This window comes from Ursus arctos, unplaced genomic scaffold, assembly GCF_023065955.2.
Source record: "Ursus arctos isolate Adak ecotype North America unplaced genomic scaffold, UrsArc2.0 scaffold_21, whole genome shotgun sequence".
Classification (NCBI taxonomy): domain Eukaryota; kingdom Metazoa; phylum Chordata; class Mammalia; order Carnivora; family Ursidae; genus Ursus; species Ursus arctos.
In genome coordinates, this window is record NW_026622886.1 from 51,908,545 (window position 1) to 51,980,633 (window position 72,089).

General features: G+C 45.1%; 2 long non-coding RNA genes across 2 annotated transcripts in view; both read left to right on the forward strand.

Moving 5' to 3' along the window:
* Nucleotides 1-21,768: 21,768 nt before the first annotated feature.
* On the forward strand, nucleotides 21,769-37,300 carry LOC130544472 (uncharacterized). Its single transcript, XR_008960759.1, has 3 exons — nucleotides 21,769-21,909; nucleotides 35,900-36,064; nucleotides 37,147-37,300. It is a non-coding gene; the product is annotated as an uncharacterized LOC130544472 (long non-coding RNA).
* A 34,767-nt stretch (nucleotides 37,301-72,067) lies between these two features.
* The window catches only part of LOC130544497 (uncharacterized), a 916-nt gene continuing 894 nt past the window's right edge, over nucleotides 72,068-72,089 (forward strand). The window contains exon 1 of the long non-coding RNA XR_008960810.1: nucleotides 72,068-72,089. This exon is cut by the window's right edge and continues 218 nt beyond it. This is a non-coding gene — a long non-coding RNA (uncharacterized LOC130544497).

Consider the following 72,089-nt stretch of genomic DNA (forward strand, 5'->3'; position numbering starts at 1 on the left):
CATTATACACATTGGCATTGCCCAGGTGTGTCTTCTTTCCTTGACTACTTGTTTTTCCCATTCTGTGGATTTAACTATCACTTTAGCCATATGTGTGTGTGTGTGTGTGTGTGTGTGTGTGTGTGTGTGTATGTCTATACATACAGATATAGAATATATCAGAATCCAGTGTCTCTGTAAGGTATCATTCACAATGTTGGATATAATCCCATATTATTAGCTATACAAAGAAACCTTAAAATGTAACTAATACTCAGAATAAAAGGCAATCAATGAACAACTCTATAAATATACTAAAAACCACTAAATTATAGACTTTAAATGATAAATTCTATCATATGAGTAATTTCTCAAACTATTTCAGCAATAACAAGCAATCACTGGGGTTTCTGAGATGATCCATATGTAATTAGCAGACAAGATTTTAAAAGCATTTATAATAACTAGGCTCAGTATGTAAATTAAAATACACACATAATGATTAAACACATAAATCTTAGCAGATAAACTGAAATGTTCGTTGAAGAACCAAATGGAAATTCTAGAAAAAAGTATAGATACATAGATCTTATGTATATGTATACTCCATGTACTTATATCTACATTTATAACTATCTATAGTAAAGTTTTCAACCATAATCATTCTCTACTTGAGACTTCTGTAATAGATACAAGGGTCCAATGGCCATCTTCACTTTGTCTCATATGCACCTTGAAGTCAACACATTTAAAACTGAGCTTAACATCTTGTCTAAAACTCCACCTTCTGTATACCTCCACAGAAACAACAGATTCCACCCATCCCATCCAATATGGAAACTGAGATTTACCTTTGAACTCACATTTTTCTTCTCCACTCACATCTAAACAATCACCCAGTGAACACAGATTTTACTTTCTTAGTTTCCCTTTTCTTTCTTCTGCATCACTACTAGATCTATCATGGGTAATTGGGGGGAAAATCTCCTTTGTTCTCTTCTTCCTCTGGTCTTATTTCTTTAAATCCATTCTCTAAACAAAGCATAGTTACAAACTGAAATATAACTATACTAAGATCAGGTATTTTCAATGACTCTACATATCCTTTGAGTTAACTCCAATCTTCCTATATTATGTGCAAAAGAGAAGGTACTTCCACATCCCCTTCTTCAACTGGAAGAAAAAGATGGGAAAGGGAAATTTTAACTTTAAATCAACTAGTAATCTTGACTATTTTATGGGACTGGGCATTTTAATAATTGACTGAAGGAACTGACTGGAAAAATCATGAGGGAAACTCCATCTGAGTTTCAGCTGGAGAAAAGAGAAATGATTAGCTTCATCAAATGAATATAAAGAATAATAAGAGGAGGATCAGGGTCATGTATACTTTCACTCCAAGGAGGATGGATTTGATACACTAGTTATATGTGCAATTTTTTATACTCGATACAAGCTCTGTACTTCATGTTCATTAAAAAAAAGAGAAAGAAAAGCTTTATCCTTAGTTTAGAATGCCCTATCTCCTCCTTCTGCCTTACTTGAATAATTACTCTTCATTCTTTAAAACACAACTGGTGATTTTACTTAGCAATTCCTGATTATTCAAATCTTAGTTTGTATTCTGCATCCTTGTTCCCATCATACCCCTTGATCTACACATGCCATCATCCTTACAGTATTGGATTTTGACCATGTGTTTTGGTTCTGACTATTCCATGAATTCCTTAAAGTCAGAGAATATGGCCCATTCATCTTTGTGTTTTCAAAACTGCAAACTGGACCTGAAATATTAGGTTATCGATAAATAAATGAAATGATGTTGCAGAGAAGGAGAGACAAATGGAACTATCAACAACAATAGAGAAGTAAGTATGATTATTTTTGAGAGGGGATGAAGAACTCCATCTGGGGAAGTTCATACTGGAATGGCAAAAGGTCGTTTTTAAAAATAGAGCTTCCTACAGACCTAATAAGCACTAGTTGAAGTTAAAACAGCACAAAAAGCTAGTTAGCACAATATCATTGGGATGCTTTGAAATTGCACTCTCTTTAGATACAGGAATCTGAACTGGAAATTCTGGGAGTTACAAAAAATAGAAGGTATGGTCCCTTCACTCCTTAACATCTCTGTAACCATGCACCACCTTTGGGGAATAATCATCTTCTGAGAAGATCCATCTGATGACTGAGATACAGAGAATACAAGTGATTCTCTCAATTGCTTAATAATGAAACTAAGACAAAACAAAAAACCTATCTTCTCTAAGGAAAATAACCCAATGCTTTGTGTGAGAGAAAATAGAACTAAGGAATGATTTAGCTATAGAAAACACAAGTATGATGATTATTTCAGTTCCTCTCAGAAGAAAGGAATGTCTTATGATACCACATACAGAAAACCCAAAAGACTACCAAAAATCTATTGGACTAATAAAGGAATTCAGTAAGATCACAGGATATAAAAATCAATATACAAAAATCCATTACATTTCTATACACAATAAAGCAGCAGAAAGAGAGATTGAGAAAATAATCCCATTTACAATTGCACCAAAAATAATAAAATATCTAGAACTAGGGACCCCTGGGTGGCTCAGTCAGTTAAGCGTCTGTCTTTGGCTCAGGTCATGATCCCAGGGTCCTGGGATGGAGGCCCACATCGGGCTTCTTGCTCAGTGAGGAGTCTGCTTCTCCCTCTACCTCTGCTCCTCCCCCTTGTTTGTGCTCTCTCTCTTGCAAATAAATAAGTAAATCTTTAAAAAATATATCTAGGAATAAACTTAACCAAAGTGATGAAAGTCTATACTCTGAAAACTAGAAAACATTGATAAAAGATATCAAAGACAACACAAACGGAAAGATATTCCATGTTCATGAATTGGAAGGACAAATATTGTTTAAATGTCCATACTACCCAAAGAAATCTACACATTAAATGCAAACCCTATAAAAATACCAACAGCATTTTTTACAGAAGTAGAACAAACCAACCTAAAATTTGTATGGAACCACAAAAGACCCTGAATAGCCAAAGCAATCATGAAAAAGAAAAACAAAGAGGAAGTATCACAATCCCAGATTTCAAGTTATACTACAAAATTGTAGTAGTCAAAACAGTATGGTATCAGCATAAAAATAAACACATAGATCAATGGAACAGAATAGAGAGCCCAGAAATAAACCTGTAATTATATGGTCAATTAATCTTTGACAAAGGAGGCAAGAATATGCAAAGGGTAAAAGAGAGTCTCTTCAACAAATGATGTCGGGAAATCTCTATGCAAAAGAATGAAACTGGACCACTTTTTTACTTGGTACACAAAAATAAACTCAAAATGGGTTAAAGACCTAAATGTGAAACCTGAAACAAAAATTCTAGAAGAAAGCACAAGCAGTGATTTCTCTAACACTGGCCATAGCAACATTTTCTAGATATTTCTCCTAAGGCAAGGGAAATAAAAGCAAAAATAAACTATTGGAACTACATCAAAATGAAATGCAAAGGAAATGACCAACAAAACTAAAAGACAATCTAATGACTGGGAGAAGATATTTACAAATGACATAATCAACAACGGGCTAGTATCCAAAATATATAAAGAACTGATACAACTCAACACCAAAAAAACAAATAATCCAATTAAAAATGGGCAGAAGACATGGGAGGTTACTCAAAAAATTAAAAATAGAAGTACCATATGATGCAGTAATACAAAACCACCAATTCGGCTAGATATATGTACCCCTATGTTTATTGCAGCATTATTTACAATAGCCAAATATCGTAAAGTGTCCAACACTAGATGAATAGATAAAGAAGTGGGATATATATACAATGGAATATTACTCAGCCATAGAAAAGAATGAAATCTTGCCATTTGCAACATGAATGGATCTAGAGAGTATAATGCTAAGTGCAATAAGTCAGACAGAGAAAGACAAATACCATATGATTTCACCCATATGTGGAATTTAAGAAACAAAACAAAGGTTTCACCCATATGTGGAATTTAAGAAACAAAACAAAGGAAAAAAGTAACTAACCAAAAACAGACTCTTAACTACAGGGAACAAACTGATGGTTATCAGAAGGGAGTTGGGTGGGGGGATGGGTGAAATAGGTGACAAGGATTAAGAGTACCTTTATCACAATGAGCACTGAGTAATGTATGGAATTGTTGAATCACTATATTGTACACCTGAAACTAATATAACACTGTATGTTAACTATATTGAATTAAAATAGAATAAAATAAAAAGTCACTTTCATATTAAAAGAAAGGGGATTTCTTAACATGGGTTTTAACTATTTTTTTTACTTTATTTTTATTTTTTTAAAAGATTTTATTTATTTGAGAGAGAGTGAGAGAGAGAGAAAGAGAGAACATGAGCAGCGGGAGTGGGAGAGGGTGAAGCAGACTCCCTGATGAGCAGAGAGACTGATGCAGGGCTCGATCCTGGGACTCCAGGATCATGACCTGAGCTTAAAGCAGATGCTTAACCAACTGAGCCACCCAGGTGCCCCTTAACTATTTCTTTTGAAAAAACTCTACAAAAAAAAAAAACTATTACCTTTTCACCCAATATAAAAAAGTGAAAAATTACCATATAAATAAAATTAGGTGCATATGTTTCTATTTTCTTTTGAAAATATATCCCAGGGTAGAAAATGTTGCTTTAATAATGTTATGACTATCTATCATCTATCTATCTATCATCTTTGTGTATGTATGCGCACACATTATATATCAAGGATTATCCCTTTTTTAAAAATTTTCTTATGCTACCCTTTAGTTACTTATTTTGAACATTAAGATACTAAATTTTTAAGAACTTCTTTTAATGAAAAGTTTCAAGTTTATTAATTTAGTTTTTCTAATAAAAATGAAGAAAACAAGGCATTTTACAGAACTGACTATAATCACTGTTATATAGCCAATGGAAGGGAAAGGGGATAAAAAAAATATCTTATGGAGTTAACAATGGTTAATTAGTATTTCATGTTAAAGTAAAGGCATTCAATTTAAAATAATATTAAATGGCTCAAGTGGCATAAAAATGCTCCCAAGTTTGAGTAACAAAATCTAACAGATTGATTAGAGTTGGTTTGGGTCTTCAGAGTTCAACTCAAGAGGCCTTGTCTCTGCCACCTTACTTTTACAATGACATTTTCAGTGCACAGTGATTACTCATTGGGTTTTCCTTTCCCTCTGAATGGTTTATGGCAACAGGAGTCATCGGCCATGAAATTGCAGGAGGTCTCTGAATAAATACTATCATTGACTGAAGGGAAACAGCTGCACACATTTGTAAAGATTTCTATAACACTTAATGTAAAACAAGGCATCACACTGGACCTGGCAAGGTGGTTCTCCTCCTTCTTCTTCCCCTCCTCCTCCTTCTTCTAATGGAAATATCCTGATTTAGGCGGGCAAAGGCTGGATATGTTTTCTTAAGTGAAAAGCAATGGAGACATCGTGGAACTGCTGCAAAGATTAAGACCCATTCATATAAACACCCATTTCCTATTCCTTAAAGTAAAAAAAAAAAAAAAGCTATAAATTAACTTACTGAAGAAAACCACAGGCAAGTATATGTATATGCATATACATATATGCACATATATCTGCATATTTAATTTACCTATTGGAAATCTTTTCCCCATTTAAATTCAAACAAGTCCCTTAATGAGTCTTCATCTGTCCCTTCATTTGTTCATTTGTCATGAGTCCCCAGAAATGAAAGACTCCATTTTATGAATGAAGATAAAATGTTCCTTGAATAGTGAATCTTTCTTAATAAAAGAAGAATTCAGGTTAAAGCAAGGGGGATAATCAGTTCTTGAGGGCCTTGGGTTATTTTTTCTAAAGTTTTAATTCATTTATATCTTCACTAAAAAGAAAAATGTAAATTAATCTCTGGGTTACCATTTAGCACACAAGTGAGTTCTAAGATATTATCTGAGGGAATTAAGACAGCCGAAATTATCCTGATATAAGAGAAAATCAATAGTATTCAGTAATGTGTAATTGCATTTTATTTTAGTGAATGTTAGAATAACGACATATACGTGTTAAACCACAAGCATCTTATGGGCTTTAAAATATGTGGTTAGGGGATTTTCCAGCTGCCACATATCCTGCCAGATGCTTCGGGTTTTTGGTCTATTCCACAGATTTGGAATGAAGAAACTTGCTCTGCAGAAGTGCCAGGGCCTGCATTCAGATGCTTTCCTCCAGCCACAGAGCTGCCTGCAGTTCCCGCCCTCAGGATCTCTGCCCATCAACAACTTTGCCTCGAGTTTCAATGTGCTGATCATAATAACAAAGACGAGGAGAGCTACTTTCAGTCACATGAATTTAGAGCTGAAGAGCTCTAATTTTTTTTTTTTTGGCGTGGTTATTCAGATGAAATTGTATAACACGGTAATGAAACTTACAAGGTTAAAAATTAAAGGCCAAAATAACATTTAAATAGGATGTGAAACACACAGCATAATCATAAAGCGGTAGACTAGTTTCCAAAAGTCACTACAGAACACTAATCTCATAAACTTATAATGAGTACTATGTATATAAAGATATGTGTGCATAATAAAAGCTTAGATATCTTTGACGCAAACATTTGTAATATAAATAACCTTCTCAGCAAACATGTGCACAGGGATATTTTGAAACTCACAACACTTGTCAAGGGGAAATTAATTTCCACTTGAAATAAGGTAATGTGAATGTCAAAAATGCCCTTTGGAAATTTAATCACAAAACAAAAGATCATGCCTAAGGGGTAAATTTACATACAAAAAAATGATCTATCACATGGCCTAAATGTTGCTTTATTGCAACCCAGTTTAGTAAGTAATCTAGCTGTGTGATCTTGGGTGAGTCAGTTTCAGTGTGCGCATATAAATAACTGACTTGTGAGGGTACAGTGAGGCATGTATTCAACAATCATAAAAATAACAAAGCAAGTCCATGATACCTTATTTTAAAAATTGTAAGATATCTTTATATCCATACATCTATATGTATAGACAGGAGTTATTTACATAACTAATGATGGCTATACTTTCCTATTTCCATCTTAAACACAAGTATACATGTACTTATAAAAAATTTAATTTTTAGATTTGATAATAGTTTATAATATTATGAAATATTCTTCATATCAAAGGAAGAAAAGTCCTATAGGATCATCTCTTCCAAGAGTAATAACAAGAGGCAGATTTGTTCAAAATTTTAAAATGACTGTTGAAAAATGTTGAAAAGCTATCAGAGAATTTTTTTTAATGATTTTTTATTATATTATGTTAGTCACCATACAGTACATCCCCGGTTTCCGATGTAAGGCTCGATGATTCATTAGTTGTGTATAACACCCAGTGCACCATGCAATACGTGCCCTCCTTATTACCCATCACCGGTCTATCCCATTCCCACAACCCCCTCCCCTCTGTGGCCCTCAGTTTCTTTCTCATAGTCCATAGTCTCTCATGTTTCATTCCCCCTTCTGGTTACCCCCCCTTTCTTTATCCCTTTCTTCTCCTACCGATCTTCCTAGTTTTTATGTTCCATAGATGAGAGAAATCATATGATAGTTGTCTTTCTCTGCTTGACTTATTTCACTTAGCATTATCTCCTCCAGTGCCGTCCATGTTGTTGCAAATGTTGAGAACGAGTTCTTTCTGATAGCTGAGTAATATTCCATTGTATATATGGACCACAACTTCTTAATCCAGTCATCTGTTGAAGGGCATCTCGGCTCCTTCCACGATTTAGCTATTGTGGACATTGCTGCTGTGAACATTGGGGTGCATATGGCCCTTCTATTCACCACATCTGTATCTTTGGGGTAAACACCCAGTAGTGCAATGTTTGGATCATAGGGAAGCTCAATTTTTAACATTTTAAGGGACCTCCACACTGTTTTCCGGAGTGGCTGTACCAACTTGCATTCCCACCAACAATGTAGGAGGGATCCCCTTTCTCCACATCCTCTCCAACATTTGTTGTTTCTTGCCTTGTCTATTTTTGCCATTCTAACTGGCGTAAGGTGGTATCTCAGTGTGGTTTTGATTTGAATTTCCTTGATGGCTAATGATTTTGAACATTTTTTCATGTGTCTGTTAGCCATTTGTATGTCTTCATTGGAAAAGTATCTGTTCATATCTTCTGCCCATTTTTTGATTTGTTTATTTGTTTCTCGTGTATTGAGTTTGAGAAGTTCTTTGTAGATCTTGGATACCAGTCCTTTATCTGTAGTGTCATTTGCAAATATCTTCTCCCATTCCGTGAGCTGCCTCTTAGTTTTTCTGACTGTTTCCTTGGCTGTGCAGAAACTTTTAATCTTGATGAAGTCCCATGAATTCATTTTATCTTTTGTTTCTCTTGCCTTGGGGATGTATCATGAAAAAGGTTGCTTTGGCCGATGTCGTAGAGGTTGCTGCCTATGTTCTCCTCTAGAATTTTGATGGATTCCTGTCTCACATCGAGGTCTTTCATCCATTTGGAGTTTATTTTTGTGTATGGTGTGAGAGAGTGGTCAAGTTTCATTCTTTTGCATGTAGCTGTCCAATTTTCCCAGCACCATTTATTGAAGAGACTGTCTTTTTGCCACCGGATGTTTTTTCCTGCTTTATCAAAGATTAGTTACCCAAAGAGCCGAGGGCCCATTTCTGGGCTCTCTATTCTGTTCCATTGGTCTATGTGTCTGTTTTTGTGCCAGTACCATGCTGTCTTTGTGATCACAGCTTTGTAGTACAGCTCGAAATCCGGCATTGTGATGCCCCCAGCTTTGTTTTTCCTTTTCAACAGTTCCTTGGAGATTCGGGGTCTTTTCTGGTTCCATACAAATTTAAGGACTATTTGTTCCAGTTCTTTGAAAAATGTCCTCGGTATTTTGATCGGGATAGCATTGAAAGAGTAGATTGCTCTGGGTAGCATGGACATTTTAACTATGTTAATTCTTCCGATCCATGAGCATGGAATATCTTTCCATCTTTTTATGTCTTCCTCAATGTCTTTCAAGAGTGATTTATAGTTTCTAGAATATAGGTCCTTTACGTCTCTGGTTAATTCCAAGGTAACGTATGGTTTTTGGTGCTATTGTAAATGGGATGGATTCCCTAATTTCTCTTTCTTCGGTCTCGCTATTCTTGTACAGAAATGCAACTGATTTCTGAGCATTGATTTTGTATCCCGCCACGTTTCTGAATTACTCTATAACTTCTAATGGTTTGGGAGCGGCTACTTTGGGGTTTTCCACATAGAGTAACATGTCATCTGTGAAGAGAGACATTTTGACTTCTTCTTTACCGATTTGAATACCTTTGATCCCTTTTTGTCGTCTGATTGCTGTTGCAAGGACTTCTAGTACTATGTTGAATAATAGTGGCGAGAGTGGGCATCCTTGTCGTGTTCCTGATCTTAAGGGGAAGGCTTTCAGCTTTTCCCCATTGAGAATAATATTTGCAGTAGGCTTTTCATAGATGGCTTTTATGAGATTGAGAAATGTACCCTCTATTCCTACACTCTGAAGGGTTTTAATCAGGAAAGGATGCTGTATTTTGTCAAATGCTTTTTCGGCATCGATTGAGAGGATCACATGGTTCCTGAGTCTTTTCTTGTTGATATGATGTATCACGCTGATGGATTTGCGAATATTGAACCACGCTTGCATCCCAGGTATGAATCCCACTTGATCGTGATGGATAATGCTTTTAATGAACTGTTGGATTCTATTAGCAAGTATCTTGTTGAGGATTTTGGCGTCCATATTCATTAGGGAAATCGGTCTGTAATTCTCCTTTTTGAGGGGGTCTTTGCCTGGTTTGCGGATCAAGGTAATATTGGCCTCATAGAATGAGTTTGGTAGCTCTCCTTCTGTTTCTATTTTTTGAAATAGCTTTAGGAGAATAGGTATTATTTCTTCTTTGAAAGTTTGGTAGAATTCCCCAGGAAAACCGTCCGGGCCTGGAGTTCTGTTATTTGGAAGGTTGTTTATCACTGACTCAATTTCTTCATCATTAATTGGCCTGTTTAAGAAATCAATTTCTTCCTGTTTCAATCTTGGTAGTTTATAGGTTTCCAGGAAGGATTCCATCTCTTCCAGATTGCTTAGTTTATTGGCATATAGCTGTTGATAAAAATTTCTAATAATCCTTCCAATTTCAATGGTGTTCGTCGTGACCTCTCCTTTTTCATTCATAATTTTAATAATCTGGGTCCTTCCTCTTTTCTTTTGGATAAGTCTTGCCAGTGGTCTGTCAATTTTATTGATTCTCTCAAAGAACCAGCTTCTAGTCCTGTTGATCTGCTCTACTGTACTTCTGGTTTCTGCTTGATTGATTTCAGCTCTAAGTTTGGTCAACTGCTTCCTTGTGAGTGGATTAGGCCTGTCCCTCTGTTGCTGTTCCAGCTTCTTGAGGTGAGAATATAAAAACTGCATTTTAGATTTTTCTATTCTTTTGAGTGAGGCTTGGATGGCTATGTATTTCCCCCTTAGGACTGCCTTTGCAGTATCCCATAGGTTTTGGACTGTTGTATTTTCATTCTCATGGGTCTCCATAAATTGTTTGATTTTTGATTTCCTGGTTTATCGAGTCATTCCTGAGCAGGATGGTTCTTAGTCTCCAAGTGTTTGAGTTTCTCCCAAATTTTTCCTTGTGGTTGAGTTTCAATTTCAGAGCGTTGTGGTCTGAGAATATGCAGGGGATAATTTAAATCTTTTGGTATCAGTTGAGGCCTGTTTTGTGTCCCAGAACATGGTCTATTCTTGAGAATGTTCCATGGGCATTAGAATAGAATGAGTATTCTTTGGTTCTGGGGTGTAGTGTTCTCTATATATCTATGAGGTCCAAATCGTCGAGTATGGCATTCAAAGCCTTTGATTCTTTGCTTAGTTTTTGCCAGGGTGTTCTGTCTATTTCTGAGAGTGGAGTGTTGAGGTCCCCTACTATTAATGTATTTTTATTTATATGTCTCTTTATTCTGGTTAAGAGTTGCTTCTGTATCTTGCTGCTCCTCTGTTGGGGGCATATATATTTATAATTGTCATATCCACTTGTTGAATACTTCCTTTAAGAATAATATAGTGCCCTTCTGCATCTCTAACTATAGTCTGTAGTTTAAAATCCAATTTATCTGATATGAGAATTGCTACCCCAGCTTTCTTTTGAGGTCCATTTGCGTGAAAGATGGTACTCCATCCCCTTACTCTCAGTCTGAATGCATCTTTGGGTACAAAATGAGTCTCTTGTAGACAGCAAATGGATGGGTCATTTCTTTTTATCCAACCTGCAACCCTGTGGCCTTGTAAGGGAGAATTTAAGCCATTAATAGTAAGACTGAGTACTGAGAGATATGGTTTTAATGATGCCATGTTGTCAGTAAAGTCTTTGTTTGTATTGGCTGTGACTTTCTGTTCTGTATCACTCTTGGGGCCTTTTTACTTTTATAGAACCCCCCGTAATATCTCCTGTAGGGCTGGTTTCGTGGTTATAAAATTGGTTAGTGACTGGCGATTCTGAAATGTCTTTATTTCTCCATCAATTCTGAATGACAGCCTTGCTGGATAAAGGATCCTTGGCTGCATGTTTTTCTCTGAAAGAGTTTAAATATGCTCCCCCAACCTTTTCTCTCATTCCAGGTCTGTGTAGACAGGTCTGACGTAATTCAGATGCCTTTGCCTTGGTACGTGAGAAATTTCTTTGCCCTGGCCGCTTTCAATACTGTATCCTTGGATGTAATATTTGCGAATTGTACTATGACGTGACGTGGCGTAGGTTTGTCGTGGTTGAGCTTGGGAGGGGTCCTCTATGCCTCTTGGACACGAATGTTTGTTTCCCTCGCTAGATTAGGCAAGTTTTCAGCTACAATTTGTTCAAATATCTCTGCTAGACCTCTGTTTTTCTCCACCCCCTCGGGGATGCCGATGATTCTAACATTGGATCGTTTCATTGAGTCAGTAATCTCCCATAACCTACATTCGTGGGCTTAGATTTTTTTAAGAGCAGCTTCTATTTTGTTTTTTTCCTCTATTAACCCATCCTCCAATTCACTAACCCTTTCCTCTGCTTCGGTGACCCTGGCCGTCAGAGCCTCTGGTTTTGCCTGCATTTGGCTCATGGAATTTTTAATTTCTGCCAGATTTGCTCTCATTTCTGTCCTTAGGGATTCTATATTCTCAGTAACCTTTTCGTTAATAGTTTTTTCAATTCTATCATCATTTTGACCATCCTTACTCTGAATTCCATTTCTGATACTTTGGTTACATCCATATCCATTATTTCTGTGGCAGAGGCCACAGACTCACTGTCTTTTCTTTGCTGGGGGGGGCTTCTCCTTCTTGTCATTCTGATGAGGAGAGGTTGTGGGGTTGTCCAGAGCCCAAATTATTGACTGGGTCCCAGGCCGTGCCCCTTGTTTTATAGGGATCGTAGGGATATGGGCTTCTTCTTTAAAGATTTTATTTATTTATTTATGTGGCAGCCAACCAGCAAAAGAGGGAACAGAAGCAGGGGAGTGGGAGAGGAAGAAGCAGGCTCCCAGCGGAGGAGCCCGATGAGGGACTCCTTTCCGGAACGCTGGGATCACGCCCTAAGCCAAAAACAGGCGCTGAATGATTGCACCACCCAGGCGCCCGGGTTGTGGGCTTCTTGATTTTTCAGCCTGCCTTCTATGTTCTGGGGGAGGGGCCTGCCGCGCCGAGACTCAGGCAACCCTGTTTGGGTAGAGTCTCCGTGTCCTCTGCGAGGGGGGATGGGGATGGGCACTCTCTGAGCCGGTATTTCCAGGCTTTTGTTCTCTGGCGGCTTTCCCTGGAGGTTTGGTATGCCTCTTCTCAGAGTCAGAGCAGCCGGCCGAATTTCAGCCTCTGTCACAGAACAGAGGGATTGCGGCCCATTCCCTACTAATGTTCTGGCCACTTTAACTATCTTACTGTTGGTGCTGCTCAACCCTGCAGTGTCCCGGGATGTGCGCCCCACACCCGGCGTCCCAGCCCTCACTTCCAGGGCCGGCGTGTCTCTGTCCTTTGTGTTTCTAACGCCGCAAGCCGCCAGCCGCCCCACGCATGCTCCGGAAGCTCCTGGTCTCAGTCTGGTTCCAGCGAGCACACGGGGATTCCGGTGTTCCGTGAGATGCCTGGTGGCGCCCTCACCCGGCTCATGGTCTCAGTCTGCTGTTTTGCGGGTGCCGTCCGCCCGGCGCCCGAACTCGGCGGCTCCCTCCCCCTTCCGTTTATCTTCTGATATCTGTGCACGGTTTCACGGCTCCCCGCTTCGTACCTCAATACTCAGCGCCGGAGATGTTCATTTGTAGAGATCAAGATGCATCTTCCTGCGTCTCAGGCTGGTTCCGTGGTTGTTTAGTCTGGTCTGGTACCTATCCTGCTCGACTTGGGGACCAGCTGAAAAAGGTGTCTCCTACTCCTCCGCCATCTTTGACCTCTCAATTAGAACTTCTAAAACCTGAGTTTGGATGAGCTGTTCCCTTTTGTGTTCGGTCTTGCTAGGTATAAATTAGAACTGCCACTTTTGTTCTGCAATTCCTCAGAGTGGATGAGAATATAGGTTCAGATTTTTAATAAATCCTAGAAGCCTTCTTGGAGGTTCATTTCCTTCCAACTTAATGGTCCTTTGTAATTCGGTGTCTTTTCTTTTCCAATTTTCAAGCTTTGCCCAGACTCGTCTGCTCTGGGATCTGGCACATCCGTGTGACCAAAACTAATCATCATCCCATTGATTAGTGGAGGTAGACATGTGACCCAGGTGTTCCCAATGCCACGGGAGGTTTGCTGAGGAAGCAGGATGCTGACTCCAGATTCCTGGGATTGAATGCTGGTATTCTTCCATTAAATGGAAATAGTAATGCTGTTATCAGTGAGAGTTTCCAGTGAGGTCATCTGGGTCAGATATGCAGAGCACCAATCAGGAAGGGGTCAAAGAACATTTCCAGCTTCCTTACAGGACCTAGAAAGAGAAGGCCTCTTTTAAGTTTTTGATGGTTTCTTTTGCCGTGTGGAAGATTTCAGTTTGATGTTGTTCCACTTGTTTATTTTTGCTTTTGTTGCCTTTGCATTTGGTGTCCGATCTGAAGACTCTTTGCCAAAACCAATGTCGAGAGACTTAGTACCTGTGTCTTCTTGGAGGTTTATGGATTCGGGTCTTATGTTCAAATCATTCATCCATTAAAATTTTTGTGTGTGGTGTAAGAAAGTGACCCAGTTACATTCTTCTGCATTTAGTGTCCAGTTTGCCTGTTACCGCTCACTGAAGAGACAGTCCTTCCCTCATGGCATATCTTCTGCTGCTGTGTGGTAAGTTAGGGTCATCTACGTGTGGGTAAGTTTCTGAGCTTTCTGTTCTGTTCCACTGACCTGGTGTCTGTGTTTCTGCCAGTACCATCCTGTTTTGATGACAACAGCTTTGTAATCTAGCTTGAAATCCAGGAGTGTGTTGACTGCACCTTTCTTTCTCCAGGTTGCTTTGGGTATTTGGGGTCTTTTGTGATTCCATACAAGTTTGAGGACTGTTTTCTATTTCCTCGAATAATGCCACTGGAATTCAGATGGGGATTTCATCACATCTGTCGATTGCTTTGGGTACGATGGACATGTTCACATAATTAACTCTTCCAGTTAAGGAGCATGGCGTATGCTTCCATTTGTTTGTGTTGCCTTCCAAATCTTTGACCCATACATTCTGCCCCCCTCGACACACATGTTTTTCATTTCTTTTCTGCCATGTGTTGAGTGTACTATGTCTTTCTCATTGTTGGTTACTTTTATTCCTAGATTTTTTTTTTGATGCAATTGTAAATGGCATTGCTTTTTTAATTTCTCTTTGCGAAAGTGTGTCATCAGTATACAGAAATGCAAGAAGTTGGGTCATCTGGGTGGCTCCATAGGTGAAGCGTCTGCCTTCAGCTCAGGTCATGATCCCAGAGTTCTGGGATCGAGCCCCGTGTTGGGCTCCCCGCTTAGCGAGGGCCTGCTTCTCCGTCTTTCTGACACTCCTCCGGCTCGTGCTTTTTCTCTTCCTGTCAAATAAATAAATAAAATCTGAAAAAAAATAAAGACAACAGGTCTCTGTATATTGCCTTTATATCCTGCAGCTTTCTTGAATTTGTTTATTCTAACAGTTTTTTTTTTTTGTTTGTTTGTTTTTTTTGTGGAATCCTTTGGGATTTCATGTCATTTGCAGATAGTGACAGTTTTCCTGTATGGATTTCATATCTTTCTCTTTTTTTAAAATTATGTTAGTCACCCTACAGTACTTCATTTGTTTTTGATGTAGTGTTCCAGGATTCATTGTTTGCATATAACACCTAGTGCTCATTATGACACGTGCCCTCCTTAATACCCATCACCAGGATAACCCATTCCCCTACCCCTCCCTTTCTGCAACCTTCAGTTTGTTTCCCAGTGTCAATAGTCTCTCATGGTTCATCTCCCCCTCTCATTCCCCACCTTCACTTTTCCCTTCCTTCTCCTAATGTCCTCCATGCTATTCCTTCCATTCCACATAGGAGTGAAACGATATGATAATTGTCTTTCTCTGCTTGACTTAATTTCACTTAGCATAATCCCCTCCTGGTCCATCCACGTTGGTGCAAATGGTGGGTATTCATCCTTTCTGATGACTGAGTAATATTCCATTGTATAGATGAACCACATCTTCTTTGTCCATTCATCTGCTGAAGGACATCTTGGCTCCTTCCACAGTTTGGCTATTAGGGACATTGCTGCTATGAACATTGGGATACAGGTGCCCCTTCTTTTCATTACTCTGTGTCTATGGGGTAAATACCCAGTAGTGCAGTTGGTGGGTCGTAGGATAGCTCTGTGTTCAACGTCTTGAGGAATCTCCATATTGTTTTCAAAAGTGGCTGTACCAGCTTGAATTCTCACGAGTAGTGTTAGAGGGCTCCCCTTTCTCCACATCCTCTCTGACTTTTTTTTATTTCCTGTCTTGTTAATTTCTTCTCAAGATTTTATTTATTTATTCCACAGAGATAGAGACAGCCAGCGAGAGAGGGAACACAAGCAGGGGGAGTGGGAGAGGAAGAAGCAGGCTCATAGCGGAGGAGCCTGATGTGGGGCTCCATCCCATAATGCCGGGATCACGCCCTGAGCCGAAGGCAGACGCTTAACCGCTGTGCCACCCAGGTGCCCCCTGCCTTGTTAATTTTAACCATTCTAACTGGTGTAAGGTGGTATCTCATTGTCGTTTTGATTTGTATTTGCCTGATGGCAAGTGATGTGGAGCATTTTTTCATGTGTCTGTTGGCCATTTGTATGTCTTCTCTGGACAAGTATCTCTTTGTGTCTTCTGCCCATTTTTTGGGTGTCGAGTTTGAGGAGTTCTTTATAGATCTTGGATACCAGCCCTTTATCTGTAATATCATTTGCAGATATCTTCTTCGATTCCATAGGTTGCCTTTTTGTTTTGTTGATCGTTTGCTTTGCCGTGCAGAAACTTTTTATCTTGATGAAGTGCCAATAGTTCATTTTTGCTTTTATTTCCTTTGCCTTTAGAGACGTGGCTTGCAAGAAGTTGTTGTGTCCAAGGTGGAAGAGTTCTTTTGATTTTGATATGAGACAGGAATCCATTATCTTTCTTTCCTGATTGCATTCGAGTCCTCTGTCTTTCTTGGTGAGTCTAGCTAAGTTTGTCAGTTTTGTTTATCTTTCCAAAAAAGGCAGCTCTCATTTTCATTGTGTTTTTTTTTTTTTTTGTCTTTTTAGTCTCTGTTGGATTTATTTATGCATTCCTTTTTGTTATTTCCTTATTTCTACTAATTTGGGGCTTTGTTTGCTGGTTTTTTTTTTTTCTACTTCTTTACCACAGAAATCAGGTTGTTATTGGAGAGCATTCTCATGGATTGATGAAGACTTGAATTTCTATGAACGTCCCCCCCCGTAGAGCTACTTTTGCTGCATCCCATAAGTTTTTGTAGGTTGTCTTTTTCATCAGTGTCAAGGTACTTCTAAATTTTTTTTGATTTCTTCTTTGACTGTTGGTTGTTCAGTAGCATGTTGTTAAATCTCCACATATTTTTTTAAGATTATTTAAGTATCTGGCAGAGAGTGAGACAGCGAGAGAGGGAACGCAAGCAGGGGGGTGGGAGAGGGAGAAGCGGGCTTCCCACTGAGCAAGGAGCCTGATTCGGGGCTAGATCCCAGGCTCCTGGGATCACGACCTGAGCTGAAGGCAGATCCTTAATGACTGAGCCACCCAGGCCCCCCAATCTCCACCTGTTTTTGACTGTCCCATTTTTTTCTTGAGACTGATTTCTAGTTTCATATCATTGTGGTTGGACAAGATTTGTAGCAGAAGGTGAAGAGAGCATCCAGATGAAAGGTTTGTTTCCTGGAGGGTTTTCTGAGGGCAGACCATGAGTTCCGTGGGGACGGAGGAAGGTTTTGTGAGACGGGGGGTGGGGTTAACCCTTGTTAGAATTACTGACTACTACCATGCAGGCTGTGTGCTACCGTTCACACCGTAGTCCTGATGGGCTTGTACTTCATTAGAAATATTTTCTAGGAGGTGTAGGCATAGGCTTCTCTAAAAGAAAGGTGCCATGTGGGTTCATGGCATGACCCCAGGTCAGCAACCAGGATGTATGGTATTGTGGGGGATCAGAACCAGGCTTTCTGTGGGAAGTGACGGAAATAGGGTATGGTGAGCTCCATGACCTCATAGGTGAGGTCCCGAGTGACCCACTGGGTGTTGGGTTCCGTGGATCTGTTTCATCAGGTGCTGTGGAATTCAGGGACACCCTCCTGTCTGTGGATTTGTGTGGAGACAGGTAGACATCAGTGTCTGGCCAGGCACGAGGGTCGCACTGGACCACCACCAGAGGTGCAGCATGCGGGGGAGCCACTGCTTGGTTTCCACGAAAGCCGACCAGGGTCTGTGACCGTGATTCCTAGCAGCTGCAAGGGGAGAGGAGGCCGGGGGTGGTGCACACTTCCTAGACTTGTGGTCAGGACTAGTCTGGAGCCCACTGTCAGCCACTCCTGGCACAGAAGGCCCCCAGTCAGTGTAGCTGTGGGCACTGCTCCCATGGCACTTTTGGGCCGGCTCCATGCTGCCACCTCCTGCTTTTCATCATCATCTTCAAGGTCGTGTGCCTCTGCTCTTGCCCCATGACCTCCGGGGTATTGTCCGTCCTCCATCTGACCCTCGTCCCTGGTGCCCTGTGCAGTCCGATGCCAGGGTAGCCTTCTCGAGACAAACATCTGGCCCTGATGGAACACTTCCATGGATCTCGTGTGATGCGAGGATGATGTCCTGCCCTGGAAGGGGGCTGCAGGTCCCCAATCAGGAGAGCCATGTCTCCCTTTTCAGCATGGCCTGCCCTCCCCTCAGTCTTCTTCAGGGAAGCTCTTCCCACTTCCTGAGATGACAGCTCTGAACTTAAAAGTGGATGTTATTTTACATATCTCTATGCCTTAGTTCATCCATGGCAGGTCTTTCAACGCCGTTAGTGGGTTTTTTTTTTTTAGCAGTTCTGAAGGGCTGTCTGCTCAAGGAGGGGATGACCTGGGTGGGGCAGCTTTCCCTCTCATCTCCCTCAGCCTGTCTCTGAGCCCTGGGGCCAGCTGTCCCACTGAGGATTGAGGGACCCAAGCCAGCCCATCCTGAGCCCAGGCTGTGTGTCAGCTGTGTAGACTGATGCGTGTCGGAGCGGTGGGCAGCTGGCATAGGCCAGGGGCAGGCAGTGTCTCCCCATTCCTTCCCTCCCTTCCTCCCAGAGGTAGCTCAGAGCAGCCTTCAACCCCTGCATCTCCAGATCCCTTGACCTATGCCTCCTGTGTTCAGCTGGTGACCTTGGAGTTTCGCATGGATTCTACCTCCCATACCCTCTCCTGTAGCAGTTCCTGGATCAGGGGAGGGGTCGGACCCTTGTCTGATTTTGGTCTTCTTCCTGTCCCGCACCAAGCCCACTCACCTTTGCATCTTCCATGTATGTGCTTGGAAGCAAGTCCATCCACAGGGAACCTATTAGCCAAATGGATCCAGGTAATGAACATTGAAGTAGAGATCCAGGATCCATAATAAACCTGCTCTGAAACCTGTCCCAAAGTCTGTGACTCTCTCACACTGAAACAGAAACAATAATAGCTTTCTGGACTGTGAAGTGACATGTGTCTCTACTTCCAATCTTGAAGGCATAGGTGCTGAGCCTGGACAGAAAAGGACCATGGCTCCCGTGGGCTGGGATCCACAGTAAGAACTCAGTGAAATCTGAATTCGAGGCATAGAATGAATAATTATTGTAGAGTGAATCCTCCCAAGTAGGGCTTATGCACATTGCGGAGGAAAAGCTTTTTCAAAGAGGTTCCTGAAAGAAAAATCTTTTTAAAAAATTTATTTTAATTCCAGTAGAGCTAACATACAGTGTTACATTCGTTTCAGGTGTACAAGAGAGTGATTCAGTAATTCTATATATTACTCAGTGGTCATCCAGAAAAGTGTCCTCTTAATCCGCTTCATCTATTCCACTCATCCCTCTATCCACCTCCTCCTCTCTGGTAACCATCCGTTTGTTCTCTCTTGTTAAGAGTTTGTATTTTGGTGTGTCTCCTTTTTCTCTCTTATTTATTTAGTTTTGTTTGTTTTTTAAGTTCCCTATAAGAGTGACATCATATGGGATTTGTCTTTGCCTGACTGACTGATTTCAGTTAGGATAATACTCTCTAACTCCATCCATGTGGCTGCAAATGGCAAGGTTTCTTTCAAGCCTAGTAATACTCCATTGTGTGTGTGTGTGTGTGTGTGTGTGTGTGTGTGTGAATACACACATCTATCATCTCATTTGTCAATTTTTCTACAGACACTTGGGTTGCTTCCATATTGTGATATTGTAAATAATGGTGCAAGAAACATAGGGGTGCACGTATCCTTTTAAGTTGCTGTTTTCATAGTCTTTGGGCAAATACCAGTAGTGTGATTGTTGGATCGTAGGGTAGTTCTATATTTAATTTTTTGAGGAACCTTCATACTGTTTTCCACGGTGGCCACCACAGTTTGCATTCCCACCCACAGTTTGCGAGGATTCCCCTTTATCCACATCCTCCCAACGCATGCTCTTTCTTGTGCTTTTGATGTTAGCCATTCTGAGAGGTGTGAGGTAATACCTCATTGTCCTTTGGATTTACATTTTCCTGATGATGGGTGATGGTGAACATCTTTTCACGGGACTGTTGGCCTTTTGTATTTCTTCTTTGGAGAAATGTCTGTTCATGTCTTCTGCCTATTTTTTAACTGAATTATTTGTTTTTTGGGGGTCGAGTAGTATCATTTCTGTTTTGGACACTATCCTTTTATTGCATATGATCTTTGCAAACATCTTCTCCCTTTGAGTAGGATGTCTTATTATTTTTACGTTTTCATTGTTCTTCTGCCATGTGGAAACTTTTTATTTTGCTCTATTCCCAATAGTTTATTTTTGCTTTCATTTCCTTTGCCTCAGGAGACAGTCTAGAAAAACGTTGGTATGGTCCATGTCAAGAAGTTACTGTCTTCCCTCCTGTAGAATTTTTGTGGATTTAGGTCTCATATTGAGGTCTTGAAACTGTTTTGTGTTTGTCTGTATTGTGTAAGAAAGCAGTCTAATTTCATTCTTTTGTGCATAGCTGTCTAGTTTTCCCAACACCATTTGTTGTAGAGACTGTCCTTTTCCCTTTTGATATCGTTGCTTGCTTTGTGGAAGATTCATGGACCACATAATTGTGGGTTTCTGTCTGAACTTGTATCCTGTTCCTTTGGTCGCTGTGTCTATTTTTGTGCCGTACTCTCTTGTTAGGATGACTGCAGCTTTGTCGTATAACCTGAAATCTGAAATTGTGAGTCCTCCAGCTTTGTTTTTCTTTTCCACATTGCACTGGCTGTTCAGTATCTTTAGTGGTTCCATACAAATGTTTAGGATTGTTTATTCGAGGTCTTTTATTCTTTAATTTAAATTCAATTAGCCAACTTACAGTACATCATTAGTTTCAGATGTAGTCTTCAATAAATTACCAGTCGTGTGGAATACCCAGTGCTCATTGTATCGTGTGACCTCCTTAATGCCACTCACCCAGTTACCCCACCCCCCAACTTCTCCTCCAGCAATCATCAGTTTGTTGCGATAGTTAAGAGTCTATCATGGGTTTTCTCCCTCTGATGACTTCCCTTTCTATTTTCCCTCCCTATGGTCTTCTTCCCCGTTTCTGATATTCCACATAGGAGTGAAAGCATATGATCATTGTCTTTCTTTCATTGGCTTATTCCACTCAGCATAATACCCTCCAGCTCCACCCAGGTCGGTGTGATGGTAAGTATTCATCCTTTCTGATGGCTGAGTAATATTCCATTATATATATGATCCACATCTTCTTTATCCATTCATCTGTCCATGGTCATCTGCACTCTTTCCACAGCTTGTCTATTATGGATATTGCTGCTATGAACACTGGGGTGCATGTGTCCCGTCTTCACTACCTCTGTCTCTTTGGGGTAAATCCCCAGTAGTGCAATTGCTGGGACATAGGGTAGCTTTATTTATAACGTCTTGAGGAAACTCCGTACCATTTTCCAGAGTGGCTGTACCGGACTGCATTCGCACAGGGATGTAAGAGGGTTCCCGTTTCTCCACATCCTCTCCAACATGTATAGTTTCATGTCTTCTTATTTTTAGATATTCGGCCTCGTGTGATATGGCATCTATAGGGGTTTAGATTTGCATTTCCCTGAAGCCAAGTGATATGAAGCATTTATGCATGTATCTTTTGGTCACCAGTACATCGTCATCAGTGAAATGACTTCCCATTTTAATCCATCTCAAGACCTAAAGCTGGGTAAGGCACTGAAGCTGGATGATGCCATCGGTTGGAATTGTGGAGAATTTCAAAAGATCTCCATGGAGAGCAAGTTTAAAGGTCAGTGTGAAGCTACTAATTGGATCCGGGGAGATCTCTGAAAGTGGGGGTTCCCTGGGATGGGCTGAGGGGGGCCCTCCGATTTTCCTGCTATGAATCCTTTCTGCAGCCCCAAACGGACAGTTTCCTGCAGTGGGGCAGGCTGAGTCCTCTAGTCGTGCAGAGGTGAGCCCAATGCCTGGTACCTTGGAGGCAGGCAAACGGGGAGGGGACCCTCAGCAGAAGACCCAGGGTTAGGTTAGGCCTCAAGAGACAGCAGGTGCGAACTGCCCAGTGCTCAGAGAACTCCCAGGCCGACTGAGATGAGGGCACAAGGGCGGGTGAGTGTGAGCCTTGGGGTTTGATCCGGAAGGGCTCACAAAGGTCGGGGTTCACCAGCAGGGGCTCTGAGGGGGTGTCCCAGTTCTCTTGCCCTGAATGCTCTATTGTGCCCCAAAACGGTACAGTTTCCTGTGGGCTGCAGGCTGAGTCCTACGGTGGGGCTTGGGTGTCCCCAATCCCCCGGAGTTGGGCGCCAGGATCCTGGGGAGGGGCCCCTCTGTGGCCAAACTAGGGTAAGGGTTAGGGTCCAGGGGCCCGGCAGGGCCAATCTAGCAAGCTGTGCGGCGAGCTCCGTGGAGGGCTGAGATGAGGCCATGGGGGAGGGTGAGCATGGGCCTCAGGGTTGGGGCACGGGGGTTGCCAAAGGTGGGGACGGGCTCCGGGGGCCTCCCCAAGTTCTCGTGCCCTGTATGCTCTGTAGCGCCCCAAGGGGCACGGTTTCCTGTGGACTGGCAAGCTGAGTCCTGAGGCGGGGCACAGGTATCCCAATTCCCCGGGGCTGCGGTGTAAGGCTCCTGGGGAGGCCGCCAAACCCGCGGCTGACCTAGGGTTAGGGTTAGGCCCCAGGAGCCCCGCAGGCCCGATCTGCTGGCTGTATGGTGAGCTACACAGGCTGAGGTGAGGGTGTGGGGAGGGTGAGCGTGGGCCTCAGGGTTGGGGTGCGGGAGGCCGCCAAAGTTCGCTGGGGGCTCAGGGGGGCCCTCCTGGTTCTCCCGCCCTGAATGCTCTATGGCCTCCCAAGGGGCACGGTTTCCTGCAAGGTGGCAGACTGAGTCCTGCGGTGGGGCTCAGGTGTCCCGACTCCCCGCGGCTGCGGCTCCAGGCTCCTGGGGAGGGGCCCCTCCACAGATGAACTAGGGTTAGGGTTGGGGCCCAGGAACCCCGCAGGCCAGATCTGCCTGCTATGTGGCGAGCTCTGCCACGGGTTGAGGTGAGGGTACGGGGTGGGGTGAGCATGGGCATCAAGGTTGGGGCTTAGGGATCGCTGAAGTTCTCCGGGGGCTCTGGGGGCCCTCCCGGTTCTCCCACCCTGAATGCTCTACAGCCTCCCAAGGGGCACGGTTTCCTGCGGGGTCGCAGGCTTTGTCCTGCTGTGGGGCTCAGGTGTCCCCAGTCCCCGGGGCTGCGGCACCGGGCCCCGGGGGAGGGGCCCTCCCTAGCCGACCTAGGGTCAGGACTAGGCCCCAGGAACCGGGCAGGACTGATCTGCCAGCTCTGCGACGAGCTTGGTGGCAGGCTGAAGGGAAGGCGCGGGGCGGGATGAGCGTGGGCCTCAGAGTTGGGGTGTAGGGGGCCGCCGAGGATCGCTGGGGGCTCAGGGGGGCCCTACTAATTCTGCACGGGATGCTCTGCGGCGTCCCAAGGGGCATGGTTTCCTGAGGGGTGGCAGGCTGAGTCCCGTGGTGGGGCTCAGGTGTACCCAATCCCCGGGGTTAGGGTACAGATTAGGGTACGGGTTAGGGTTAGTGTACGGGTTACAGTTAGTGTTCGGGTGAGGGTAGGGGTTAGGGTTAGGGTAAGGTGAGGTTACGGGTTAGGGTTGGCTTTAGGGGTTACAGGTTAGGGGTTATGGGTTACGGTACGGATTAGGGTTTAGGGTACGGGTTAGGGTTTAGGGTTTGGGTTTAGTGTACGGGTTAGGGTTAGGGTACGGGTTAGGGTATGGGTTAGGGTTTGGGTACAGGTTAGGGTACGCGTTAGGGTACAGTTTAGGGACGGGTTAGGGTACGGTTTAGGGTGCAGGTTAGGATTAGGATATGGGTTAAGGTTAGGGTATGGGTTAGGGTTACGGTACGGGTTAGGTTACGGTTTAGGATTAGGGTTAGGGTACAGGTTAGGGTGAGGGTATGGATTAGGGTATGGGTTAGGGTTAGGGTATGGGTTATCGTTAGGGTTACGTTTTGTGTTAGGGATAGGGTACGGGTTTGGGTTTGGGTGTGGTTTAGGGTATGGGTTAGGATACGGGTTAGGTTTAGGTTAGGGTTAGGGTTAGGGTACGGTTTAGGGAACGGGTTAGGTTTAGGGTACGGTTTAGGGTTAGGGTATGGGTTAGGGTACAGGTTAAGTTACTAGTTAGGGTTCGGGTTAGGGTATGGGTTAGGGTCCGGGTTAGGGTTAGGGTACGGGTTAGGGTAAGGGTTAAGGTACGGGATAGGCTGCAGGTTAGTGTTAAGGCAGGGTACTGGTTAGGGTTAGGGTTTAGGGTTAGGGTTAGTATACGGGTAGTGTTAGGCTACAGGTTAGCGTACGGGTTAGGGTTAGGGTACGGGTTAGGTTCAGGGTTTAGGGTTTAGGGTTAGGGTACGAGTTAGGGGACGGTTTAGGGATAGTGTTAGGGTATGGGTTTGGGTTAGGGTTAGGGTACGGATTAGGGTACGTGTTAGGGTTAGGGTACAGGATAGGGTATGTGTTACGGTTAGAATACGGGTTAGGGTACAGGTTAGGGTACGGTTTAGGGTTAGGGTAAGGGTTAGGGTACGGGTTAGGGTTAGGGTACGGGTTATGGGTAGGTTTAGGGGAAGGTGTAGGGTTGAGGGTAGGGTTAGGTTTAGGGGTTAGGGTTAAGGTTAGGGTTTAGGGTTTAGGTTTAGAGTTAGGGTTAGGGTTAGACCCCAGGAGGCCAGCAGGCCTGATCTGCCAGCTCTGCGGTGAGCGGTGGGAAGGGCTGAGATGAGGGCGCTGGCGATGGGAGCGTGGGTCTCAGCGTTTTGGCGTGGGGGGCCTTCGAAGGTCATCGGTGGCTCGGAGGGCCCTGCCCGTTCTCCCACCCTGAATGAATGGCAGTACCCCTAGCGGCTCGGGTGTCAGCGGGGCAGCAGGGTGAGTTCGGTGCTGAGGCTCGGGGGTCCCCAATCCCCAGCGTTCAGCGCCAGTCCCCTTGAGAGGGGCCCCTCGGGGGCCAAACTAGGGTTAGGGATTGCCCCCAGGAGGATGACAGGCACGATCCGCCAGCTGTGCAGTGAGCGGAGGGGCGGGCCGAGGTGAGGGCGCTGGCGAGTGGGAGCATGGGCCAAAGCATTTTGACTCAGGGGCATTCAGAGTTTGCCAGCGTCTCGGAGGGCCCTGCCTGTTTCTCCGCCCTGAATGACTGGTGGCGCCCCTAGCGGCCCAGGTGGCAGCAGGGCGGCAGGGTGAGTCTGGTGCTGGGGCGCGGGGGTCGCCAATCCCCGGCTTTGTGGTGCAGGCCCTTTGGGAGGGGCCCCTCGGGGGCTGACCTAGGGTTAGGTTTAGCCCCCAGAAGGCCGGCAGGCCCTATCTGCCCACTGTGCGTCGAGCGGAGGGGCGGGCCCTGGTGAGGGCGCTGGTGAGCGGGAGCCTGGGCCCAAGCGTTTTGGCGTGGGGGCCCTTTGAAGGACGCTGGGGGCTCGGATCGCCCTGCACGGTCCTCCACCCTGAATGACCAGTGGCGCCACTGGCGGCCCGGGTGGTTGCGGGGCGGCAGGGTAAGTCCGGCACTGGGGCTTGGGGGTCGCAAATCCCCAGCGTTGTGGCGCCAGGCCCCTTGGAAGGGGCCACTTGGGGGCCGACCTAGGGTTAGGGTTAGCCCCCAGAAGGCCGGCAGGCCCGATCCGCTGCTGTGCGGCGAGCGGATGGGCGGGCCGAGGTGAGGGCGCTGGCGAGCGGGAGCGTGGGCCCCAGCGTTTTGGCACAGGCTGCTATCGAAAGTCACCGAGGGCTCAGAGGGCCCTGCCCATTCTCCCGCCCTGAACGATCAGCGGCACCCTAGGGGCCCGGGTGTCGGCGGGGCATAAGAGTGAGTCCAGCGTTGCGACTCGGTGGTCCCCAATCCCCGGCGTTGCGGCGCCAGGCCCCTTGGGAGGGACCCCTCGTGGGCCGATCGAGGGTTAGGGTTAGCCCCCAGGAGGCTGGCAGGCCCGATCCGCTGCTGTGCGGGGAGCGGAGGGGCGGGCCGAGGTGAGGGCGCTGGCGAGCAGGAGCGTGGGCCCCAGCGTTTTAGCGCGGCTGCTATCGAAGTTCACCGAGGGCTCGGAGGGCCCTGCCCATTTTCCCACCCTGAATGAACGACGGCAGCCCTAGCAGCCTGGGTGGCGGCGGGGCGGCAGGGTAATTCCGGTGCTGAGGCTTGGGGGTCCCCAATCCCCGGCGTTGTGGCGGCAGGCCCCTTCAGATGGGCCCCTCTGGGGCCAACGTAGGGTTAGAGTTACCCCCAGGATGCCGGTAGGCCGGATCCACCAACTCTGCAGTGAGCGGAGGGGCGGGCCGAGTTGAGGGCACTGGTGAGCGCGAGCTTGGGACCCAGCGTTTTGGTGCGGATGACCTTCGAAAGTCGCCAGAGTCTCGAGGGCCCTGCCTGTTTACCAACCCTGAATGACCGGCGACGCCCCAGCGGGCCCGGTGTGGGCTTGGAGGCAGGGTGATTCCCGCGCTGCAGCTCGGGGGTCCCCAATCCCCTGAGTTCGGTGCCAGGCCCCTTGGGAGGGGCCCCTCGGGGGCTGACCAAGGGTTAGAGTTAGTTCCCAGGAGGCCGTCAGGCCCAATACTCCGGCTAGGCCGCGAACGGAGGGGCGGGCCGAGGTTAAGGCGCTGGCGAGCGAAAGCGTGGGCCCTGGCGTTTTGGCACAACGGGCCTTTGAAGATCACCGGGGCCTCGGAGGGCCCTGCCTGTTCTCCCGCCCTGAATGAAAGGCAGCACCCCTAGCGGCCTGAGTGGCAGCGGGGCTGCAGGGTGAGTCCGACGCTGGGGCTCGGTCGTCCCCAATCCCCGGCGTTGTGGCGCCAGGTCCCTTGGGAGGGACGCCTCGGGGGCCGACCTAGGGTTAGGGTTAGCCCCCAGGAGGTTGGCAGGCCTGATCTGCCGGCTGTGCAGCAAGCGGAGGGGCGGGCCAAGGTGAGGGCGCTAGCGAGAGGGAGTGTGGGCCCAAGCGTTTTGAAGTGGGAGGCCTTCAAACGTCGCTGGGGGCTCGAAGGGCCCTGCCCCTCCTCCCGCCCTGAATGACTGGAGGCGCCCCTAGCGGCCTGAGTGGCGGCGGGGCAGCAGGGTGAATCTGGCGCTGAGGCTCAGGGGTCCCCAATGCCCGGCGTTGCGTCTCCAGGCCCCTTGGGAGGGGCCCTTCCGGGGCCGACCTAAGGTAAAAGTTAGCCCCTGGAGCCTGGCAGGCACGATCTGCCATCTGTGGCGAGCGGAGGCGCGGTCGAAGATCAGGGAGCTGACGAGCGGGAGAGTGGGCCCCAGCGTTTTGGCGCTGGGGGCCTTCGAAGGTCACCGGGGCAGGGAGGGCCCTGCCTCTTCTCCCACCCTGAATGATCGGTGGTGCCCTAGCGGCCCGGTGTTGGCGGGGTGGAAGGGTGAGTCCAGCGTTGCGACTCGGGGGTCCCCAACCCCTGGCGTTCCGTGGCAGTCCCTTTGGGAGGGGCCCCTCGGGGGCCAACCTAGGGTTAGGGTTAGCCCCCAGGAGGCCGGCAGGCTCAATCCACCGGCTCTGCGGCGAATGGAGGGGTGAGCCAAGATGAGGTCGCTGGCGAGTGGGAGCGTGGGCCCCAACATTTTGGCTTGGGGGGCCTTCGAAGGTCACAGGGGGCTCGGAGGGCCCTGCCCGTTCTCCCGCCATGAAGGACCGGCGACGCCCCCAGCGCCCCGGGTGGCGGCGGGGTGGCAGGGTCAGTCCGGCGCTGGGGCTCGGGGGTCCCCAATCCCCAGCGTTGCAGCGCCAGGCCCTTTGGGAGGGGCCCCTTGGGGACTGTCCTAAGGTTAGGTTAGCCCCCAGGAGGCCGGCAGACCCGATCCGCCGGCTGTGCGGTGAGCGGAGGGATGGACCGTGGTAGGGCGCAGTCGAACCGTAGCGTGGTATCCAGTATTTTGGCGTGGGGGGCCTTCGTATTTCACCAGGGGCTCGGAGGGCCCTACCGGTTATCCCGCCCGGAATGACCGGCGGCGCCCCTAGCGGCCCGCGTGGCGGCGGGGCGGCAGGGTGAGCCCGGCGCTGCGGCTTGCGGGTCCCCAATCCCTGGCGTTGCGGCACCAGGCCTCTTGGGAGAGGCCACTCTGGGGCCCACCTAGGGTTAGGGTTATCCCTGAGGAGCCTGGCAGGCTGGATCAGCCGGCTGTGCAGCTGGGGGGGGGGGGGCGGAGGTGAGGGCGCTGGAGAGCGGGAGCGTGGGCCTCAGCGTTTTGGTGCGGGGGACCTACGAACGTCGCCGGGGGCTCGGAGGGCCCTGCCCGTTCCCCCACCCTAAATGACCGGCGGCGCCCCAAGTGGCCTGGGTGGTGGCGGAGCGGCAGGTTGAGTACATTGCTGGGGCTCAGGGGTCCCCATCCCGGGCCTTGCGGGGCCACGCCCCTTGGGAGTGGACCCTCAGGGACTGACCTAGGGTATGTGTTAGCACCCAGGAAGCCAGCAGGCCCGATCTGCCGCTGTGCAGCGAGCGGAGGGGTGGGCTGAGGTGAGAGCGCTGGCGAGCGGGAGCATAGTACCCAGCGTTTTGGCATGGGGGGCCTTGGAAGGTCTCCAGGGCCTAGTTGGGCCTTACCCGTTCTCCTGCCCTGAATGACCGGTGGCGCCCCTAAGGGCCCAGGTGGCGGTGGGGCGGCATGGTGAGTCCAGCGCTGTGGCTCCGGAATCCCCAATCCCAGGCGTTGCGGCGCCAGGCCCCTAGGATGGGCCCCTCGGGGGGAAAACCTAGGGTTAGGGTTACCCTCCAGGAGGCGGCAGGCTCAATCCGCCGCCTGTGCGGCGAGTGGAGGGGTGGGCCGAGGTCAGGTCGCTGGAGAGCAGGAGCGTGGGCCCCAGCGTTTTGGCTGTGGGGGCCTTCGAAGGTCACTGGGGGCTCGGAGGGCCCTGCCCGTTCTCCTGACCTGAATGACTGACGGCGCCCCTAGCGGCCCGGGTGGCAGCGGGGCAGCAGGGTGAGTCCGGCGTTATGGTTCGGGGATCCCCAATCCCCAGCGTTGCGGCGCCAGGCCCCTTGGAGGGAACCCTCTGGGGCCGACCTAGGGTTAGAGTTAGCCCCCAGGAGGCCAGAAGTCCCGATCCGCCGGCTGTGCGGTGAGCGGAGAGGCGGGCCGAGTTGAGGGCGCTGTCGAGCGTGAGCATCGGCCCCGGCGTTTTGGCGCGGATGGCATTCGAAAGACGCCGGAGTCTTGAGGGCCCTGCCGGATCTCCCACCGTGAATGACCGGCGACGCCCCAGCAGGCCCGGTGTCGGCTTGGCGGCAGGGTGAGTCCGGCGCTGCAGCTCAGGGGTCCCCAATCCCCTGCGTTTGGCGCCAAGCCACTTGGGAAGGGCCCCTTGGGGGCCGACCTAGGGTCAGGCTTAGCCCCCAGGAGGCCGGCAGGCCCAATCCCTCTGCTGTTCCACGAGCGGAGGGGCAAGCCGATGTGAGGGCGCTGGCGAGGGAAGCGTAGGCCCAAGCATTTGGCAGGGGGGGCCTTAGAAGGTCGCCGGGCCTCGGAGGGCCCTGCCAGTTCTCCCGCCATGAATGATCAGCGCCCCTAGCGGCCCGGGTGACGGCGGGGCGGCAAGATGAGTCCGGCGCTGGGGCTCGGGGGTCCCCAATCCCCAGCGTTGCAGCGCCAGGCTCCTTGGGATGGGTCCCTCTGGGGCTGGCCTAGGGTTAGGGTTAGCCTCCAGGAGGCCAGCAGGCCCGATCCGCGGCTGTGCGGCTCCCGGAGTGTTGGGCTGAGGTGAGGGCGCTGGGGAGCCTGAGCAATAGCCCAAGCTTGTTTGTGCGGGTGCCTTCGAAGGTCGGGGGCGGCTCGGAGGGCCCTGCCCTTTCTCCCGCCCTGAATGACCGGCGGCGCCCCTAGTGGCTTGGGTGGCGGAGGGGCAGCAGGGTGAGTCCCGCGCTGGGGCTCTGGGGTCCCCAATCCCTGGCATTGTGGTGCCAGGCCCCTTGGGAGGGGCCTCTCGGGGGCCAACCTAGGGTCAGGGTTAGCCCCCAGGAGGCTGGCAGGCCCTAACCGCCGGCTGTGCGCCAAGTGGAGCACAGGCCCAGGTGAACGTGCTGGCAAACCGGAGCGTGGGCCCCAGCGTTTTGGTGCCGGGGGCCTTTGAAAGTCGCCGTGGGCATGGTGAGCATTGCCCGTTCTCCCGCCCTGAATGAACGGCGGTACCCCTAGCGGCTCGTGTGCCAGCGGTGCGGCAGGGTGAGTCTGGTGCTGTGGCTCGGGGGTCCCCAATCCCTGGCGTTGTGGCAGCAGGCCCCTTTGGAGGGGCCCCTCTCTTGGGCCGACCTAGGGTTAGAGTTAGCCCCCAGGAGGCTGGCAGGCCCGATCCGCCAGCTGTGCGGAGAGCGCAGAGCGGAGGGGCGGGCCGAGGTGAGGGTGCTGGCAAGCTCCAGCGTGGGCCCCAGTGTTTTGGCGCAGATGGCCTTCAAAATTCACTGGAGTCTTGAGGGCTCTGCCCGTTCTCCCACCCTGAATGACCAGCGACGCACCAGCGGGCCCGATGTCGGTGGGGAGGCAGGGTGAGTCGTAGACATGAGTTGAAAGATGGCTTTGATACAATTTTTTTTTAAGTTTTTTTTTAATATTATGTTAGTCACCATACAGTACATCCCGGGTTTCCAATGTAAAGTTCGATGATTCATTAGTTGCGTATGACACCCAAGGCACCATGCAATACGTGCCCTCCTTACTACCCATCACCAGTCTATCCCAATCCCCCACCGCAATCCTCTCTGAAGCCCTCAGTTTGTTTCTCAGAGTCCATGGTCTCTCATGCTTCATTCCCCCTTCTGATTACCCCCCTTTCTTTATCCCTTTCTTCCCCTACCGATCTTCCGAGGTCGTATGTTCCATAGATGAGAGAAATCATATGATAATTGTCTTTCTCTGCTTGACTTATTTCACTTAGGGTTATCTCCTCCAGTGCCGTCCATGTTGCAGCAAATGTTGAGAACTCTTTCTTTCTGTTACCTGAGTAATATGCCATTGTATATATGGACCACAACTTCTTACTCCAGTCATCTCTTGAAGGGCATGTCGGTTCCTTCCACGATTTAGCTATTGTGGACATTGCTGCTATGAACATTGGGGTGCATATGGCCCTTCTCTTCACCACGTCTGTATCTTTGAGGTAAATACCCAGTAGTGCAATGGCTGGATCATAGGGTAGCTCACTTTTTAACTTTTTAAGGGACCTCCACACTGTTTTCCAGAGTGGCTATACCAACTTGCATTCCCACCAACAGAGTGGGAGGGATCCCCTTTCTCCACATCCTCTCCAACAATTGTTGTTTCTTGCCTTGTCAATTTTTGCCATTCTAACTGGCATAAGGTATTATCTCAGTGTGGTTTTGATTTGAATTTCCCTGATGGCTAATGATTTTGAACATTTTTTCATGTGTCTGTTAGCCATTTGTACATCTTCATTGGAAAAGTGTCTGTTCACATCTTCTGCCCATATTATAATTTGCTTATTTTTTCTTGTGTATTGAGTTTGAGGAGTTCTTTGTAGATCTTGAATACCAGTCTTTTATCTATAATGTCATTTACAAATAAATTCTCCCATTCCGTGGGCTGGTGCTTAGTTTTTTTTACTGTTTCCTTGGCAGTGCAGAAGCTTTTTGTCTTGATGAAGCCCCACAAATTCGTTTTATCTTCTGTCTCTCTTGCCTTTGGATATGTGTCATGAAAAAGTTTACTTGGGCTGATGTCGTGGAGGTTGCTGCCTATGTTCTCCTCTAGGATTTTGATGGATTCCTGTCTCACTTCGAGGTCTTTCATCCATTTGGAGTTTATTTTTGTGTATGGTGTGAGTGAGTGGTCATGTTTCATTCTTTTGCATGTAGCTGTCCAATTTTCCCAGCGCCATTTATTGAAGAGACTGTCTTTTTCCCACCGGATGTTTTTTTCCTGCTTTATCAAAGATTAGTTGCCCAAAGAGCTGAAGGTCCATTTCTGGGTTCTCTATTCTGTTCCATTGGTCTATGTGTCTGTTCTTGTACATGCTGTCTTTGTGATCACAGCTTTGTAGTACAGCTCGAAATCCGGCATTATGATGCCCTCAGCTTTGTTTTTCCTTATCAACAGTTCCTTGGAGATTTGGGGCCTTTTCTGGTTCCATACAAATTTAAGGACTATTTGTTCCAGTTCTTTGAAAAATGTCATCGGTATTTTGATCAGGATAGCATTGAATGTGTAGATTGCTCTGGATAGCATGGACATTTTAACTATGTTAGTTCTTCTGATCCATGAGCATGGAATATTATTCCATCTTTTCTTGTCTTCCTCAATGTCTTTCAAGAGTGATTTGTAGTTTTAGAATACAGATCCTTTAAGTCTCGGTTAACTTAATGCAAAGGTAACATATGGTTTTTGGTGCTCTTGCAAATGGGATGGATTCCCTAATTTCTCTTTCTTCAGTCGCATTATTTGTTTATAGAAATGCAACTGATTTCTGAGCATTGATTTTGTATCCTGCCACATTGTTCTTTCTTAAAGACTGGTTAATGGCCCTTTCCTTATGCTTTTATTCCCACTCGGAAACATGCATCCATCATCGTGACAGACGTTAGGATTCGGAGGACCCTTTCCATACCCTCTTCTTACTGAGAGTTACGTCTATGGCAGTTTAATTAATGTTCAACACACATACTGGGAAACACTGGTGCCTTCACTAATCGATGTTGCTGTCTCTGCACAAACTTGGTTCGCTGAATTAAATAATGGCACTTTCTTTTCCTTTTCACAAAACCTTTTCAAACGGCTTTCCTCCTCATGACAGATGTGAGTTGAGAGATGCTTTCTGTGTAGTGTTCTTAAGTAGTTAAACAAAGGGCATTATCTTGATGCTTGCAGACCCCATTTTGCACAATGCTCCCAATCCATGACACCAGATGTGAGGTGCAAGATGCTTTTATATAGAGTGTTCTCTCCTAGCGTAAAGCAGGTGACACCTTACTTATGCATTCATGGACACTTTTGAAAAACTTGCCACCTTCCTAAGAGAAGATTTGACTTGGACAATGGTGTCTATTCGGTGTTCTGACTGAGATTTGTGAAAATTGCCCTTAAGGTTCATCACACTTTTTGGAAAACTTGGGTGTGTTCATTGGTCCTGATGTTGGTTTGATGTTGCCTTCTATCAACACTGAGTTGGTTCTCACAACTACTTAGATAGGACCTCTCCTTCTGCTTTCACTTGCACTTCTGCAAGTACTTCTTCATTACAGAAGATGTGAATTGGAAGATCTTTTCCCAAGGGTGTCCTTACCTGAGCATACAGCATGTTCCTTACGTTTTCATACACACTTTTGGAACATACATCCATCCTCATGAACGTAGATATGATTTGGAATGTTGTCTCTAGATGGTGCTCTTTCACATCTATGGCAGTTCCCTTAAGGTTCAACACATGTAATGGGAAACCCTGCTCTCTTCACTGATCAATGTTGCCGTCTCTCTACCCAAACTTGGTTCTCTGAACTGACTGATGGCACTTTCTTTTCGTTTTCACACAACCTTTTCTAATGGCTTTCCTCCTTTTCTTTGGAAATTTTGTTTGGAAATTTTAATATGCCTTTCTTAATATTTGATAGAGCAGACAAAACTCGGTCACAAATGTGACCTAATTGACGTCTATGGAACATTCGATAATAAGTGCAGAATACATTATTTTCCAGCGGTCATAGACTATTTACCCAAACAGATGATATGTTGGACCATGAATCATGTCTACATTTTAAAATACTGAAAATAACTAGATTCTATTCTTAGGCCTCCAAGGAATAGAGCCCTAGTCCTCATCAAAAGAAGACCAGGCAGTCCCTCTATGTTTAAAAATTCAATGTAACTTTGCTGCATATCTTAAGGGTCAGAGAGGGGATCGCAGTGGATATTTGCCACCTTTTCTACATCAGGGCTCACACACAATGGCCCTTTGTCTCTGAAGAACACTGACTATCCTAACGTAGACAGGAGTTAAGCCTCCTATCAGAGTTCTGCATGTGCCAGCCACACCTGACAGCCTTGGCCTGGGCCCACCACCACCTCCCTCCAGCTTTCCTTCTTGGTGGCATTGAGTTAAGGGAGTCAACATAGCCATATGGAGATGGGAGCTCCCCTCTCCTAGTGATGATGGTGCTATTGTCCCCACCAGTCTATCAACATGATTTCTGAGAGAATTACGACACAATAGCAGCTTCTTGACCTTCCTTAAGGTTTAAAAATCATCTTGTGAGTCATCTTTTCAAAAAACGGTTTCACCATGTGTTCTTTTCTCTGGAAAAGAAATAGACCCAATGGTAATTATGGCTCCTGAGCACCTGCTCTTGGGAGATTGCATAGTGGCTCTGTTTAGCATTCTCCCTCTTAAACTTCTCAACTAGGGTGTATATAGAATGAGTCCCATTTCCTAGATGGATAGACAAGGGCTCAGAGATTATATGAATTACAGAGGATTTTAGTGTCAGAAACCTAAGTGGGATCTCCAAACTGACTCCAAAACCCTTGTTCTTCCATACAGGGTACCATTTCGCTCTTACCTCTGGTCTTGTTGATCTGGAAACCTAGGAAGTATTAGGATTTTCTTGTTGTGTGGCCAAATGGAACGAATTCGGCTGCCTTTTCACCTCTGCCCATCATGACCATGAAGATAATTATCTCAGTGGAGGACCTTTGAGTAAGAGACTTAAAGATCCCTTAGAATAGAGATACTATACTATTTTTCTGATATTAAAGTGCCTGAAAGAACTATCCTTTTTTAATTGATGGAAGCTCTTGGTGGAAAGGTTGGAAAGACTATTTGAAAACACTCAGCCTCTTCTACAGAGTGAGACAATGCCTCTAAAGATTGCTAAAATATTCCCTTACCTCTGATTATTTACTTCCCAACTATCGCAGTGTTTCTATGTTAGGATTACGATTTCCATGAGGCAAAAGTTGCGGAGAAAGAACTTAGTGTATCCAGGGGCACTTTCGTATTGTGACAGTGAGCTATTCTGTTGTATTCTGTAGTCCAAGGGAATGGTGCCAGACATCTCTAAGATGTCTAAAATTCTGACTGTAAATGATCTCTATGCTTCAGAGATTTGGGCAGGACAAGGGAGGAGTCCAGAGACCGTAAACGCCTCTGTTACCTGTGTTGACCATGGAGCAGGTAACCTTCTGTAGGGGTCCTTTTGATGTCTCTGAGCTATGGGGAAGGTGCTTTCATCTCAAGCTCCTCCATTTGGTAGTGGTGATAAGGATAAGAGTAATTTTTATCTCATACCATCTGTGGGCCCTGATCTTGACCTCCTAGGGAAACCCTCCTTTATCATTTCACCCAGCTCAAAATGACCGGGCAAACCCTCAAAGCATGGGCCCTATTTCTGCCCCCAGCACATATTGTCCATCTGTTTCAAAAAGAAAAAAGAGAACAAAAAAATGCCCTTGCCAACATCAAGGTGAGAACACAAAAGAACCTCTCTGTCCCCCGTAAGATTAAAGTCATACCGACTTGTACATACTGAAAAGATAAGAAAAGTCTGTCACTTTCTGGAATCTTCTGCCTCATCGTGATGGGTAACTTTACCTAACACAAAACAGAACAAATATATAACCCTGCCCTAAATGTTCCTTCCCTGGAGCACTCCCTTCTTTGTGAAGACTGTGTCTCCCAGGCATCTGACCTGACTTGGGTTTGAATAAAACTCTCATTTCTCTCTAAAATGTTTTAAAATGTTCCTTCCTTTAGTGTTGACAATAACACTATGTTTTCTTTTCAAGTGAAAAATAAATGTTCCTGGTTCACAACCGTGACAGCACAGAAGGCCGGCTGTTCCTCCTGGCCCCTACCCTGCAGAACCAAGCATGTGTATATAGATTCCAGCACAAATGGGCTCATCCTAGAAGGATGCTTTGAAGGTCTGAGAAGCACTATCCACTCCATGGGTGAGACAAGAAGGCAAAGCTATTCCCGCTTGGAGCATTCCTTTTGGGGCTTAAAATTGCCTTGGACATGCATGAAAGCATTGCCATTTCCTAAAGCCCAAAGCTGGAACAGTCTGAGAGCAGCTGACCTAGCCAGAATCCAGGCACACACCTGTAGGAAGGGTTGGTGCAGAAGGGAAGGGGCAGGGCTCTGAGGGTGTTCTGCAGCTAGAGGGGTCCGCGGAAGGGGCAGTGTGTGTGTGTGTGTGTGTGTGTGTGTGTGTGTGTGTGCGCGCGCGCGCGCGCGCGCGCGCGCGCTTGGGGCCCTGCCCGTGATCACAGTCATGCCTGCGCTGGGCATTGAGCCAAGGAGGCAGGTCTTGGACCCCTTGCACTCCCAGAGTTGTGAGTCATGGGGCCGGTTGCCCCGCATTCAAGGGGATGGAAACCGCACACTCCCAAACCAATCACCCCATGGGGGTGGAGCTACGTCTCTGTGGGCAAACCCAGAGCAGACCTAAGATGCAGACTGGGAACCAGGGAAGGGGAGCTCTGAGAGATTCAAAGTGTGGAGTTCCTGGCTGAGTGAATGCATGCTGTGTGCCTGTGTGGGGCATGGTCTGGGAGTAGGGGCACCCCAGGTGAGAGGTGGGGTTCTGGAAGGGCATGTGGAGGGAGTTCATTTGGAGATTCAGTTGAGTTTTCTTTTTCCCTTGATAGTCTCTTCTGCCTACTCTCTGTCAACTGGCCTTACATAGCAAACCCATGGACTCCAGGGCACCTGCTCAGCAGAGCTTTTGTGGTATTGGTCACAGACATTCCAGGGTTTCACTTGTTCCCCAGCAAGAGCGAGAGTAAGGACCGCACGGTCCCCAACTTCAGTGCGGTGCCCCTGTCCCCTGACACAGTGCAGGTAATGGACCTTGAGCAGTTCCCCAAGTTCAGCAGTGTGTTCCCTGTTCCTTCAGGCACATGTGTGGCACTAGGAAACCCCAGAGCCGTTACCCAACTTCAGCATTGTGCTGCCTGTTCCCTGGGAATGGTGGCAATGGGCTGGAAGATAATTACTACTAAAAGACAAGTCTGTGTTTCCCTTCTCCCAGAAACTGCAGCAGGCATGCTGGCTTTAGGTCCGAGGAGCCGCCTTCTCCCCACCTGACAACACTTCTCTTCTCTGGCTCCGTGAGACCCGAGGTTTTGAACATCTGCATCTGAGTCAGTGAGGCAGCTTGACACAGGACACCAGCATTCAGAGAAAGCGGCAGTTCCATTTGGAGAAATGTCATATCCACGTCAGGACTGGAGGTAACACCTCTCATTAAGCCACTATCTCCTGGGCTTTTCTCTTTTCTCTAGTTGAGCCATGAAGTAAAACTTTAGTAATAGTGTCAGTGTTCTGAATTTGGTGAAGGAGGTACTTAGTTTCTGAACTTAGAGCACTTTGCAGGGGATCCCATTTTCTCTGTTCATTGACTGCTTATGAATGTATTTTGAACAGCTGTTTCCTAGAAACACTCTTTCATTAGAAAGGGAAGGTTAGATTTACTCTTTGTGTATTTTTAAGATATACATCTAACAGTGTTTATTCAGTTGGGCCTACGATATGGGTGAGTGGCCACCATTTAGGGTTAGATGGCTTTTTGTCGTCAGATACAGATATGGATGATGTCTTGTCATTTGTCAAAGGTGATGTTTCATCACTGATTAGTCTTTTCATCCCAAGAATTACAATGAGGGTCGAGGGAAAATTCAAAATTATTTAAAGCAGCCTTTTCCTGTTTAAAAGTTAAGCTTGACTATCTAGCTTTACTAGATGTATCAACTCAATATTTTGAGGTGCCATATTCTCTCTGTCATTTCTTTGGTGGTGCAGTCAGAAGGAGAGTCTTTGGGAATTCTTTTGGATAGAGTCATGTTGGTGGCTTCAAGGGGCCTGGTGACGGGAGCCCTGGGCTGAGTTCTGGAACTACTTGCTTGACGCCGGTGAGTCAGGTTATCCCACAGAGTTTCTGTTTCCTCCTTATGAGATTGCTGGAAGGTGAAATAAGTCAAGCAGAGAAAGGCAATTTTGATACGGATTCACTCATTCATGGAACAGGAGAAATAGCAGGGAGCTCAGTAGGAGAAGGAAGGGAAGAATGAAGGGTGGGGTAAACAGAAGGGGGAATGAACCACGACAGACTATGGACTCTGGGAAACAAACTGAGGGCTTCAGAGGGGTTTGGTGGGGGATTGGGATAGGCCGGTGATGGGTATTAAGGAGGGCACGTATTGCATGGAGCCCTGGGTGTTGTACGCAAACAATGAATCATGGAACACTACATCAAAAACTAAGGATGTAGTGTATGGTGACTAACATAACATAATAAAAAAAAATTTAAAAAAGAAAATAAAGAAATTGATGGGAGGTCATATCTGTGGAAAGTCTTTTTACACAGAAACTGTTCTGCCTATTGAAGAGCAACTAAAAACGAGGTGATTTGGGCTCTATTATTCTGTAAATAATAATTTTAAAACTCCCTGTCCTAGGGATATGGTATTTTATTGCATAAGGAGGCCTGAGAAGGCTGCAATGAAAGATTGAGATCTCAGAACACGTTCATGTTCCATGCATACATCACTTAACAGTTTGCACAGGTAGGAAGGTAAGTGGAGATAAATATGAAAGAAAGGGAAAGAAGGTGTGAACCATTCATTAGGTAGCCTTCTCCCTTTCTCAGGAAAGCCTTGGGCCAGTGTAATTGTGGAAGAAGAGGGGGAATCCTGGAGCTTTGCAGCAGATGGGGGTTCCAGGTCTGGGTAGAGGTGACGGGTCCCAGAGGAGAGCTGAGTGCATTCTGCAGCAGGGTATGGGCAGGGCGCGCTCCTGGGGTGGCTGTGGTCTCCCATGTGAACGTTGTGACAGGTGAGGGCTGTGAGCTGGTTCCTGGCTGAGGACAGTTGAGGCACAGGTGGAGAGCTGGCCGAGTCCCTTCTTCAGGGCCACCAGCCTCAGCCAGCACACACAGAATCATCGTTTGTCCCTGTCACTCCAATTCAGGCAGTCAGAGTTGCCAGGCCGAGATGTTTGCTGGAGCTTCTTTCCTTGCATGTGTGTGAAGTTTCAAACCTGAAGTGGTGGACATGATGGGTCCTCAGAAAATCCGTAACTCTTTTATTTCCTGCTCTTATATCGACCAGTGAAGTGAATCGGACCGGCTAGTAGAAGGGGCTATCTGTGCGTTTTTATTTCCCAGTTTAATTAAAGAATGGGAAAACAGTCTTGTGAAATATTAAAAGAATCCTTTGTTGGTGTTCATGTCCCCCCCCCCCCGGGGTGGGGGTGCTTACCTGGAGACCCATCCAGGGCTCTGGAAGCTTGACCCGGTGAGTCACTTGCGACTTGAGCTGGGGAATTAATGAAGAAAACAGAATGAATGCTGGAGTTTGCCTGTATCATTTGGACTCAGACACGTCCATGTAGCATCGGAACTCTTCACCCATGAGGCGTGTTGGGATCCCTGAGGTTGTGGGCTTTGCTTTATGGGCTGAGGTTTTGTCTTCATCCTTATCTGGACAAGAGCCATGCCATCGGGCAATGGAGATCCAAATCCTTAGGTGACCATATCATCATCATCATTATCATGATTATTAATTATTATTATTATTTTAAGAAGCAAGAGAGACATTGACTTTGAAATAAAATTATCAAAAGAAAGAACACAAGGTCAAATATATACGTGATGATTGAACTTGTGGTATCTCTCATTGGTGTGGGTCTTGTAGGGCTGCCCGAATGAGAAAGACCAAGGAATTCTATGTGGATAAAAGTGTGCTGTACACAGGGAGTGTTTTATTCCATCATTTGACCTCTCTCTCTGAAGGGAAAATAGAGTGGTGACTGGAGCTTGGTTCTGATTGGAAGGCCTGGGAGGTCAGTGAATCGAAAGAGCAGTATTCATGCTTACATGGTTCTCAGTGCCCAGTGAGCGAAGTTTGGACGCTTGGACTCGGAAGCATTGGTGTTCAGGGAGGATGTTGTCCGAGTTTGCAGCACATCGAGACACTTGGCTGGTCTGCCTAATTGGGCCAGTTTCTGCCTTTCTAAGGGCAGCTTGAAAGTGGCTTGTAAACCTAGGACATTTGTGGAGTGTTCTGCATGGGACAACTGTGTGGGCCAGTGTAGACACAACCCAGGGAATTCCAGAGCTAATGATGAGCACGTTTGTGAGGCTGGAGTTTGCTTCTCTGTGAGAAGGATTGAGCTGGAGTGGAAAGAAGTCTCTGGGTCTTAGGACTCACTGAGCGGATCCAAGCCTGGCAGGGTGCTGAGATCAGATGTCTGTTTCCCAGGATTTTGGCCAGAGGGATATTTGGGCTCTGGGCAGCATCTCTGCTCAGGTTTCTTGGATGAGCACCTCAGGGAAGAGGAGTGAATGTGTGTGCTCACCTGTCATCGAGGAAGGTTTCTGGTTTCAGGTTTCGTGTACAGGTGAATTCCTCATATGGCTCCCTTACCTGATGGTGTTCAGGGTGCAGGAGGTGGATGGACCCCCTCGTCCCGGGCATCCTGGCTGTGTAAGAGTCCTGGGACACCTTTTCCCCTGGACTTTGGACCAGGAAATTGGGAGCAGTAGGTGATGAAGCCATCAGTTGATGCCTCAGTTTCTTCCCTGCCAAGATGAACTGGAGATTAAAATAAGTGCTATGGAAATATAAAGGAGGAGACAGGACTGGGGGTGCTGAAGGGAAGGTGGGGATGGTGTTTGGTATTCACATAGGGGTCAGGTGGTACTTCACTAGGAGGGTGATGCTTGAGTCAAGATCTAGGGAAGGTCAGTGATATCACATGAAGAGCATTCTAAACAGAATGGAAAGCATGTGCAAAGGCCCCAGGGAAGGAGCATACCAGGTGCATCCATGAGCTACAAGATGGCCCTGTGACCACAGGCGACAGCTTAGGACTTGCATCATCAAGGTGACAGAGTGACAGAAAGCCATAGCAGGGCTGTGACCCCATGGGACCCTGTTTCACTGGGTCATCCTGGCTGCAGGGTTGAGAGCAGATGACAGAGGGTTGAGGTTGGGCAAGGGAGGTCAATGATGACTCTTTTCCAGGAACTCAGGCAAGAGATGGGCTCCAGTGTGGTCCAGACAGGCGGCCTTGAAAGGAGTGGTGAGTCCTACGGTGGGTACGTCTTGAAGATGGAGCTCACAGGATTTGCCGACAGCTTAGATATTGAGGATGGGAGAAAGGAGGAACTGGGGTAGCTCCCAGCTGTTGTGGGTTGTCCTGAGCGAGGGGAAGGAGAAGGTATCTGGGGGTAGGAGGTAGTCCGCGTTCGGCATGCTGAGGAAGGTGCCTTTCTGGGTGGATCTGCTGAGGTTTGTTTCCAGGAGAAGCTTTCACATCTCCTCCCTCAGCAACGGTGAAGTATAAGTATTCCCCATTTTTTAAAAGTTCATGGGAAGACACTTGGCTTTTTGGAAAGATCTCCGTTATCACCTGGTTTCACTAATGGGAAGAAACCTGAAGAGGATGTTCCTTATGAAAATAGTTGAACGGTGAGCTTTGCATTCAGCATCTGTTTGGGGAGAAGCACGACAGACGCAGTGTGCACCGTAACCAGCTCCTTCCTGTAAACCGCTCTCCGTGTCCAGCCACCAGCGCTTTGAATTCTGTTTGTGAGCATCTGCTGTGCTTTCTCTCCATTTATTTTCGGCATCCATTAGGAATTGTGTCCTGGGTCCTGAGAAATGCCAACAATAAGTAAATTTAGGAGTCTGAGCATGGTCACTAATTTTTCCATATTAATTAATGGTCATTCCTTCTTTACACCCTTTCTGCTCTGAAAGGTTTCCTAGGAGTACTGTACTTTCAAAGAGCTGGGGAACCTGTACCCCATCCTGCGGGGTTCACTTTAGTCTCCATGCTGCACAGAACATTCCATGGCTGTCGGATTTTAACACACAAACCTGTATCTTTGACCACCTTCACCCTTCCCATCCTCCTCTGAATCAGGCACCCACAAATCTATTCTCCATATCTATGTGTTCAGTAATTTCTTTCCCCATGTTGTATGTACATGTGAGCATCTGTAATTGCCTTTCTGTGTCTGAGTTCTTCAGGAGGGAGCCCCATCAGTCATCTGATAGAGCACTTTCATGGATCCCCTGTGAGGCAAGGATGATGCCCGGCCTTGGAGGGGGGCCACAGGTCCGCCCTCAGGATCCATGTCTCCCACTCCAGCCTTTTCAGAATGGACCTCTCACACCAAATCTAGGGTTAGGGATAAGGCATAGGAGAATGAGAGTTCCAATAGGGTGGATGTGTCCAGAATTTCCACGGTGGGGGCGGGGATTGATGGCATGGATTGGGGTGAGTGTGAAGCAGTGGGTTTGTGCCCATGAGCCAGTGAATGTGGGGGATCGAGGTAATCAAGTACAGAAGTAATTAGGATTTCTCCCCCTCGACCTCCTTTCTGGAGTCCCAAATAAAACGGTTTCGCTTTGGGTGGCATACTGAGGCCTTAGGTATGACTCAGGCTTCTTCATCTCCGTATCTTTGGAGGCAGACCTCTGGGAGTGGACTACTCAGAATCCAACCTATGATTACTGTCATGGAGGGGAGGATGGAAAGCCCGATTGACCGGCTCTAAACAAACTGACCTGGGGGCTGAGGAGAGTGCCAGTGTCACGGATGAGGGCCTAGAGTTCCGCTGAAAGTGGAGATTCGCTGGGCTTAGGTCAGGTGTTCACTTAGGTTTCTTCTCGCAAAACTTTCTGGAGTCCCAAATGGCATATTTTAGTTCTGTGTGGCAGGCTACTGCCTAACATTGCTCAGTGGTACCTGATCCCTGTGCTTTGGAGTCAGGCGTATGGGAATAAACCTAACAGACCCCAAACTAGAATTAAGGCGTGGGTCTAGGGGCATGACCCTAAAGATCAGCCAGCAGATGCGACCTTCCAGGGGCCAAGAGTAGGGCATGATTTGGGTTGCATCTGAAACACAGCAGTTGCAGGCAGGGGGGCTTTGAATGTGGGGTTCGTTGGGTTTGGAACAGCTGGGAATTCATAACTTCTGCTCTGCATTCCTTCTGTGGGTCCAAATGGCACAGTTTCCATCTGCATGGCATGCTGATTTGCAGGTATGACTCAGGTTTCCCCAGTCGCTGTGTGTTTGCCTCCTGGAAAGACCTCTTGGAAGCCAACGGAACATTTGGCTTAGGGCTCAGGAGCCTGGGAGGGACCATCTCCTGGTTTTGAGCTCACCATTGCTGTGTCCTGATTTGAGTAGGTGGGTTGTGGAGAAGGGAAGGCTCAGGGTTTTGGTCCAAGGGGACCCTGAATGTGGGAGCCAGCTAGAATTGATTCAGTGGGATATGCAGATTTTTCAGCCCCCGAATACCTCTGCATCCCAGATGGTACGTTTTCTTTCTGTGTGGCATGCTGAGGCCTCAGATAGGGCTCAGGTTTCCCAAATCCCTATCTTTGTGCCATCTCTCTAGGAGTGGACCCCTGAGTACCCAAGCTATGGTGAGTGTCACGCCCTAGGAGGCTGCAAAGCCCAATCGACTGGCTCTGCCACCCTGTTGAGGCTCAGGAGAGTGGGCTGGAGAGACTGTCGGCACAGTGTTTAGGGGTCAGGAATCCACTGGAAGTGATTTTCTCTTTGCTTTGGTCAGGTGTTCCCTGAGGTTTCTCCTTCTCAGAGTGCTTTCTGGAGTCCCAGATGACAACCTTTCCTTCTGTGTGGCAGGCTTTGTGTCCTGACATTGCTCAGCAGTCCCCATTCCCTGGTCTTTGGAGCTAGATGTCTCGGAATGGACCTCACACTTCTCAACGTGTAGTAAGGGCACGGGTCTAGGTGTATGGCTGTTCAGATGAGCCATCCGATGTGAGATTCCAGGGGCCTAAGAGGAGGGTGTGCTTTGGGTTGAATGTCAGACACAGGAGTTGCCCACAGGGGGTCTGTGGAAGTGGTGTCTCGCTGGGATTGGATCAGGTAGGCATTCTTATTTCTCTTCCTCTGCAGGTCCAAATGGTACGGTTTCCCTCTCTGTGGCATGCTGATTCACCAATGTGGCTCAGGTTTCCCCAGTCCCTGTGTGTTTGGTGCTTGGCTCCTGGAATGGTCTCTGGGAACCCAACGGAGCATTTGGCTTAGGGCTCAGGAGCATGGGAAAGACCATATCTTGGTTTTGAACTCAGCATTGCCGTGTCCTGATTTGAGTAGGTGGGTTGTGGAGAAAGGAAGGCTCAGGGTTTTCATCCAAGGGTCTCCTGAATGCGGGAGCTGGACGGGATTGACTGTGTGGGATATGCAGATTTCTCCTGCTCCTAATAGCCTCTAGAGTCCCAGATGGCACTCTTTCTTTCTGTGTGGCATGCTTTGGCCCCAATCGGGCTCAGGCTTCCCCAATACCTATATCTTTGTGCTGTGTCTCTAGGAGTGAAACCCTGAGAACCCAACCTAATGTTAATGTCAGGCCCTAGGAGGATGGAAATCTCAATCAGCTGGCTCTGCGACCCTATCGGGTCTGAGGAGAGTGGGTTGGGGAGACTGTTGGCACAGTGTTTAGGGGCCAGGAATCTGCTGGAATTGGTTTCGTCTGGGCTTGGGTCAGGTGTTCCCTGAGGTTTCCCCGTCTCAGAGTGCTTTCTGGAGTCCCAAATGGCAGCCATGTATAGTGTTGTGTCTTTCCTTGTATAGTGTTGTGTCTCAGAGATAAGTGTTTTTCATTTTCATCAGGCGTCCGTGACCAATTTGATGAATGCTTCCATATTCATGAATGATGATATTATGGGTAAGTGGGTTCCTGTACAATGTTCTTTCTTACCTATAAGTTTATGGCACTTTGGTTAGGTTGCTGCAATCACTTATGATAGGGAGTCCACATTAACCAAATATATTGTATGTTGTAAGATGGTTCCTGTACACTGTTGTTTCTCAGTTATATGTTCGGAGGACTTACCCAATGGAACCATAACCACCTTGATTCATGCTTCCATCTTCAGAAGGCTGATGTGATTTGAAGGGCATTATCCTCACACCATTGTTTCTTAGCTATAAGTATGGGAAAATTTCCCTAGGCCTACACACACAATGTTGAATAGGCATCAGTATTGATTAGGCTGATGTTAGTTGAAGGTGTTTTCCTGTACACGGTGGTTCATTACCAATAAGGATGGGGAATAGTCCTCAAGATTCAAGAAACTGTTCATTAATGCTTCCATATTCATGAAAGATGCTGTTAATTGTTAATGCTATTCTGTAAAGTGGTGTTGTCAAGGGATAGGTATGTGGTCCTTTTCTTCTGATTCTACCTCCTCCTTGGTTCATGTTTCCATATTCGTGAATGGTGATGTTCATTGTAAGGGGTTCTATCCTCTACACGGTTTTTTCTTAGATATATGTATGCGGTTTGGTGATTCATACACACCCTATTTTCTGAAGGATTGTATAATCATGAGGGTGATTTTAGCTGAGGGCAGTCCCTATACACTGTTGTTTCTTACAGATATGTACTTAGACCTTTCCTAAAGCTTCGACAACCACTTTGAGTCATGCTTCCCTATTTCTAATCAGTGATATTATTGGTAGACATTATCCTGACACTGTTGTTTCCTAGAGAGAAGGGTGTGGTCATTTCCCTAGGACTGCAACACAATTTTGCGAAGGGATCCCTATGCAGGAGGTTGCTTTAATTGGAGGACGGTTCAAAGACACTGCTATCTATTACGTACAAGAATGGGGCACAAATTTCATGTTTCAAGACCACTATGGTAAAATCTTCCTTACTCTTGAAAGATGATGTTCATTGGTCTTTCCTTGTATAGTGTTGCGTCTCAGAGATAAGTTTTTGGCACTCTTGTCAGGCTTCCACAACCATTTTGGTTAATGCTTCCATATTCATGAATTTTGATATTAGGGCTAAGTGGGTTCCCGTACACTGTTGTTTCTTACAGATAAGTTTATGGCCTTTTCATTACATTGCCACAACCATTTACGATAAGGATGCCACATTAACCAAAGATATTGTACGTTGTAAGATGGCTCCTGTACACTGTTGTTTCTCAGCTTTATGTTCGTAGGCCTTACCAGAGGGTACCCTAGTGACCTTGACCGATGCTTTCGTCTTTAGGAAGGCTGATGTGACTTGAAAGGCATTATCCTGACACTGTTGTTGCTTAGCTATAATTATGTGGACCTTTCCCTAGGCGTACACACCCAATCTTGAATAGGGATCAGTGTTGAGGAGGCTGATATTAGTTGAAGGTGTTTTCCTGTATACGGTGGTATATTACCAAAAGGTTGGGGCACGGTCCTCAAGATTTACAAACTTTTCATTAGGGGCGCCTGGGTAGCACAGCGGTTAAGCGTGCTCTGGGCGTGATCCTGGCGTTATGGGATCGAGCCCCACATCAGGCTCCTCTGCTATGAGCCTGCTTCTTCCTCTCCCACTCCCCCTACTTGTGTTCCCTCTCTCGCTGGTTGTCTCTATCTCTGTCAAATAAATAAATAAAATCTTTAAAAAATAAAAATAAAAAATAAAAACTTTTCATTAATGTTTCCATATTCATGAAAGATGATGTTAATTGTTAATGCTATTCTCTAAAGTGGTATTGTCTTGGGATATGTATGTGGTCCTTTCCCTCTAATTCCACCTCCACCTTGGATCATATTTCCATATGCGTGAATGCTGATATCCATTGTAAGGGGTTCTTTCCTATACACTGTTGTTTCTTAGATATATGTATGCGTGCCTTTGGTGATTCATAACCCCCTATTTTCTTTTTTTTAGTGTTTTTTAAATTATTTTATGTTAGTCACCATACAGTATATCCCTTGTTTTTGATGTAAATTTCAATGATTCATTAGTTGCGTATAACACCCAGTGCACCATACAATACGTACCCTCCTTAATGCCCATCACCAGCCTCTCCCATTCCCTCACCCCTCACCCCTCTGAAACAATCAGTTTCTATCTCAGAGTCCATTATCTGCCATGCTTTATTCCCCCTTCTCATTACCCCCCCTTTTTATCCCTTTCTTCTCTTACCGATCTTCCTAGTTCTTATGTTCCATAATTGAGAGAAAAAATATGATAATTGTCTTTCTCTGCTTGACTTATTTCACTTAGCATTACCTCCTCCAGTACCGTCCATGTTGCAGCAAATGTTGAGAAATCATTGGTCTTTCCTTGTATACTGTTGTGTCTCAGAGATAAGTTTTTGGCACTTTCGTAAGGCTCCACGACCACGTTGGTGAATGCTTCCATACTCATTATTAATGATGTCAGGGCTAAGTGGGTTCCCGTACACTGTTGTTTCTTACAGATAAATTTTTGGCATTGTAGTTGTGTTGCCAGAACCACTTACAAAAAATTGTACGTTGTAATATATTTCCTGTACACTGTGGTTTCTCAGGTATATTTCAGTAGGCTTTTCCTAATGGTACTATAACCACCTAGATTCCTGCTTCCATCTTCAGGAAGGCTGATGTAACTTGAAGGGCATTATCCTGACACCATTGTTTCTTAGCTATAAGTATGTGGACCTTTACCTAGGCCTACAGAGCCAAAATTGAATCGGGATCAGTGTTGAGGAGGCTGATGTGAGTTGAAGGTGTCTTCCTGTACACAGTGGTTCATTAGCAATAAGGATTGGGCAGAGTCCCCGAGATTCCAGAACCTTTTCATTAATTCTTCCTTACTTGTGAAGGATTATGTTCATTGGTCTTTCCTTGTATAGTGTTGTGTCTCAGAGATAAGTGTTTGGCACTTTAGTCAGGCTTTCACGTCCAATTTGGTTACTGCTTCCATATTCACGAAGGATGATGTTAGGGCTAAGCGGGTTCCTGTACACTGTTGTTTCATATAAAAAAGCTTAAGGATTTTCTTTACGATGCCACAACCACTTACGATAGAGATTCCACATTAACCAAAGATACTGTATGTTGTAAGAGGGTTCCTGTACACTGTTTTTTCTCAGCTTTATGTTCGAAGGCCTTTCCTAACGGTACCATAACCACTTTGATTCCTCCTTCCATCTTCAGGAAGTCTGATGTGACTTGAAGGGAATTATGCTGACACCGTTGTTTCTTATCTCTAAGTATGTGGACATTTCCCTAGGCCAACACACCCAGTGTTGAGTTGGGATCACTATTGAGGAGGTTGATATGAGTTGAAGGTGTTTTCCTGTACACGGTGGTTTATTACCTAAAGGATGGGGCAAAGTCTTGGTAATTCCAGAACCTTTTCATTCATGCTTCCATAATCATGAAAGATGGTGTTCATTGGTCTTTCCTTGTATAGTGTTGTCTCTCAGAGATACGTGTTTTGCACTTTCGTAGGCTTCCACGACCATTTTCGTTAATGCTTCCATGTTCACGAATGATGGTGTTAGGGCTAATTTGTTCTTGTACACTGTTGTTTCTTACAGATTAGTTTATGGCATGTTCTTTACGTTGCCACAACCACTTACGATAGGAATTCTACACTGAGCAAAGATACTGTACGTTATTTGTTATTTTTTTACTTAAATTTCTGCCAGATTTGGTCTCATTTCTGCCCTTAGAGATTCTATATTATCATCAATATTTTCGTTAATACTTTTTCAAGTCTACACACCATCTTCACCTTTGTTACTCTGAATTCCATTTCTGATAATTTGGTTATGTCCATATCCATTAGTTCTGTGGCAGAAGCCACAGACTCATTTTCTTTTCTTTGCTGGGGTGGATTTCTCCTTCTAGACATTCTAATGAGAAGTTGTGGGTTTGTCCAGAGCCCAAATTATTGACTGGGACCCAGGCCATGAGCCCTTGTTTTATGGGGATCTTAGGGATGTGGGCTTCTTGATTTTTCAGCCTGCCTTCTGGGGGAGGGGCCTGCCAAGCCGATATTAAGGTTAACCCTGTTTGGGTATAGTCTCTGTGTCCCCTGCAAGGGGGGATGGGGATGGGCACAGAGTAATTCGGTATTTCCAGGCTTTTGTTCTCTGGCGGCTTTCCCTGGTGTTTTGCTGTGCCTCTGCTGAGAGCCAGAGCAACAGTGGCCAAATTTCATCCTCTGTCTCAGAGGGATTGCGGACAGTTCTCCACTGATGTTCTGGCCACTTTAACTCTGTTTCTGTTGGTGCTGCTCAGCCCTGCACTGTCCGGGATTGAGCCCCACACCTGGCATCCCAGCTCTCACCTACAGGGCCAGTGTGTCTCTGTCCTTTGTGTTTCTAACACCGCCAGCCACCAGCGGCCCCTGAATGCTCCAGGAGCATTATGTGTCTCTTTCTTACACACTTTTGCACATGCTTCCATTTTCATGACAGAGGACTGTGAGATGCCAGATGGTTTCTCTACGGTGTTCCTTCATTGATTCAGTATATGGCACTTTCCTTATGTTTTCTTAGGCACCTGTACAAATGGTTTCATCTTCACCACCGAAGACGTGACTTCAAAGATGGCTTTGGTACAATGTTCTTTCCTAAGATTGGTTCACGTCCCTTTCCTTATGCTTTTATTCCCAATCAGACACATGCTTCCATCATCACGACAGTTTATGGGACTTGGAAAACCCTTTCCATACCCTCTTCTTCCTGAGATTACGTCTATGGCTGTTTCCTTAAGTTTCAACACACGTATTGGTAAACCCTGGTGTTTTCACTGATCAACGTTGCCTTGTCTCTACAAAAACATGGTTCACTGAATTGACTGATGGCACTTTCCTTTCGTTTTCACACAACCTTTTTGAAGGGCTTTCCTCCTCATGACTGATGTGAGTTGAGAGATGCTTTCTGTGTAGTGTTCTTACGTCGTTAAATGAAGGGCATTATCTTGATGCTTGCAGACACCGTTTGGCACAATGCTCCCACTTCATGACACCAGATGTGAGGTGCAAGATGCTTTCACATAGAGTGTTCTCTCCTTGAGTAAAGTAGGTGACCCTTTCCCTATGCATTCGTAGACACTTTTTTTTTATAATGATTTTTTATTATATTATGTTAGTCACCATACAGTACATCCCCGCTTTTCGATGTAAGGCTCGATGATTCATTAGTTGTGTATAACACCCAGTGCACCATGAAATATGTGCCCTCCTTACTACCCATCACCGGCATATCCCATTCCCCCACACCCTCCCCTCTGAAGTCCTCAGTTTGTTTCTCATAGTCCATAGTCTCTCATGTTTCATTCCCCCTTCTGATTACCCCCCCTTTCTTTATCCCTTTCTTCCCCTACTGATCATTCTAGTTCTTATGTTCCATAGATGAGAGAAATCATATGATAGATGTCTTTCTCTGCTTGACTTATTTCACTTAACATTATCTCCTCCAGTGCCGTCCATGTTGTAGCAAATGTTGAGAACTCGTTCTTTCTGATAGCTGAGTAATATTCCATTGTATATATGGACCACAACTTCTTAATCCAGTCATCTGTTGAAGGGCATCTCGGCTCCTTCCACGATTTAGCTATTGTGGACGTTGCTGCTATGAACATTGGGGTGCATATGGCCCTTCTCTTCACCACGTCTGTATCTTTGGGGTAAACACCCAGTAGTGCAATGGCTGGATCATAAGGTAGCTCGATTTTTAACTTTTTAAGGGACCTCCACACTGTTTTCCAGAGTGGCTGTACGAACTTGCATTCCCACCAACAATGTAGGAGGGATCCCCTTTCTCCACATCCTCTCCAACAATTGTTGTTTCTTGCCTTGTCTATTTTTGCCATTCTAACTGGCGTAAGGTGGTATCTCAGTGAAGTTTTGATTTGAATTTCCTTGATGGCTAATGATTTTGAACATTTTTTCATGTGTCTGTTAGCCATTTGTATGTCTTCATTGAAAAAGTGTCTGTTCATATCTTCTGCCCATTTTTTGATTTATTTGTTTCTCGTGTATTGAGTTTGAGAAGTTCTTTGTAGATCTTGGATACCAGTCCTTTATCTGTAGTGTCATTTGCAAATATATTCTCCCATTCCGTGGGCTGCCTCTTAGTTTTTCTGTTTCCTTGGCTGTGCAGAAACTTTTAATCTTGATGAAGTCCCATAAATTCATTGTATCTTTTGTTTCTCTTGCCTTTTGGGATGTATCATGAAAAAGGTTGCTTTGGCCGATGTCGTAGAGGTTGCTGCCTATGTTCTCCTCTAGGATTTTGATGGATTCCTGTCTCACATCGAGGTCTTTCATCCATTTGGAGTTTATTTTTGTGTATGGTGTGAGATAGTGGTCAAGTTTCATTCTTTTGCATGTAGCTGTCCAATTTTCCCAGCACCATTTATTGAAGAGACTGTCTTTTTCCCACCGGATGTTTTTTCCTGCTTTATCAAATATTAGTTGCCCAAAGAGCCGAGGGTCATTTTCTGGGCTCTCTATTCTGTTTCATTGGTCTATGTGTCTGTTTTTGTGCCAGTACCATGCTGTCTTTGTGATCACAGCTTTGTAGTACAGCTCGAAATCCGGCATTGTGATGCCCCCAGCTTTGTTTTTCCTTTTCATCAGTTCCTTGGAGATTCGGGGTCTTTTCTGGTTCCATACAAATTTAAGGACTATTTGTTCCAGTTCTTTGAAAAATGTCCTCAGTATTTTGATCGGGATAGCATTGAAAGTGTAGATGGCTCTGGGTAGCATGGACATTTTAACTATGTTAATTCTTCCGATCCATGAGCATGGAATATCTTTCCATCTTTTTATGTCTTCCTCAATGTCTTTTAAGAATGATTTATAGTTTCTAGAATAAAGGTCCTTTACGTCTCTGGTTAAGTTAATTCCAAGGTAACGTATGGTTTTTGGTGCTATTGTAAATGGGATGGATTCCCTAATTTCTCTTTCTTCGTTCTCGTTATTCGTGTACAGAAATGCAACTGATTTCTGAGCATTGATTTTGTATCCCGCCACGTTACTGAATTGCTCTATAACTTCTAATAGTTTGGGAGTGGCTTCTTTTGGGTTTTCCATATAGAGTATCATGTCATCTGCAAAGAGAGACATTTTGACTTCTTCTTTGCCGATTTGAATACCTTTGATCCCTTTTTGTCGTCTGATTGCTGTTGCAAGGACTTCTAGTACTTTGTTGAATAATAGTGGCGAGAGTGGGCATCCTTGTCGTGTTCCTGATCTTAAGGGAAAGGCTTCCAGCTTTTCCCCATTGAGAATAATATTTGCAGTAGGCTTTTCATAGATGGCTTTTATGAGATTGAGAAATGTACCTTCTATTCCTACACTCTGAAGGGTTTTAATCAGGAAAGGATGCTGTATTTTGTCAAATGCTTTTTCGGCATCGATTGAGAGGATCATATGGTTCCTGAGTCTTTTCTTGTTGATATGATGTATCACGCTGATACACCATATCGATCAATCACGCTGATTGATTTGCGAATATTGAACCACGCTTGCATCCCAGGTATGAATCCCACTTGATTTTGGTGGATAATCCTTTTAATGAACTGTTGGATTCTATTAGCAAGTATCTTGTTGAGGATTTTGGCGTCCATATTCATTAGGGAAATCGGTCTGTAATTCTCCTTTTTGAGGGGGTCTTTGCCTGGTTTGGGGATCAAGGTAATATTGGTCTCATAGAATGAGTTTGGTAGCTTTCCTTCTGTTTCTATTTTTTGAAATAGCTTTAGGAGAGTAGGTATTATTTCTTCTTTGAATGTTGGTAGAATTCCCCAGGAAAACCGTCCGGGCCTGGAGTTTTCTTATTTGGAAGGTTGTTTATCACTGACTCAATTTCTTCATCATTAATTGGCCTGTTTAAGAAATCAGTTTCTTCCTGTTTCAATCTTGGTAGTTTATAGGTTTCCAGGAAGGATTCCATCTCTTCCAGATTGCTTAGTTTATTGGCATATAGCTGTTGATAAAAATTTCTAATAATCCTTCCAATTTCAATGGTGTTCATCGTGACCTCTCCTTTTTTATTCATAATTTTAATAATCTGCGTCCTTTGTCTTTTCTTTTGGATAAGTCTTGCCAGTGGTCTGTCAATTTTATTGATTCTCTCAAAGAACCAGCTTCTAGTCCTGTTGATCTGCTCTACTGTACTTCTGGTTTCTGCTTGATTGATTTCAGCTCTAATTTTGGTCAACTGCTTCCTCGTGCGTGGATTAGGCCTGTCCCTCTGTTGCTGTTCCAGCTTCTTGAGGTGAGAATATAAAAACTGCATTTTAGATTTTTCTATTCTTTTGAGTGAGGCTTGGATGGCTATGTATTTCCCCCTTAGGACTGCCTTTGTAGTATCCCATAGGTTTTGGACTGTTGTATTTTCATTCTCATTGGTCTCCATAAATTGTTTAATTTGATTTTTGATTTCCTGGTTTATCGAGTCATTCCTGAGCAGAATGGTTCTTAGTCTCCAAGTGTTTGAGTTTCTTCCAAATTTTTCCTTGTGGTTGAGTTTCGATTTCAGAGCGTTGTGGTCTGAGAATATGCACGGGATAATTTCAATCTTTTGGTATCGGCTGAGACCTGTTTTGTGTCCCAGAACATGGTCTATTCTTGAGAATGTTCCATGGGCATTAGAATAGAATGAGTATTCTTTGGTTCTGGGGTGTAGTGTTCTCTATATATCTAAGAGGTCCAACTCGTCGAGTATGGCATTCAAAGCCTTTGATTCTTTGCTTAGTTTTTCCCAGGGTGTTCTGTCTATTTCTGAGAGTGGAGTGTTGAGGTCCCCTACTATTAATGTATTTTATTTATATGTCTCTTTATTCTGGTTAAGAGTTGGCTTGTGTATCTTGCTGCTCCCCTGTTGGGGGCATATATATTTATAATTGTCATATCCACTTGTTGAATACTTCCTTTAAGAATAATATAGTGCCCTTCTGCGTCTCTAACTATAGTCTGTAGTTTAAAATCCAGTTTATCTGATATGAGAATTGCTACCCCAGCTTTCTTTTGAGGTCCATTTGCGAGAAAGATGGTACGCCATCCCCTTACTCTCAGTCTGAATGCATCTTTGGGTTCGAAATGAGTCTCTTGTAGACAGCAAATGGATGGGTCATTTCTTTTTAGCCAATCTGCAACCCTGTGGCGCTTTAAGCAATAATTTAAACCATTTATATTAAGACTGAGTACTGAGAGATATGCTTTTAATGCTGCCATGTTGTCAGTAAAGTCTTTGTTTGTATTGGCTGTGACTTTCTGTTTTGTATCACTCTTGGGGCCTTTTTACTTTTATAGAACCCCCCGTAATATCTCCTGTAGGGCTGGTTTCGTGGTTACGAAATTGGTTAGTGACTGTCGATTCTGAAATGTCTTTATTTCTCCATCAATTCTGAATGACAGCCTTGCTGGATAAAGGATCCTTGGCTGCATGTTTTTCTCTGAAAGAGCTTTAAAAATGCTCCCCCAACCCTTTCTCTCATTCCAGGTCTGTGTAGACAGGTCTGACGTAATTCTGATGCCTTTGCCTTGGTACGTGAGAAATTTCTTTGCCCTGGCCGCTTTCAATACTGTATCCTTGGATCTAATATTTGCGAAATGCACTATGACGTGACGTGGCGTAGGTTTGTCGTGGTTGAGCTTGGGAGGGGTCCTCTCTGCCTCTTGGACACGAATGTTTGTTTCCCTTGCTAGATTAGGGAAGTTTTCAGCTACAATTTGTTCAAATATCTCTTCTAGACCTCTGTTTTTCTCCACCCCCTCGGGGATGCCGATGATTCTAACATTGGATCGTTTCGTTGAGTCAGTAATCTCCCGTAGCCAACATTCGTGGGCGTGGATTTTTTTAAGACCATCTTCTATTTTCATTTTTTCCTCTATTAACCCATCCTCCAATTCACTAACCCTTTCCTCTGCTTTGGTGACCCTGGCCGTCAGAGCCTCTAGTTTTGCCTGCATTTGGCTCATAGAATTTTTAATTTCTGTCAAATTCGCTCTCATTTATGCCCTTAGGGATTCTATATTCTCAGTAACATTTTCCTTAATACTTTTTTCAAGTCTACTCATCTTGACCATTGTTACTCTGAATTCCATTTCTGATAATTTGGTTACATCCATATCCGTTACTTCTGTGGCACAGGCCAGAGACTCACTGTCTTTTCTTTGTTGGGGGGGGCTTCTCCTTCTTGTCATTCTGATGAGGAGAGGTTGCGGGGTTTTCCAGAGCCCAAATTATTGACTGGGTCCCAGGCCATGCCCCTTGTTTTATAGGGATCTTAGAGATGTGGGCTTCTTCTTTAAAGATTTTATTTATTTACTTATCTGAGAGAGGGAGACAGACAGCCAGCAAGAACGGAACAGAAGCAGGGGAGTGAGAGAGGAAGAAGCAGGCTCCCAGCGGAGGAGCCGGATGAGGGACTCCTTTCTGGAACGCTGGGATCACGCCCTAAGCCGGAGACAGGCGCTCAATGACTGCGCCACCCAGGCGCCTGGGGTTGTGGGCTTCTTGATTTTTCAGCCTGCCTTCTGTGTTCTGGGGGAGGGACCTGCCACGCCCATACTCAGGCAACCCTGTTTGGTTAGAGTCTCCGTGTCCCCCGCGAGGGGGGATGGGGATGAGCACTCTCTGAGCTGGTATTTCCAGGCTTTTGTTCTCTGGCGGCTTTCCCTGGCGGTCAGCTATGCCTCTTCTGAGAGTCAGAGCAGCAGAGGCTGCATTGTCACAGAACAGAGGGATTGCGGCCCGTTCTCCACTGATGTTCTGGCCACTTTATCTCTGTTACTGTTGGTGCTGCTCAACCCTGCAGCGTCCCGGGATGTGCGCACCAACCCGGCGTCCCTGCCCTCACTTCCAGGGCCGGCGCATCTCTGTCCTTTGTGTTTCTAATGCCGCCAGCCACCGGCCGCCCCTGGCGCTCCCGGGTCTCCTGGTCTCAGTCTATGCCCGGTGAGCACACCAGGATTCCGGAGTTTCGTGAGAAGCCTGGTGGCGCGCGCACCCGGTTCAGGGTCTCAGTCTGCTGTTTCGCGGGTGCCGACCGCGAGTCCGCCCGCTCCCCCGTGCAGGTGGCCTGCCAGCCGCCAGCCACCCCGCGCGCGCTCCGGGAGCTCCCGGTCTCAGTCTGGATCCCGTGAGCACACCGGGATTCCGGTGTTCCGGGAGATGCCTGGTGGAGCGCGTTCACGGTTCACCGGTCTCAGTCCACTCTCTCGCGGGTGCCCTCCATGAGTCCGCCCGCTCCCCCGTGCAGGTGGCTTCTGCTTTTCGGCGCCCAAACGCGGCGGCTCCCTCCCCCTTCCATTTATCTTCCGATATCTGTGCACGGTTTACAGCTCCCCTCTTGGTACCTCAATACTCAGCGCTGGAGATGTTCATTTGTAGAGATCCAGATATATCTTCCTGCGTCTCCGGCTGAAAATGTGGTTATTTGGGCTGGTCTGTTACCTATCCAGCTCGACTCAGGGGACCGGCTGAAAAAGGGGTCCCCTACTCCTCCGCCATCTTAACCCCTCCTGCCTGGACCACAACTTCTTAATCCAGTCATCTGTTGAAGGGCATCTTGGCTCCTTCCACGATATAGCTATTGTGAACAGCCCTGCTATGAACATTGGGGTGCATATGGCCCTTCTCCTCACTACGTCTGTATCTTTGGTTTAAATACCCAGTAGTGCAATGGCTGGACACAGGGTAGCTCTATTTTTAATCTTTTAAGGGACCTCCAGTCTTTTTCCAAAGAATACCAACTTGCATTCCCACCAACAATGTAGGAGGGATCCCCTTTCTCCACATCCTCTCTAACAATTGTTTCTTGCCTTGTCAATTTTTGTCATTCTAACTGGCTTAAGTTGGTATCTCCGTGTGATTTTGATATGAATTTCCCTGATGGCTAATGATTTTGAACATTTTTTAGAGTGTCTGTTAGCCATTTCTATGTCTTCACTGGAAAAGTGTCAGTTCATATCTTCTGCCCATTTTATGATGTTTATTTGTTTCTCACGTATTGAGTTTGAGAACTTCTTTGTAGATCTTGGATACCTGTCTTTTCTCTGTAGTATCATTTGCAAATGTATTCTCCCATTCCGTGGGCTGCCTCTTTGGTTTTCTGTTTCCTTGGCTGTGCAACAGTTTTTATATTGATGAAATCCCACAAGTTCATTTTATCTTTTGTCTCTCTTGCCTTTGGAGATGTGTCATAAAAAAGGTTGCTGTGGCTGATGTCATAGAGGTTGCTGCCTATGCTCTTCTCTCGGATTTTGATGGATTTCTGTCTCACATTGAGGTCTTTCATCCATTTAGAGTTTATCTTTGTGTATGGTGTTAGGGAGTGGTCACATTTCATTCTTTTGCATGTAGCTGTCCAATTTCCCCAGCACCATGTATTGAAGAGACTGTCTTTTTTCCACTGGATGTTGTTTCCTGCTTTGTCAAAAATCAGTTGCCCAGAGTCGAGGGCCCATTTCTGGGTTCTCTATTCTGTTCCATTGGTCTATGTGTCTGCTTTTGTGCCAGTACCATGCTGTCTTTGTGATCACAGCTTTGTAGTACAGCTTGAAATCTGGCATTGTGATGCCTCCAGCTTTGTTTTTCCTTTTCAACAATTCCTTGGCGATTCGGGGCCTTTTCTGGTTCCATACAAATTTAAGGGCTGTGTTTTCGAGTTCTTTGAAAAATGTCATCGGTATTTTGATTGGGATAGCATTGAAAGTGTAGATTGCTCTGGGTAGCATGGACATTTTAACTATGTTAATTCTTCCGATCCATGAACATGGAGTATTTTTCCATCTCTTTGTGTCTTCCTCTATGTCTTTCAAAAGTGATTTATAGTTTCTAGAATATAGGTCCTTTACGTCTCTGGTTAATTCCTAGGTAACATATGGTTTTTGGTGCTATTGTAAATGGGCTGGATTCCCTAATTTCTCTTTCTTCAGTCTCATTATTCGTGTATAGAAATGCAACTGATTTCTGAGCATTGATTTTCTATCCCACCCCATTACTGAATTGCTCTGTAACTTCTCATATTTTGCGCGTGTATTCTATTGGGTTTTCCATATAGAGTATCATGTCATCTGTGAAGAGAGACATTTTGACTTCTTTGCTGATTTGGATACCTTTTATCCCTTTTTGTTGTCTGCTGTTGCAAGGACTTCTAGTACTATGTTGAATAATAGTGGCGAGAGTGGGCATCCTTGTTGAGTTCCTGATCTTAAGGGAAAGGCTTCCAGCTTTTCCCCATTGAGAATATTTTCTGTAGCCTTTCCATAGATGGCTTTTATGAGATTGAGAAATGAACCCTCTATTCCTACACTCTGAAGGGTTTTAATCAGGAAAGGATGCTGTATTTTGTCAAATGTTTTTTCTGGATCAGTTGAGGGGATCATATGGTTCCTGAGTCTTTTCTTGTTGATATGATGTATCACGCTGATCGATTTGCGAATATTGAACCACGCTTTCATCCCAGGGATGAATCCCACTTGTTCATGATGGATAATCGTTTTAATGTACTGTTGGATTCTATTAGCCAGAATCTGGTTGAGGATTTTGGCATCTATATTCATTAGGGAAATTGGTCTGTAATTCTTCTTTTTGAGGGGGTCTTTGCCTGTTTTGCGGATCAAGGTAATATTGGCCTCATAGAATGAGTTTGGTAGCTTTCCTTCTGTTTCTATTTTTTGAAATAGCTTTAGGAGAATAGGTATTATTTCTTCTTTGAATGATTGGTAGAATTCCCCAGGAAAACCGTCCGGGCCTGGAGTTTTGTTATTTGGAAGGTTGTTTATCACTGGCTCAATCTATTCACTGGCTTGGATGGCTATGTATTTCCCCATTAGGACTGCCTTTGCAGTATCCCATAGGTTTTGGACCATTGTGTTTTCATTCCCGTTGGTCTCCATAAATTGTTTAAATATATTTTTGATTTCCTGGTTCATTGGGTCATTCCTGAGCAGGATGGTTCTTAGTTTCCAAGTGTTTGAGTTTTTTTCCAAAATCTTCCTTGTTTTTGAGTTCCAATTTCAGAGTGTTGTGCTCTGAGAATATGCACGGGATAATTTCAATCTTTTGGTATCAGTTGAGACCTGATTTGTGTCCCAGAACGTGGTCTATTCTTGAGAATGTTCCATGGGCATTAGAATAGAATGAGTATTCTTTGGTTCTGGGGTACAGTGTTCTATATATATCTATGAGGTCTATCTCATCTAGCATGGCATTCAAAGCTCTTATTTCTATGTTGGTTTTCTGCTCCGGTGCTCTGTCTGTTGCTGATAGTGGAGTGTTGAGGTTCCTACTATTAATGTATTTTTATCTATATATCTCTTTATTCTGGTTAAGAGTTGGCTTGTGTATCTTGCTGCTCCCCTGTTGGGGGCATATATATTTATAATTGTCATATCCACTTGTTGGATACATCCTTTAAGAATAATATAGTGCCCTTATGTGTCTCTAACCATAGTCTTTAGTTTCAAATCCAATGTGTCTGACATGAGAATTGCTACCCCAGCTTTCTTTTCAGGTCCATTGGCGTGAAAGATGGTATTCCATCCTTTTAGTCTGAATGTATCTTTAGGTTCAAAATGAGTGTTTGTAGACAGCAAATGGATGGGTCATGTCTTTTTATCCAATCAGCAACCCTGTGGTGTTTTATGGGAGCATTTAGGCCATTTACATTGAGACGGATTATTGAGAGATGTGATTTTAATGATGCCATATTGCCAGTAAAGTCTTTGTTTCCATAGATTGTGACTTTATGTTCTGTATCACTCCTGGGGCCTTTTTACTTTTATAGAACCCCCCCCCCCCTTAATATCTCCTGTAGGGCTGGTTTTGTGGTTAAAAAAAATTGGTCAATGACCACGATTCTGGAAGGTCTTTATTTCTCCATGAATTCTGAATGACAGCCTTGCTGGATAAAGGATCCTTGGCTGCATGTTTTTCTCTGAAAGAGATTTAAAAATGCCCCCCAACCCTTTCTCTCATTCCAGGTCTGTGTAGAGAGGTCAGACGTAATTCTGCTATCTTTGCCTTGGTACGTGAGAAATTTCTTTGCCCTGGCCGCTTTCAATACTGTATCCTTGCATCTAATATTTGCGAAATGCACTATGACGTGACGTGGCGTGGGTTTGTCGTGGTTGAGCTTGGAAGGGGTCCTCTCTGCCTCTTGGACACGAATGTTTGTTTCCCTTGCTAGATTAGGGAAGTTTTCAGCTACAATTTGTTCAAATATCTCTTCTAGACCTCTGTTTTTCTCTACGTCCTCAGGAATGCCGATGATTCTGACACTGGAACGTTTTATTGAGTCAGTCATTTCCCGTAACCTACATTCCTGTGTGTGGATTTTTTTTGAGTCCAGATTCTCTTTTAGCTTTTTCCTCTACTAACCCATTTTCCAATTCGCTGATACGTCCTTCTGCCTCATTCACCCTGGCCAACAGAGCCTCTAGTTTTGACTGCATTTGGCTCCTAGAATTTTTAATTTCTGCCAGATTCGCTCACATTTCTGCCCTTAGAGATTCTATGTTCTCATTAACAATTTTGTCAATATTTTTTTCAAGTCTACAAATCATCTTGACCATTGTTACTCTGAATTCCATTTCTGATAATTTGGTTATATCCATATCCATAAGTTCTGTGGCAGAGGCCACAAACTCATTGTCTTTTCTTTGCTGGGGGGGGGGGACTTCTCCTCATCATTCAGATGAGGAGAGGTTGTGGTGTTGTCCAGAGCCCAAATTATTGACCACGACCCAGGCCGTGCGCCCTTGTTTTATAGGCATCTTAGGTATGGGGGCTTCTTGATTTTTCAGCCTGCCTTCTGACGTAGGGGCCTGCCGTGCCGATACTTGGGCAACCCTGTTTGGGTAGAGTCTCTGTGTACCCTGCGAAGGGGGATGGGGGTGGGCACACTGTGAGCCGGTCTTTCCAGGCTTCTTTTCTCTGGCGGCTTTCCCTGGTGGTTTGCTGTGCTTCTTCTGAGAGTCAGAGCAGCAGTGGCCGAATCTCAGCCTCTGTCTCAGAACAGATGGATTGTGGACCATTCTCCACTGATGTTCTGGCCACTTTAACTCTGTTTCTGTTGGTGCTGCTCAACCCTGCACTGTCCAGGATGTGAGCCCCACACCTGGCTTCCCAGCTCTCACCTACAGGGCCAGTGTCTCTCTGTCTGTGTTTCTAACACCGCCAGCCGCCCCTGCATGCTCCAGGAGCTTTATGTGTCTCTTTCTTACACACATTTGCACAAGCTTCCGTTTTCATGACAGAGGACTGTGAGATGCCAGATGGTTTCTCTACGGTGTTCCTTCGTAGATTCAGTACATGGCACTTTCCTTATGTTTTCTTAGGCACTTGTACAAACGGTTTCATCTTCAAGACTGAAGACGTGACTTCAAAGATGGCTTCGGTACAATGTTCTTTCCTAAAGTTGGTTCACCTCCCTTTCCTTATGCTTTTATTCCCAATCAGACACATGCTTCCATCATCATGACAGATTATGGGACTTGGAAAACCCTTTCCATACCCTCTTCTTCCTGAGATTACGTCTATGGCTGTTTCCTTAAGGTTCAACACACGTATTGGTAAACCCTGCTGTTTTCACTGATCAATGTTGCCTTGTCTCTACAAAAACATGGTTCGCTGAATTGACTGATGGCACTTTCCTTTCGTTTTCACACAACTTTTGAAGGGCTTCCCTCCTCATGACTGATGTGAGTTGAGAGATGCTTTCCTTGTAGTGTTCTTACATGGTTCAACAAAAGGCATTATCTTGATGCTTGCAGGCACAGTTTTGTACAATGCTCCCAATTCATGACACCAGATGTGAGGTGCAAGACGCTTTTATATAGAGTGTTCTCTCCTTGAGTAAAGTAGGTGTCCCTTTCCCTATGCATTTGTAGACACTTTTGAAAATCTTGACATCTTCCTAACAGAAGATGTGACTTGGATGAGGGTGTCCATTCGGTGTTCTGACTGAGATTTGGGTATATTGTTCTTTCCTTAAGGTTCAACGCACGTATTGGACAACGCATATATATTCCTGGGTCACCACGTTACTTCGATGTTGCCTATCAACACTGACCTGGTACTCACAACTACTTAGGACCTCTCCTTATGCTTTCACTCACACTTCTGCATGTACTTCCATCTTCATTACAGAAGATGTGAGTTGGGAGATTTTTTCCAAGGGTGTTCTTACCTGAGCATACAGCATGTTCCTTAGGTTTTCATACAGTTTTGGAACATACATCCATCTTCATGAAGGTAGTTGTGATTTGGAAGGTTGTCTCTAGATGGTGCTCTTTCTTAGTGTTAAGCATATGGCACTTCTCTTACGGTTCAACAGAGATATTTGAAAATCTCTCTTCATACATCAGGATGTTTGAAATCTCTTCCTCTATACAGAACATTGGTGCTCAGAGTCGAGTAAATGGCATTTCTTTACACATTCCCTCACCCTTTAGCCAAGGCTTCCAGGGTCATGTGAAAAGATGTTTCAGAGGGTATTCTATGGAGTTCTCTTGTAAAGTTAAGCATACGATAATTCCCTTAAGCTGAGAAACACTCTCTTGTATATGCTTCCAGCTTCATGAAAGAACACGTGCCTTTAAAGATGGATTAGGTACTGTCCTTTTTTGGAGCCATGTCTCTGCCACTTTCCTTATGTTTTCACCACAACGTTGCAAACATTTTCGTCTTCATGACAGAAGCTGTGGTTTGTAAGATGCTATCTACTAAGTTTATGGCACTTTCCTTAAGTTTCAACACATAGGGAAGAAAACCCTCGTTGATCCATTTGTCAGGAGGTGGGTTCGATATCGTTTTCTATCTAGACAGATTTGGTTCTCAGAATTAAGTAGACAGCCCTTTCTCTACGTGCTTGCACACACTCTTGCCAAGGCTTCCATCTTCACAACGGAAGTTGTGAGTTGAGACATGATGTCTATACAGTGTTCTTCTATAGAGTGAGGCAACGCGCTTTATGCATCTCTTTTTGTACACACTTTTTCACATGCTTCCTTTTTCATGCCAGAAGACAGTGAGATGCAGGGCGCCTGGGTGGAACAGCACTTAAGCGTCTGCCTTCAGCCAGGGCGTGATCCCGGCATTGTGGGATCGAGCCCCACATCAGGCTCCTCCGCTGTGAGCCTGCTTCTTCCTCTCCTACTCCCCCTGCTTGTGTTCCCTCTCTCACTGGCTGTTTTGCTGTCAAATTAATAATTGAAATCTTAAAACAAAAGAAAAAGAAGGGTTGCAGATTGGATAAAAAGAAATGACCCATCCATTTGCTGTCTACAAGAGACTCATTTCGAACCCAAAGATGCATTCAGACTGAGAGTAAGGGGATGGAGTACCATCTTTCACGCAAATGGACTTCAAAAGCAAGCTGGGGTAGCAATTCTCATATCAGATAAATTGGATTTTAAACTACAGACTATTGTTAGAGATGCAGAAGGGCACTATATTATTCTTAAAGGAAGTATTCAACAAGTGGATATGACAATTATAAATATATATGCCCCCAACAGGGGAGCAGCAAGATACACAAGCCAACTCTTAACCAGAATAAAGAGACATATAAATAAAAATACATTAATAGTAGGGGACCTCAACACTCCACTCTCAGAAATAGACAGAACACCCTGGCAAAAACTAAGCAAAGAATCAAAGGCTTTGAATGCCATACTTGACAAGTTGGACCTCATAGATATATAAAGAACACTATACCCCAGAACCAAAGAATACTCATTCTATTCTAATGCCCATGGAACATTCTCAAGAATAGACCATGTTCTGGGACACAAAACAGGTCTCAACCGATACCAAAAGATTGAAATTATCCCGTGCATATTCTCAGACCACAACGCTCTGAAATCGAAACTCAACCACAAGGAAAAATTTGGAAGAAACTCAGACACCTGGTGACTAAGAACCATCCTGCTCAGGAATGACTCAATAAACCAGGAAATCAAAAATCAAATTAAACAATTTATGGAGACCAATGGGAATGAAAATACAACAGTCCAAAAACCTATGGGATACTGCAAAGGCAGTCCTAAGGGGGAAATACATAGCCATCGAAGCCCCACTCAAAAGAATAGAAAAATCTAAAATGCAGTTTTTATATTCTCACCTCAAGAAGCTGGAACAGCAACAGAGGGACAGGCCTAATCCATGCACGAGGAAGCAGTTGACCAAAATTAGAGCTGAAATCAATCAAGCAGAAACCAGAAGTACAGTAGAGCAGATCAACAGGACTAGAAGCTGGTTCTTTGAGAGAATCAATAAAATTGACAGACCACTGGCAACGCTCATCCAAAAGAAAAGAGAAAGGACCCGAATATTAATATTATGAATGAAAAAGGAGAGGTCACGATGAACACCATTGAAATTGGAAGGATTATTAGAAATTTTTATCAACAGCTATATGCCAATAAACTAAGCAATCTGGAAGAGATGGAATCCTTCCTGGAAACCTATAAACTACCAAGATTGAAAGAGGAAGAAATTGATTTCTTAAACAGGCCAATTAATGATGAAGAAATTGAGTCAGTGATAAACAACCTTCCAAATAAGAAAACTCCAGGCCCGGACGGTTTTCCTGGGGAATTCTACCAAACATTCAAAGAAGAAATAATACCTACTCTCCTAAAGCTATTTCAAAAAATAGAAACAGAAGGAAAGCTACCAAACTCATTCTATGAGACCAATATTACCTTGATCCCCAAACCAGGCAAAGACGCCCTCAAAAAGGAGAATTACAGACCGATTTCCCTAATGAATATGGACACCAAAATCCTCAACAAGATACTTGCTAATAAAATCCAACAGTACATTAAAAGAATTACCCATCACGATCAAGTGGGATTCATACCTGGGATGCAAGCGTGGTTCAGTATTCGCAAATCCATCAGCGTGATATATCATATCAACAAGAAAAGACTCAGGAACCATATGATCCTCTCAATCGATGCCGAAAAAGCATTTGACAAAATACAGCATCCTTTCCTGATTAAAACCCTTCAGAGTGTAGGAATAGAGGGTACATTTCTCAATCTCATAAAAGCCATCTGTGAAAAGCCTACTGCAAATATTATTCTCAATGGGGAAAAGCTGGAAGCCTTTCCCTTAAGATCAGGAACTCGACAAGGATGCCCACTCTCGCCACTATTATTCAACATCGTACTGGAAGTCTTTGCAACAGCAATCAGACGACAAAAAGGGATCAAAGGTATTCAAATCGGCAAAGAAGAAGTCAAAATGTCTCTCTTCGCAGATGACATGATACTCTATGTGGAAAACCCAAAAGAAGCCACTCCCAAACTATTAGAAGTTATAGAGCAATTCAGTAACGTGGCGGGATACAAAATCAATGCTCAGAAATCAGTTGCATTTCTGTACACGAATAACGAGAACGAAGAAAGAGAAATTAGGGAATCCATCCCATTTACAATAGCACCAAAAACCGTACGTTACCTTAGAATTAACCAGAGACGTAAAGGACCTATATTCTAGAAACTATAAATCACTCTTGAAAGAATTAAGGAAGACATAAAAAGATGGAAAGGTATTCCATGCTCAAGGATCAGAAGAATTAACATAGTTAAAATGTCCATGCTACCCAGAGCCATCTACACTTTCAATGCTATCCTGATCAAAATACTGAGGACATTTTTCAAAGAACTGGAACAAATAGTCCTTGAATTTGCATGGAAACAGAAAAAGCCATGAATCTCCAAGGAACTGTTGAAAAGGAAAAATAAAGCTGGGGGCATCACAATGCCAGATTTCGAGCTGTACTACAAAGCTGTGATCACAAAGACAGCATGGTACTGGCACAAAAGCAGACACATAGACCAATGGAACAGAATAGAGAACAGAGAAATGGACCCTCGGCTCTTTGTGCAGCTAATATTTGAGCAAGGAGGAAAAAACATCCGGTGGGGAAAAAAGTCTCTTCAATAAATGGTGCTGGGAAAATTGGACAGCTACATGCAAAAGAATGAAACTTGACCACTATCTCACACCATACACAAAAATAAACTCCAAATGGATGAAAGACCTCGATGGGAATCCATCAAAATTCTAGAGGAGAACATAGGCAGCAACCTCCACGACATCGGCCAAAACAACCTTTTTCATGATACATCCCCAAAGGCAAGAGAAACAAAAGATACAATGAATTTATGGGACTTCATCAAGATTAAAAGTTTCAGCACAGTCAAGGAAACAGAAAATCAAAGAGGCATCCCACTGAATGGGAGAATATATTTGCAAATGACACTACAGATAAAGGACTGGTATCCAAGATCTACAAAGAACTTCTCAAACTCAATACACGAGAAACAAATAAACAAATAAAAAAATGGGCAGAAGATATGAACAGACACTTTTCCAATGAAGACATACAAATGGCTAACAGACACATGAAAAAATGTTCAAAATCATTAGCCATCAAAGAAATTCAAATCAAAACCACACTGAGATACCACCTTACACCAGTTAGAATGGCAAAAATAGACAAGGCAAGAAACAACAATTGTTGGAGAGGATGTGGAGAAAGGGGATCCCTCCTACATTGTTGGTGGGAATGCAAGTTGGTACAGCCACTCTGGAAAACAGTGTGGAGGTCCCTTAAAAAGTTAAAAATTGAGCTACCTTATGATCCAGCCATTGCACTACTGGGTGTTTACCCCAAAGATACAGACGTGGTGAAGAGAAGGGCCATATGCACCCCAATGTTCACAGCAGCAATGTCCACAATAGCTAAATCGTGGAAGGAGCCGAGATGCCCTTCAACAGATGACTGGATTAAGAAGTTGTGGTCCATACATACAATGGAATATTACTCAGCTATCAGAAAGAACGAGTTCTCAACATTTGCTACAACATGGATGGCACTGGAGGAGCTAATGCTAAGTGAAATAAGTCAAGCAGAGAAAGACAACTATCATATGATTTCTCTCATCTATGGAACAAAAGAACTAGGAAGATCGGTAGGAGAAGAAAGGGATAAAGAAAGGGGGGGTAATCAGAAGGGGGAATGAAACATGAGAGACTATGGACTATGAGAAACAAACTGAGGGCCTCAGAAGGGAGGGGGGTGGGGGAATGGGATAGACCGGTGATGGGTGGTAAGGAGGGCACGTATTGCATGGTGCACTAGGTGTTATACGCAACTAATGAATCATCGAGCCTTACATCGGAAACCGGGGATGCACTGTATGTTGACAAACATAATAAAACATTAAAAAAAGAAAAAAAAAACTGTGAGATGCAAGATGCTTTCTCTATGGTGTTCTTTCAGAGACTTCAGTATATGGCACTTTCCTTATGTTTTCTTAGACGCCTGTTGAAATGCTTTCATCTTCATGATAGAATACGTGAGGTGAAAGATGGCTTCGATACAATATTCTGTCTTAAATATTCGTTATTGGCTCTTTCCCTATGCTTTTATTCCCACTCTGAAACATTCTTCCATCATCATGACAGACGACGGGAGTTGGAAGACTGTTTCCATGCACTCCTATTACTGAGAGTTACATCTGGGGCTGTTTCCTTAAGTGAACCTTAAGGAAACACATATAGGGAAGCCCTAGTGTCTTCACTGATCAAAGTTGCCGTCTCTCTACACAAACTCTTTAGCTAATTGACTGATTGCACTTTCTTTTTGTTTTCACACAACCTTTTCGAACGGCTTTCATCCTCATGAAAGAAGTGAGTTGAGTGATGCTTTCTGTGTAGTATTATTACAGTTTTAAACGAAGTGCATTATCTTGATGCTCGCAGGCACTGTTTTGCACAATGCTCCCACTTCATGAGAAAAGATGTGAGGTGCAAGATGCTTTTAGATAGAGTATTCTCTCCTAGTGTAAAGTAGGTGACACCTTCCTTATGCATTCGTAGACACTTGAAAAACTTGCGATCATCCTCACAGAAGCTGTGACTTGGAAGATGGTGTCCATTCGGTGTTCTGACTGAGATTTGTATATAGTGCCCCTTTCCTTAAGGTTCAAGGCACGTGCTGGACAACGGGTGTATATTCATGGGTCACCATGTTACTTCGATGTTGCCTTCTATCAACACGGAGTTGTTTCTCACAACTACTTAGATAGGACCTCTCCTTATGCTTTCACTTGCACTTCTGCAAGTACTCCCATCTTCATTACAGAAGATGTGAGTTGAAAGATTTTTTTCCAAGGGTGTTCTTACCTGAGTATACAGAATGTTCCTTAGGTTTCATGCAGATTTTGTAACATACATCCACCCTCATGAACTTGATTTGGAAAGTTGTCTCCAGATGGTGCTCTTTAATAGTGCTAAGCGTATGGCACTTCTTTTACCGTTCAACACAGATATTTGAAAAAGCTTCTCTCTTCATGCATCAGGATGTTTGAAATTTCATTCTCTATACAGAACCTTGGTGCTCAGAGTGGAGTAAACGTCATTTCTTTACAAGTTCCTTTACCCTTGAGCCAATGCTTTCAGCCTCATGAGAAAAGATCTGAGTTTCAGACAGTGTCCTACGGATTTCCCTCATAAAGTTAAGCGTACAATAATTCCCTTATGCTGAGAAACACTTCTGAGAATGCTTCCAACTTCGTAAAAGAAGACGTGCCTTGAAGGATGGATTCGGTACGGTCGTTTCTTGAAGCTAAGTCTCTGCCACTTTCCTTATGCTTTCAGGGCAATGATGCAAACGTTTCCATCTTCATGACAGAATTTGTTGGTTGAAAGATGCTATCTACCCAGTGCTCTCACCTACTATTAAGTTTATGGCACTTTCATTAAGGTTCAACACACAGGAAAGAAACCCCGGTTGATCCATTTGTCAGGAGGTTGGTTTGATATTGTTTTCTATCTACACAGATTTGGTTCTTAGAATTAAGTAGACGGCACTTCTTTATGAGCTCGCACACATTCTTACCAAGGCTTCCGTCTTCACTACAGAAGTTGTGAGTTGAGACATGGTGTCAATACAGTGTTCCTGTATAGAGTGAAACAACGCGCTTTATGCGTCTGTTTTCACAGACAGGTTTGCACATACTTCCGTTTTTATGACAGAAGACTGTGAGATGCAAGATGCTTTCTCTATGGTGTTCTTTCGTGGACTTCAGTATATGGCACTTTCCCTATGTTTTCTTAGACACCTGTGCCAATAGTTTCATCTTCACGACCGAAGATGTCAGGTGAATGATGGCTTTGATACAATGTTCTTCTTGAAGATTGGTTAGTGGCCCTTATGCTTTCATTCCCACTCTGCAACATGCTTCCATCATCATGACAGAGGATGGGAGTTGGAAGACCCTTACCATGCTCTTCTTACTGAGAGTTACGTCTATGGCAGTTTCCTTATGGTTCAACACACATATTGGAAAACCCTGGTGTCTTCAGTGATCAACGTTACCGTCTCTCTGCACAAACCTGATTCACTGAATGGAGTGATGGCACTTTCTTTTCGTTTTCACACAACATTTTTGATCGCCATCCTCTTTTTTTGGAAATTTTGTTTGGAAATTTTAATATGCCTTTCTCAATATCTGATGGAAAAAGCAGACAAAACATTGGTAACAAATGTGACCTAATTGACGTCTATGTAATATTGCATAATACGTGCAGAATACATTATTTCCAGTGGTCATAGACTATTTACCCAAACAGATGATATGTTGTTCCATGAATCATGTCTACATTTTAACATCCTGAAACTAACTAGATTCTATTCTTAGGCCACCAAGGAATAGAGCCCGAGTCCTCATGAAAAGAAGACCAGGAAATCCCTCCATGTTTAAAAATTCAATGTAACTTTGCTGCATATCCTAAGGGTCAGAGAGGGAATCGCAATGGACATTTTCCACCTTTTCTACATCAGGGCTCACACACAATGGCCCTTTGTCTCTGAAGAGCACTGACTATCCTAACATAGACAGGACTTAAGCCTCCTATCAGGGTTCTGCATGTCCCAGGCACACCTGGCAGCCTTGGCCTGTGCCCACACACACCTCCCTCCAGCTTTCCTTTCTGGTGGCATTGTGTTAAGGTAGTCAACATAGCCATATGGAGATGAGAAGCTCCCCACTCCTAGTGATGATGTTGCTATTGTCCCCACCAAGCTAATAACATGATTTCTGAGAGAATTACAACAAAATAGCAGTTTCTTGACCTTCATGAAAGTGTGAAAATCATCTTGTGAGTCATCTTTTCGAAACACGGTTTCACCATGTGTTCTTTTCTCTGGAAAAGATATAGACCCAATGGTAATTATGGCTCCTGAGCACCTGCTCTTGGGAGACTCCATACTGGCTCTGAGTAGCATTCTCCCTCGTAAACTTCTCAACTGGGGTGTAGATAGAATGAGTCCCATTTTTAGATGGATAGACAAAGGCTCAGAAATGATATGAATTACAGAGGATTTTAGTGTCAGAAACCTAAGTGGGATCTCCAAACTGACTCCAAATCCCTTGTTCTTCCATACAAGGTACCATTTCGCTCTACCCCAGGTCTTCTCAATCTGGAAACCTAGGAAGTATTAGGATTTTCTTGTTGTGTGGCCAAATGGAATGAATTCGGCTGCCTTTTCACCTCTGCCCATCATGATCATGAAGATAATTCTCTCAGTGGAGGACCTTTGAGTCGGAGACTTAAAGATCCCTAGGAATAGAGATACTATACTATTTTTCTGATATTAAAGTGACTGAAAGAACTATGCTTTTTTAATTGATGGAGGCTCTGGTCTGTAGAGTGTCCTGTAAGGTCGGAAATAGTATTTAAAGCAGTTAGCCTCTTCTATAGAGTGAGACAATGCTTCTAAAGATTTCCTAAATATTCCCTTACCTGTGATTATTTATTCCCAACCATCGTAGTGTTTCTATGTTACGATTATGATTTCATTAAGGCCAACGTTGCGGAGAAAGAACTTAGTGTATCCAGGGGCACTTTCGTGTTGTGACAGTGAGCTATTCTGTTGTATTCTGTAGTCCAAGGGAATGGTGCCAGACATCTCTAAGATGTGTAAAATTCTGACTGTAAATGATCTCTATGTTTCAGAGATTTGGGCAGGACAAGGGAAGGAGTCCAGAGACCATGAACGCCTCTGTTACCTGTGTTGACCATGGAGCAGGTAACCTTCTGTAGGGGTCCTTTGATGTCTCTTTACTATTGGAAAGGTGCTTTCATCTCACGTTCCACCATTTGGTAGTGATGATAAGGATAAGAGTAATTTTTATGTCATACCATCTGTGAGGCCTGATCTTGGCCTCCCAGGAAAGCTCTCCTTTAACATTTTACCCAGCTCAAAATGACTGGGCAAACCCTCAAAGCATGGGCCCTATTTCTGCCCCCAGCACTTATTGTCCATATGCATCAAAAAGAAAAAGAGAACCAAAAAATGCCTTTGCCAACATCAAGGTGAGAACACAAAAGAACCTTTCTTGCTCCCATAAGATTAAAGTCATACTGATTTGTACATACTGAAAACATAAGAAAAAGTCTGTCACTTTCTGGAACCTTCTTCCTCATCGTGATGTATAACTATACGTAGCACAACTCAGAACAAATACCCTGCCCTAAATGTTCCTTCCCTGGAGCACTCCCTTCTTTGTGAAGATTGTGTCTCCCAGGCAGCTGTCTTTGACTTGGGTTTGAATAAAACTCTCTTCCTTCCTCTCTAAAATGTTTTAAAAGGTTCCTTCATTTAGTGTCGACAATAACACTCTGTTTTCAAGTGAAAAATAAATGTTCCTGGTTCACAACCGCGACAGAACAGAAGGCCGGCTTTTCCTTCCTTCCCTGTAGAACTAAGCATGTGTATATAGATTGCAGCACAAATGGGCTCACCCTAGAAGGATGTTTTGAAGGTCTGAGAAGCACTATCCACTCCATGGGTGAGACAAGAAGGCAAAGCTATTCCCGCTTGGAGCATTCCTTTTGGCGCTTAAAATTGCCTTGGATATGCATAAAAGCATTGCATTTCCTAAAGCCCAAGGCTGGAACAGTCTGAGAGCAGCTGACCTTGCCAGGAACCAGGCACACCCTTGCAGGAAGGGTTGGTGCAGAAGGGAAGGGGCAGGGCTCTGAGGGTGGTCTGCAGCTAGAGGCGTCCGCGAAAGGGGCCGTGTGTGTGTGTGTGTGTGTGTGTATGTGTGTATGTGTGTGATTGCAGCCCTGCCCATGATCCCCGTCATGCCTGCTCAGGGCGTTTAGC